General features: G+C 41.7%; 3 protein-coding genes across 4 annotated transcripts; 1 reads left to right on the top strand and 2 right to left on the bottom strand.

The window, feature by feature from the left end:
* Positions 1-1,877: 1,877 nt before the first annotated feature.
* LOC105006034 lies at positions 1,878-14,861 on the bottom strand. The gene is made up of 9 exons (XM_034294386.1): positions 14,828-14,861; positions 14,507-14,698; positions 11,980-12,081; positions 10,752-10,790; positions 9,817-9,900; positions 8,854-8,937; positions 7,890-7,973; positions 5,994-6,119; positions 1,878-2,569 (listed from the first exon to the last, which is right to left on the bottom strand). The coding sequence occupies exons 2-9, from the start codon at positions 14,640-14,642 to the stop codon at positions 2,283-2,285; spliced, it is 942 nt and encodes a 313-aa protein (XP_034150277.1). The 5' UTR covers positions 14,643-14,698; positions 14,828-14,861; the 3' UTR covers positions 1,878-2,282.
* Positions 14,862-20,487: 5,626 nt separating this feature from the next.
* On the top strand, positions 20,488-26,146 carry LOC105010203 (F-box only protein 40). The gene is made up of 6 exons (XM_010869559.3): positions 20,488-20,600; positions 20,943-20,978; positions 21,144-21,478; positions 22,601-22,721; positions 22,816-24,270; positions 25,651-26,146. The coding sequence occupies exons 2-6, from the start codon at positions 20,976-20,978 to the stop codon at positions 25,846-25,848; spliced, it is 2,112 nt and encodes a 703-aa protein (XP_010867861.2). The 5' UTR covers positions 20,488-20,600; positions 20,943-20,975; the 3' UTR covers positions 25,849-26,146.
* A 563-nt stretch (positions 26,147-26,709) lies between these two features.
* On the bottom strand, positions 26,710-30,109 carry ttc36 (tetratricopeptide repeat domain 36). Of its 2 annotated transcripts, XM_029120041.2 has the most exons (4): positions 29,939-30,109; positions 29,439-29,627; positions 27,575-27,859; positions 26,710-27,491 (listed from the first exon to the last, which is right to left on the bottom strand). In XM_029120041.2, exons 1-3 carry the CDS (start codon positions 30,042-30,044, stop codon positions 27,591-27,593), a joined length of 564 nt encoding a protein of 187 aa, XP_028975874.1. In that variant the 5' UTR covers positions 30,045-30,109; the 3' UTR covers positions 26,710-27,491; positions 27,575-27,590. The 2 variants fall into 2 exon arrangements, with proteins under 2 accessions (XP_028975874.1, XP_028975860.1); XM_029120027.2 differs by having other exon boundaries at positions 27,163-27,859.
* Between the last annotated feature and the right edge of the window lie 30,839 nt (positions 30,110-60,948).

Below are 60,948 nucleotides of genomic sequence, written 5' to 3'. Positions count from 1 at the left end.
CTGTGTCGTCAGAGTACAGATGAATTTACTCTGTCTTCTCATCACTGATATTGTTTATGTAGAGAGTGAATGACAGGTTCAAGAACACTAAGTAGAGGTTGTAAGGCTCTGATGTACTAAATATAATTATTTAGAAACAGAACTGAACCCAATGAAACACCAAAAGCAACAAACTGGTCTTAAGAGAATTCTAATACATCTGAAAAAACACACATTTTATACCCGTCAGTAGACAATTCTGAATACTTCCTAGCCCCGCCCTGTCCTGTTTTCTTCCTTCGTATTGGTTACACGTATACTAAGTTTTAATATGACACCTGGGGTTGCCCTTTGTCTGACCTTTTTCTTCTCGGCAACCTACATGGAAAACATGAACAAGTATAAGCACATTTCTATCACTCTTAACCACTGCTCTGCTATTCTGGACAGTTCATCAGACAGTTCATCAGGTCATTTCTACTCTTAGCAAGGTATTTGCTTAAAGCCAGCGAATATCAGCAACATTAAGTAAATGAGAGTTTTGCACAAGCCTTTATCTATGGGTGACATTAAGGTAAGCACAATTCCCTAGTAATATTGATAAATGCATACTATATTAGAAATGTACCCAACAGTGAACAAAAATGGACCAAGTATAGAACCTTGTGGGACTCCTTTAACCAAGTCCAATGGCTCCAAACGAACCCCATCTACTCTGACACCCGGACTTCTATCCTTAAGATAGTCATGAAACCATCAACAAGCATCCGGTCCAAGTCCTTTTGATGACAGTTTACTCAAAATATCACGTGGTCTACAGTGTTAAAGGCTTTGGACAAATCTACAAACATGGCGGGACACAGTACTTATTATTGTCTACGGCATTAGCAATATAATTTACAACAAGTACTGTGGCCGTAGTGGTACTGTGTTTTGGTCTGAAACCAGACTGAATGATGGAGAAAGTATTGTTAATCGCTAAAACTGTAGTTCCTTATTTACCAATGACACTAGAATCTTTTAGAGATGGACCAGTAATAATCTACTTCACTACCATCACCTCCCTTGTGAAGTGATAAAACAAAAGCTGTTTTCCAGGCTTTAGGAATCTTTCCTACAACTAGTGTTCGACTGAAGATGTGCGTCACTGTACCAACAATGAGAGGAGCGGCACACTTAAGTAAATATGCATCCAGATGGTCAGCGCCAACCAATTTCTTAGAATCTATTGCAGATTATGCAGAGAAGACCTCACTTTATGTGAATTAATGGAAATTAAAAACCAGGTTATTGTTTTCCTCTACCCCAGAGGGCTGAGGAAATATACCGGTCAGGATTATATTGGCATTTTATTTCTTTGAAACTGACGGTCCGAGCATCCAATATACTCTAATTTACTTTGGTAGGGTTGTTGAGGACAACATTTAAGTGAGTTAACGGTTTTCCAGAATTTAGAGGGATCACCAGCAGACTCCATTATAGCATTAAGAAAGTATCAATATTTTGCCTTTTTTATTCCTCCGGTCCACTTGTCTTTAGCCCATTTTAAAAAGTGTCTGACTGAACATTTTAAAGTGAATTGTATTTGCTTTTCTTAAATATGCCTTGTAAATATGCTTTTAGATGTTTTCTTATTCCTGTTTTTGTTGTTTGTTATTGTGATACAGGGCACCACTGGAAAGGAAACCTCAGTCTCAGCTGGTTTTCAGTCAGGTTTTCAGTCAGGTTTTGTTTACCTACAGTGGATATGAAAAGTCTACACACCCCTGTTAAAATGCCAGGTTCTTGTGATGTAAAAGAATGAGACAAAGATAAATCATGTCAGAACTTTTTCCACCTTTAATGTGACCTATAACGTGAACAATTCAATTATAAAACTAACTGAAATCTTTGAGGGGGAAAAATGAAAAATAATAATGCCTTGTTTACCGACTGAGGTACAGTATGAATCAATGATTTAAACTTCTTTGAGTTGCTCAGATTTCTGTAGTTTAAGATCGTTTGACCGTACATGGACAGGGATGGCTGAGGCAGACGGGTGTTCACTAATGAGTAGCGGTAGCATACAAGGGGTGGGATTAGTTGTGGTTTGCTTCAACCAATTCAGAAGGAAATAGAAAGACCATAACATTTTTACAATACCATTTATGAATTGTACATTTCTACTGTTTTCTACTGTTTTCTTGAATAAATTGATTAAACTGAACAGAAATGGACTACAACACTGCCATGAAACAGGTTAGCACTGAGATTGGCCAATCAGCTGCCTCACTCATCAGGTAAAATCTAGGTGGCCAATCAAATCAGAGAGTGAAGAGAAGTTGACCAGTGAAAGTGGTGTGGCTGGTACTGTCGTCAAAGACCCAGGTGTATGGATACAGCTGTATATAGACCTGATCTCCCACCTCCAGTGCCAGGGAGATGCTGTTGGAGCCCGTTATATAGCTTGGATTGCAATCTAAAGCATGGTTGAATATTGATAGCACTTGAACGCCGTTCTTCATCAGCCACAATCCCATGGTCCTAGTGGATACACTATGGCCAGAGTACATGAAGAAGTAGACTCCACTGACAGGAGTTGTGAAAATGCCTGAGGGAAATACAGGACAAAGGTCACATAGCGTCAAATTTAGATCTTTAAACAGATCTGTGTGTCACGGTTCAGTGTAAGCCGGACATGAGGCATAGAGTTAGGAAACATCCTTTTAATGTTTCTCTTCTGAAACAAAAGAACGGAATAACAACAAAAGCGGAGTACAATCGCAAACTGATGCGTCGCAAAACAGAAAGCCAACTCAAAAGAATTACCCACACACTGAAAGGCAAACCAAACTTAAATTGGGTCCCCAATTAAAGACAACAAGATGTAGCTGTCTCTAATTGGGGAGAACAGAAAACAGTACCGCAGAGATGCCTAGAGGCACCTGCGGTCAGGTCCTGACTGTGGCCCACAGGTGCATGGAGATGCCTAGAGACACCCAGCCAGGACCTAACACTGTGTGCTGTTAGTTGTGGAATAAATACTGAGTCTGTGCGTTGAGTTATTCAATCACTGAATGTTAGTGTCTGTGTGTTGAGTTATTCAATCACTGAATGTTAGTGTCTGTGTGTTGAGTTATTCAATCACTGAATGTTAGTGTCTGTGTGTTTATTTATTCAATCACTGAATGTTAGTGTCTGTGTGTTGAGTTATTCAATCACTGAATGTTAGTGTCTGTGTTTAGTGTCTGCATGTTGAGTTATTCAATCACTGAATGTTAGTGTCTGTGTTTAGTGTCTGTGTGTTGAGTATTCAATCACTGAATGTTAGTGTCTGTGTTTGATGTCTGTGTGTTGTGTTATTCAATCACTGAATGTTAGTGTCTGTGTGTTGATTTATTCAATCACTGACTGTTAGTGTCTGTGTGTTGAGTTATTCAATCACTTAATGTTAGTGTCTGTGTTTAGTGTCTGTGTGTTGAGTTATTCAATCACTGAATGTTAGTGTCTGTGTGTTGAGTTATTCAATCACTGAATGTTAGTGTCTGTGTGTTGAGTTATTCAATCACTGAATGTTAGTGTCTGTGTTTAGTGTCTGTGTGTTGAGTTATTCAATCACTGAATGTTAGTGTCTGTGTTTAGTGTCTGTGTTAAGTGTCTGTGTGTGTTCAGGGTTTTAGGATAATGGTAAAACCTGAGAGTTCAGCCCCCACCAGAAAATTGTTCGCTTGTCCCAACAAGAATAAAGACTTCTCCCATCTATAAAGAATACTTCAGCATAGGGCTGGGAGATAAAACTATATCAATATGTATAATTATTTAAAAAAATGACTATGGATATCATGATATTTATTGATATGAAATTTGAGAATATGAAAATGATTATGATAATGTTTTTTTGCCTTATGGCCAAGGCCTAATTTGGGATATTGACATTCAGGGTATTTTTTTGTTTTGACAAACAGGTGGATACCATGTTCATGTTTCTGCATGTAGTTCAAAGAAAGTTGAGGTGTATCACATCTTTATCTTAGCACAATTGCTGTTAGTCAACAAATAAGTACTAGCCAGCTCATCTCAAAAGCAGAGAAAATGTACATAACCAATACGAAGCTTTCTGATAAGAGTAACTAACAGATTCCATCAACTTCCTAATTTACAGAATATGGCTTATTTTCGGTTGTCTTTGCTCACTTTTTAAAATAAACTCAACCCATGTTTATCCAGAACAATATGTACTGAGTTATTTCCCTGCTTTTGATAATAGCTGGCTAGCACTTACTCATTGAAAAATTGTGCTAAGCTAATTATATGTTTCACCTCAACTTTTTTCAAACTGCATGCAGAGACATAAAAACGCTATCCATCAACTGTATTAAGTCTAAGTCAGAAAATATCCCAAATCTCAAAACCCTGAGGAATCCCTTTAAAGGTTGTCGTTACGGGAATACATACATTTGGGTTCATGTTAACAATAGGGTTAATGTTATTTTAGGCATTAGTGGTTAGTGTTCATTTATTGAGGTTGGGTTAAGGTGTGGAATTATGGTCATGAAAAGCAAGGAAAGTAGTGATAAATGTATGGTAGTGAGGTAACATCTGATTCCCAGTATAGGCCCCATACATCCTGTGTAGAATTAGGAGCTCCAAGAATGTGTGTGTGTGTGTGTGTTTGACTGTCGTTAGAGTCATGCATAGACCCATAAACACAACATGGGTAAAATGTAGTATATACCTTTCTGATTGGAGGATGTGTGGACTGTTTTGGGTTCAACCACTGGTTTGTTAAATGACCATTGTCAATACTGCCTCATCTGTATACAGATGCTAACTTATTGAACACTCGTAAAGAGTAAAGAGTATCTCCCCTGACTTTCCGATTTCCGAAAGGTTAAGGTTTGGAGTGGTGTACTTGTGGTTAGGGTTTGGTTAAGTTTAGGGATTAGGGTGCTGTGTCTGCGGTTAGGGTTAGGTTATTCAAGGTTATGTTAAGGTTGGGGTTGGAGGTACTGTACCAGTGGTTAGGGTAAGATTAAGGTTAGGGTTATGGTGAGGTACCTATTGTTAGGGTAAGATTAAGGTTAGGGTTATGGTGAGGTACCTATTGTTAGGGTAAGATTAAGGTTAGGGTTGGGGTGAAGTACCTGTGGTTAGGTTAAATAAAGGTCAGACGAATCTATTATACACTGGCACACGCAAAAAAACTTTTTTAAAATAAATGGTACAACTATATACAATATTTTAGTAACTAAAAATAGATAAAAGATCAGGGAAAGGAGGGAGCACGCTCCCCAAAAAGGAGATAAATAAAGAACAATAAAGAAAGAAAAATACAGATAAAAAAGAGTGCCTTGCAGTGAAATGAAGGTTGGGGTTTGATATTGGACATAAGAATCAAGGTTTCAGGTTAAAAACCGAGGTCCAGGTTAGGGTTTTCTGTAAGGCTAAAGGCCAGGAGTTCCGAAATTAAACTTAGGGACTGGGGACATGGGGTTAAAGATGAGGGACTAGGGGTTAGGATAGGAAATAGGGGTTCAGGTTAGGGTATGGTCTAATGGTTAAGGTTAGGATTGGGGGCTGGGGGTTAGGGTTAGGATTTAGGAACTGGGGGTTAGGATTAGGTATGGCGGTCTAGGGGATAGGATTAGGTATGGCGGTCTAGGGGATAGGATTAGGTATGGGGGTCTAGGGGTTAGGATTAGGTATGGGGGTCTAGGGGTTAGGATTAGGGATTAGGGTAAACTCGTAAAACCAGTTAGGGTTGGGGTTAGGTACCTGTGGTTAAGGTTAGGTTAAGGTTAGTGTTGGGGTGGGGTACCAGTGGTTAGGGTTAGGTAAAGGTTAGTGTTGGGGTGGGGTACCAGTGGTTAGGGTTAGGTAAAGGTTAGTGTTGGGGTGGGGTACCAGTGGTTAGGGTTAGGTAAAGGTTAGTGTTGGGGTGGGGTACCAGTTGTTAGGGTTAGGTTAAGGTTAGTGTTGGGGTGGGGTACCAGTGGTTAGGGTTAGGTTAAGGTGTAGGGTTGGGGGTGCTTTACCTGTGCCTGAGTTGTAGGCTCCTCCACTGTTAATGAAGACATTCTCGTAGACCATGGTGACAGAATAACTGAATGGACCATAGTTTCTCCGGTTTCCCATTGAAGCAGCAAACACCACCTGACTCACTTCACAGTAAAGGACAGAATATTAACTTAAACAGTTGTGCTCATAAGTTTGCATAGCCTGGCAGAAATTAGGACATTTTGGCATTGATTTTGAAAATATGACTGATCATGCAAAACTGATTATTTGACTGATTATTTAAGGATAGTGATCATATGAAGCCATTTGTTATCACATTGTTGTTTGGCTCCTTTTTAAATTATAATGATAACAGAAATCAGCCAAATGGCCCTGATCAAAAGTTAACATACCCTTGAATGTTTCAATTGCAATTAGTGTCTGTGTATAAATAGGTAATGAGATTGTTAGCTCTCATGTGGATGCACTGAGCAGGCTAGATACTGAGCCATGGGGAGAAGAGAAGAACTATCAAAAGACCTGCGAAACTAGGTAATGGAATGTTATAAAGATGGAAAAGGATATAAAAAGATATCCAAAGCCTTGCAAATGCCAGTCAGTACTGTTCAATCACTTATTAAGAAGTGGAAAATTCTGGGATCTCTGATACCAAGCGAAGGTCAGGTAGACCAAGATAGATTACAGCCAAAACTTGGCCATCACAGTCTCTTGACCTTAATATCATCAAGACACTCTGGGGAGATGTCAAACAATGCGGTTCATGCAAGACGACCAAAGTCTTTGCACGACCTGGAAGCATTTTGTTAAGACGAATGAGCAGCTATACCAACAGCAAGACTTCAGGGCCTCAGTTCATTTTTTTTCTTTGTTGCCATGTTTTTTTTATGATTGTGCCATTCTGTTATAATTTACAGCTGAAAAGGAATCCCTTAAGAAATAAAAGACATGTTCTGCCTGCTCACTCATGTTTTCTTTACAAATGGTACATACATTACAAATTCTCCAAGGGTATGCAAACTTTTGAGCAAATTTTATTCCATAAAATAAATCAGCAGTTTCCAGCTACAATGATCATTTCAAATATTATGAATGCATACACTGTATTTCTGATCCATTATATGTTATTTGAATGGGAAAAAAATTATGAACCCACTTCCATCACTTGGCAAACAGCACTGTCAATCAAATGAGGTCACATTAGCTTTCAATTATCTGCGTTTGTAAAACACAGACCCTCCAAAAATGTGGGTTTTAAAGATATGGAATATGTTTTAATTTAACTAACAAACATGGTGAACTCAGTACTTATGTAGCAAAACATCTTTACTTATTTATAAATCACTGTTTACAGTAATGAAATCTGAACAATACTGGTGTGAGTGATAGTACATTAGGAACAGGCTTTATTCATAACATCATTCTAGATTCTGTGTCAATGATTCAAGTTCAATTAATTCATGTTCAATTAATTGTTACATGTGACACAAATGACTTTGTAACGGAAATTTAAATAAATAATTCAGTGAATACTGTTTTAAAATGGACACTATCAATGTCACCTGTCAGTTCAAGCTGAACATTGTTGTCATTTATCAAACACCTGGTTCTCTTGCATGCTTCCTCAATGAGTTTGACATGAACTTGATACAAAATATTAAATCTGTGTCTCATCATGATTTCTTTTCATAAAGTTTAAGAAAACAAGAAAACCAATGCATGTCAATTACAAGAAGTCTCATCAAGAGACATTTACAGCAATAAGTGCACAGTTACATTCTGTTTCATACTGTTTTATACTGGCCCCTCCAACTGTCCCTGCCAAGGAAATGTGTTGAAACCCCAGAATTTCTTTCTTCAGTAGCCTGTGTTTCATACATAAAGTAGATGGAGGAGAATGTTTGACTTTTACTCACCTGCAATCCTGTTCCCCAGATCTGCTACTTTGGTCTCGCTTACCATTAATTCAGCTGTCAGATTCTTCACCTGGGTTTTTAACTCTGTGGAGGGTGAAGGGGGAGCACAGGGAATACAGTTCACCAGGATGTAAATTAAGATGTTCGGTGCAACTAAGACTTCATAGAGCTGGCTATACGGCTTAACTCAATAACTGGGCAAGAAGGGCCTGGTCAGGGAGGTGACCAGGAAACCAGTGGCTATTCTAAAAGCCATTCATGTGAAACACCTAGATTGTACACACAAGATTATAATAGTATTTAAAGATATGAAATTAATTTAGATTTAACTAACAAACATGGTGAACTCAGTACTTATGTAGCAAAACATCTTTACTATTTATAAATCACTGTTTATAGTAATGAAATCTGAACAATACTGTAGTGAGTGATAGTACATTAGGAACAGGCTTTATTCATAACATCATTCTAGATTCTGTGTCAATGAATAAAAATTATTAAATAATTCAAGTTCAATTAATTGTTACATGTGACACAAATGACTTTGTAACGGTAATTCAATTTAAATAAATAATTCAGTGAATACTGTTTTAAAATGGACACTATCAATGTCACCTGTCAGTTCAAGCTGAACATTGTTGTCATTTATCAAACACCTGGTTTTCTTGCATGCTTCCTCAATGAGTTTGACATGAACTTGATAAAAAATATTAAATCTGTGTCTCATCATGATTTCTTTTCATAAAGTTTAAGAAAACAAGAAAAACAATGCATGTCATTTACAAGAAGTCTCATCAAGAGACATTTACAGCAATAAGTGCAGTTTCATACCATTTCATACAGTTACATTCTGTTTCATACTGTTTTATACTGGCCCCCTCCAACTGTCCCTTCCAAGGAAATGTGTTGAAACCCCAGAATTTCTTTCTTCAGTAGATGGAGGAGAATGTTTGACTTTACTCACCTGCTGTTCTGTTCTCCAGATCTGCCACTTTGGTCTTGCTTACCATTAATTCAGCTGTCAGATTCTTCACCTGGGTTTTTAACTCTGTGGAGGGTGAAGGGGGAGCACAGGGAATACAGTTCACCAGGATGTAAATTAAGATGTTCGGTGCCACTAAGACTTCATAGAGCTGGCTATACGGCTTTACTCAGTAACTGGGCAAGAAGGGCCTGGTCAGGGAGGTGACCAGGAAACCAGTGGCTATTCTAAAAGCCATTCATGTGAAACACCTAGATTGTACACACAAGATTATAATAGTATTTAAAGATATGAAATTAATTTTGATTTAACTAACAAACATGGTGAACTCAGTACTTATGTAGCAAAACATCTTTACTATTTATAAATCACTGTTTATAGTAATGAAATCTGAACAATACTGTAGTGAGTGATAGTACATTAGGAACAGGCTTTATTCATAACATCATTCTAGATTCTGTGTCAATGAATAAAAATTATTAAATAATTCAAGTTCAATTAATTGTTACATGTGACACAAATGACTTTGTAACGGTAATTCAATTTAAATAAATAATTCAGTGAATACTGTTTTAAAATGGACACTATCAATGTCACCTGTCAGTTCAAGCTGAACATTGTTGTCATTTATCAAACACCTGGTTTTCTTGCATGCTTCCTCAATGAGTTTGACATGAACTTGATAAAAAATATTAAATCTGTGTCTCATCATGATTTCTTTTCATAAAGTTTAAGAAAACAAGAAAAACAATGCATGTCATTTACAAGAAGTCTCATCAAGAGACATTTACAGCAATAAGTGCAGTTTCATACCATTTCATACAGTTACATTCTGTTTCATACTGTTTTATACTGGCCCCTCCAACTGTCCCTTCCAAGGAAATGTGTTGAAACCCCAGAATTTCTTTCTTCAGTAGATGGAGGAGAATGTTTGACTTTACTCACCTGCTGTTCTTTTCTCCAGATCTGCCACTTTGGTCTTGCTTACCATTAATTCAGCTGTCAGATTCTTCACCTGGGTTTTTAACTCTGTGGAGGGTGAAGGGGGAGCACAGGGAATACAGTTCACCAGGATGTAAATTAAGATGTTCGGTGCCACTAAGACTTCATAGAGCTGGCTATACGGCTTAACTCAGTAACTGGGCAAGAAGGGCCTGGTCAGGGAGGTGACCAGGAAACCAGTGGCTATTCTAAAAGCCATTCATGTGAAACACCTAGATTGTTCACACAAGATTATAATAGTATCTTTCAATTAATTTGCATGTTCTGAACTAACTGTGCAACTAAAAGACCATTAGTTGAACCACAGCTCAATAAGGTGTATCGTTTTAAAGGGGTGAATCCTCATGTTTTATATTTGTTATTACTTTTAAGAACAATTTGCTGAATTTTTTGTGTTGATCGGTATCAAAAGCTCTTAAATAAAACTATCGAAGGGGGTGAATATTTTTGATAGATGTGGCATCTGGAGGCCCCATTTGGGAGAGTCGGCATGTGTTTACATACTGAATGATTTCAAGTTTTGTAGATCTACGCATTGCTCGCTTGTTATGTACTGTAGAAAGCCTTCTTGAAATTATTACCATTACAGCCCCGGAAAAACCACTGCACATTTTTCTTTTCTTTCCAAAAAAGTCGAAAAGGAAGGTTTTGAGTAAGGAACAGAAGGATTAAAATTTAGTGACCCCTGCAAATGGAACGCTTCTGTTCCTCACTCAAAACCTTCCTTTTCGACTTTTTTGGAAAGGAAAGAAAAAGGTGCAGTGGTCTCTTAATTTCTCTGGAGCTGTACACTTGACTTCAGTGACAACGGCTTCCAGACTAATTTGAGCTGTCGTTAAAAAAAATGTCAATAAAAAGGGAAAACTGTCTCATCTCACCTGTATTGCTGATCACTTGAGCTTCTTGTGTCTGAACATCTTTGTGATGAGACACAGGGGAGGAAGAACAGGGGAGAAATAGGGGAGACACAGGGGAGGAGGAACAGGGGAGAAATAGGGGAGACACAGGGGAGGAGGAACAGGGGAAAAATAGGGGAGACACAGGGGAGGAGGAACAGGGGAGAAATAGGGGAGACACAGGGGAGGAGGAACAGGGGAGAGATCGGGGAGACACAGGGGAGAAGGAACAGGGGAGAAATAGGGGAGACACAGGGGAGGAGGAACAGGGGAGAAATAGGGGAGACACAGGGGAGGAGGAACAGGGGAGAAATAGAGGAAACACAGGCGAAGAGGAACAGGTGAATGCAATAGAAATGGCTCAAGCTAAATGGATAGTTGGTATAAAAATCCTAATTGGGTGAAGGCCTACATGTGTCTGAAGGCCTATAGTGTGGTTAACCACAGTAAGCTATTGTTTTTCTAGCTTATAAATGATGTCTAGTTTGCTCTAGTTAACAACAAAACCAGTTCACATTCAAACCAAGTCTCCCCTTATACAACATGTTGGTTGAGCTTACAAAAGCTGTAACAACAACATTTTTGGATATTTAAGAAGTGTTGTAGATGGCAAATATTTCCCTACACTAGTGCTCGATTTCTCACATAAGCAAGTCTACATACCCCCGGATGCTAATGCTAAACTAGCAATGAAAGAACTGCAGGCTGCCATCAGCAAACAGCAGACGGAACACCTGGATGGTGGTTTTGTGATTGCAGGGGATTTCATGTGTACACAAACATTCCTGAGGCTTACAAAGCAATTCCCTTCCCCACATGGGACAGTCTGATCATCTTTCACTGTTCCTAATTCCCAAGTATTTACTCCTCATTAAACGTGTGAAACCATCAGTGAGGACAGTCAAAGTGGGGCCAGAGGGGTCAGACTCACTTCTACAACAACGACTCCCATACGGACACTGAAACATATGTTTCCTCTGTTCTGCAGATATGTATACACCTTTTAACTGAAATGGATGAAAATACATGAAGATCACTGGATTGTTGGCTAATAAGAATAATGCTTGGGAGCTGCAATTAAATGAGATTTCTTTATGAGAGCATAGTAGAAACAGATAAACATTTCATTTCCAACAATATTAGAATCAAGTTGTTATTGTTACCCAAAAATAAAAAAATTAAAAATAATAATTGTACTTGTTGAACTTACATTGGACAAACAGGAATATGCTTCCAGCCAGCATAAGAACATACAGCAGCCCCAGACACACTGCAATGATTAGGAAGGTCCTCCTCCATGGGCTGTCCGAACCTGATCAGACAAATAGTGAAGAAAATCTAAAACATTATGATTTGTCCTTAATCTGTGATCAAACAATGCTTACCATTATTGTGCAAATTATGAGACTGATAAATATTAATGCTGGCTGTAAAATGTTATATACACACAGTCATGATCATGCATACTGTACTCACAGTGCCAAATGGCGGAATAAGGAAACACCAAGTTAACACAGCATAGATAATGGGTTAAATATATATTTATGAATTGTGTGAATGAAATGTACTTTCTGGATTTACTTAAATATTTCATTACCCTACTTCATTTATACGTGTTAAAAGAGGATGACATTTATTATGCTTCTGAATCTGAATGTTTATGTAAGTATAACCAACCATTTAAAAATATTATGCTAGAATTACACGCAATGCCTGTCATTTATCTAATGGAATATTTGAATGAAATATAAATGCAATTTAATTGGGCCTTGTGAGGTTCTCGCTTCGTTCTGGATCCAGCTCCTCCCCGTCACGCCGCTCACCTGCCACCGTTACGCTCTCACTTCCCGATACGCATGAACGCACCCACCAATCCAGATCCCAATCCCCAGAATACTGAACACCTGTGCCCTGTTGGCCTCTCTATTTGATGCTTGAGGAGTGCTTGATGCCATCTGTCAAGCATGGTGGAGGCAATGTGATGGTCTGGGTGTGCTTTGGTGATAGTAAAGTGGTATATTTGTACAGGCTAAAGAGAATCTTGAAGAAGGATGGCTATCACTCCATTTTGCAATGCCATGCCATACCCAGTGGGAGGAGCTTGAATAGAGCCAGGTTCCTCGTACTACAGGACAATGACCCAAAGCACACCTCCAAACTATGCAAGAACTATTTAGGGAAGAATCAGTTGGCTGGTGTTCTGTCTATAATGGAGTGACCAGCAACCCTGTTGAGCTGTTGTGGGAGTAGCTTGACTGTAAGCCAATCCAACTTGTGGGGGTTGCTTCAGGAAGCATGGGGGGGGGTATCTTCAAATGAACTCAAGAAATTGACAACTAGAATGTCAAAGATCTGCAAGGCAAAAATTGTTGCAAATGTAGGACTCTTTGAGGAAAATAATGTTTCAAGGACACTATTATAATTTTGATTAAAAACTATTATACCAAATTCCTGGGTATCCACATCTCCCAGGACCTCTCCTGGACCCTCAACACTTCAACTCTGGTCAAAAAGGTACAGCAGCACCTGTACTTATTGAGGAGGCTAAAAAAGGGCTGTCTGAACTTCTACCACTGCACAATCGAGAGCATTCTGATGAAATGTGTCACAGTGTGGTTTGGGGGATGTTTCGTGGCCAACCGGAAGGCCCCTGGGTATTGAAAACTGCCCAGCACATCACTGGTGCCCAGCTTCCAACCATCGCAGACCTCCAGCACAAGTGGTGTCTGCGTAGGGTGTGTGGTATCATCAGAGACCCTTCACATCCATGCCACAAACTGTTTGCCCTCCTACCATCAGGCAGGTGGTACAAGTCTCTTCATTCCCACACCAGCAGGCTCAGGAACTGTTTCTTCCCTACTGCTGTAACCCTGCTGAAATCTGTGACCCATCCCATCATTAACCATACCCACCTGCCCACCACTTAGGACTGCCTCTCAGGGACCTTGTTGCACTAATACCATGTACTACTGGACTCTGACACTGCCTTGCAAAGTCTAAAAAAGTATTCACTTGTTACATGTATGTGTCTACCTGGAGAACCTCACTGCTGTCATACCTACATTTCAGTTGCACATGCTCACCTCCAATTTGCCTCATTGCACTGTCAGCACTGCCATTTGTACTTGTATGTGCCTCATTGCACAACAATTCATTTTCCACTTGTACATACATTATACTTAATACTTGTATATTTTCTGCCCTCCCCTATTTGTACTTCTGGTTAGATGCTGTAGTCGTACTGTTCAATGACAATAGTCATTGAATCTAATCTAATCTTGTTTCAAATGGTGTCAATGACTGTTATTCATTTTTCTATATTTCCTATTCAAACTCATTTCATGCATGTTTTCATTAAAAACAAGGACATTTTTAACTCATCCCAAACATTTGAATGGCTGTGTATGTGTATGTATGTGTGTATATATAAAACACTCTCTAAAGTCTACAAGGATTTGCCAGTAACTATGACTATTCAAGCCCTGACACCACCTAGTTACGAATCTTGAAAACTGTTGCACTTAAATTAGTTATCTGTGACATTTTTCATCGGTAAAAGCTCCACAATTCACCTGAAAAACAAGGTACTCTGGGTAAAAATAATATATGATTCATGACTAGACTAGTGTTATAATTTAACATGTTTCTGTGTTTATACACATCCACATTCATAAAAACAAATGTGTGAGTATGTATGTGTGTGTGTGTGTGTGTGTTTGTGTGTGTTTGTGCCTTACCTGAAATAACAGGTTGTGTTGTGCTCTTTGGGATCACTGCATCCTGAGGATTATTTCCCAAATCAGCTTTCTGGTTCTTAAATTCTATAACATCTTTATTGGCATAAAGAATGTCCTCATTTGTCTCCATAGTCATCCACTGTCTCTGTGTGAGTAAAATCTCTGACGATATTTGTGACGATGGACAGGGAACTATCATAGAGTGTGAGGAAGATACAAACAACAAAGGAAAATGGAAAACAAAATGTTTTTAAATATTATTTCTAACAGCCCCACCTCCTCTTTTAACTTTCTGCTGATGAACATATTTTTTTTACTTACCATTCAAGTGTGTTATAATGTTTCACAACTTTTAATACAAAAAACACAACACATCATCACAATACACATCAGCGTGTCATCTACACTCACCTAAAGGATTATTAGGAACACCTGTTCAATTTCTCATTAATGCAATTTTCTAATCAACCAATCACATGGCAGTTGCTTCAATGCATTTAGGGGTGTGGTCCTGGTCAAGACAATCTCCTGAACTCCAAACTGAATGTCAGAATGGGAAAGAAAGGTGATTTAGGCAATTTTGAGTGTGGCATGGTTGTTGGTGCCAGACGGGCCGGTCTGAATATTTCACAATCTGCTCAGTTACTGGGATTTTCATGCACAACCATTTCTAGGGTTTACAAAAAATGGTGTGAAAAGGGATAAGCATCCAGTATGCGGCAGTCCTGTGGGCAAAAATGCCTTGTTGATGCTAGAGGTCAGAGGAGAATGGGCCGACTGATTCAAGCTGATAGAAGAGCAACTTTGACTGAAATAACCACTCGTTACAACCGAGGTATGCAGCAAAACATTTGTGAAGCCACAACACACACAACCTTGAGGCGGATGGGCTACAACAGCAGAAGACCCCACCGGGTACCACTCATCTCCACTACAAATAGGAAAAAGAGGCTACAGTTTGCACGAGCTCACCAAAATTGGACAGTTGAAGACTGGAAGAATGTTGCCTGGTCTGATGAGTCTTGATTTCTGTTGAGACATTCAGATGGTAGAGTCAGAATTTGGCGTAAACAGAATGAGAACATGGATCCATCATGCCTTGTAGCCACTGTGCAAGCTGGTGGTGATGGTGTAATGGTGCGGGGGATGTTTTCTTGGCACACTTTAGGCCCCTTAGTGCCAATTGGGGATCGTTTAAATGCCATGGCCCACCTGAGCATTGTTTCTGACCATGTCCATCCCTTTATGACCACCATGTACCCATCCTCTGATGGCTACTTCCAGCAGGATAATGCATGATGTCACAAAGCTCAAATCATTTCAAATTGGTTTCTTGAACATGACAATGAGTTCACTGTACTGAAATGGCCCCCACAGTCACCAGATCTCAACCCAATAGAGCATCTTTGGGATGTGGTGGAACGGGATCTTCGTGCCCTGGATGTGCATCCCACAAATCTCCATCAACTGCAAGATGCTATCCTATCAATATGGGCCAACATTTCTAAAGAATGCTTTCAGCACCTTGTTGAATCAATGCCACGTAGAAGTAAGGCAGTTCTGAAGGTGAAAGTGGGTCAAACACAGTATTAGTATGGTGTTCGTAATAATTCTTTAGGTGAGTGTAGAAAGACATTATGTTCATATAAAGTAGATTCATGTTTTTTTTTTTACTGTTAAAATACCTTTTACCATCCCTATGCTCTTTGTTTCTAATTGATCATCACTCAACCATTTGGTGAAAATACTGTATTGTAGTTAACATTGTTTCTAATTGATCATCACTCAACCATTTGGTGAAAATACTGTATGTATTTAACATTGTTTCTAATTGATCATCACTCAACCATTTGGTGAAAATACTGTATTGTATTTAACATTGTTTCTAATTGATCATCACTCAACCATTTGGTGAAAATACTGTATGTATTTGCAGCCCATAGTTTTGACCACTGTGTTCCAATTACAGTGAAGAACTCCCACTGTAAGGCCATTGATTTCTATGTGGGAAACGTGTGGTCCCCAGACCTCTCCCCTTTTCCATCATGGTGGAAGGTCTATGACCACCATCACCAATGGGCATGTCATCCTCCTTCAGCCCATGGATAAACCATGTCATAACATCACTGGTAACCTGACATCACTGGTGACCTGCGACATGGACAAGATATCATGGCAAAATGCAGAAGACGGAATTGATGCAAATTAGTGTGGTGTGCAAAACCTTGACACTTCTTTTATATATTTCTGATAGTATTTGTTACATTTGATGAGACAAAAACACATCAAACACATTAATGATTGTCATTGTAGAAGATTGCACACTTGATTATTGGATAGATATTCTGGAAAAGATTTTCAGTCAGTTTTGATGTAAAGTTTACAGTGAGAGTATTGCCTAATAAAAAACTGTGAAATATACTGTAACAAACCACCTATAAAACCTCAAAGAGTCATTTTGAAAGACCTGTCTTATACTTTTATTTAATATTTTTCTTACTTTTCATTGTTTCAAATCTTATATTTATAACAATATTATAGCAAATGGGGTATGACAATGTACAGGGAACTTTTATATGAAGAAGTTAAGATTACAGGAAATAGAATAAACAAAGGCTGACTTTTAACATGTTTTAAATATAATACATAACTGCATAAGGCAAATATGATTTTCTTTATCTGATCTTTAACATTCCTGCTGATTAGAACTGTTTACTACTACCTTTACATTTAAAAAGGATGAGTTAATCCACAATTCATATTTTTCAGAAATTTTGCTTACTAAGAGATGTTTCAGAAGGCCCATAGAGTCATTTTTTCAAACAATCCATTATTCAGGTCTGCTACAGTATGTAATTAGCGTTATTAGCATACTGCTATCGCAAAGCAGCATTACAAGAGGAAAACAACTCCAAAACACTTCAAACTACATTCAGTAATCTGTCGCAGTAGCTTTTAAAACTACCGCAGCTGACTTTTCAGTCACAGTGGTTTTCAATGGTACCACAACAGATTACTGAAAAGTCTGCCACGGTCGCATTTTAAACTGCACACTGATGAAACAGCCATTGGCATTTGGTTGAATTCATACTGGCACTAGCAAACTGTTTCCTATAGCCACCATACACAGCTTCTGTTCTTCAGCAGTGAAGTCATTGAGGTGGATGTGAACTTTAACCTCAACAAGCTATTTGAAAATACATTTCCTTTGTTTGTATCGATGTCAACTTGTGCTAATTAGATTCTACCTGCTCTGCAATTGGGAGAATACCTCTGCCTCTCCCGAGTGGTATTGTGGGAGAATCAATGGAGCAACTTCGCCAACGAGACTTACACTTTTTGTGAGAAACATTTTAATACAAAGGATCATGACCCACGTTCTTAGAAGAGGACTAAAGGTGAATGCAATTCCATCAAGTTACCCAGATCAATCCGTGCAGACAAGACCGATTGTAGGTAATAGTTCTGATTGCTATGTTATAATACACAAAGTACACATTGCCTCTGGATATTCTGGGCAAGGGTTGGGGATTAACGTGTTCACCATTGCCGAGTTGACTGTCCAAGCAAGCAAGTTTATTTATATAGCACAATTCATACATCGAAGCAATTCAATGTGCTTTACAAAGAAACATATATGAAAGTACAATAACATAAAATGAAATATTCCAATGAAAACATCAAAACAAATGAATACATCATAATAATAAAAAATACAATAAGAAAACATATAAAGATAAAAAATGGGATAAAAACATAGGAAGCTATAAGGCTAAACAGTGTGGTTACGTTTAAGTGCTCAGTCATAGGCACGTGAGAAGATATGTTTTTTTAACGTGGATTTTAAAATGGATACGTTTGGGGCACGTCTAAGATCCTCTGATAGTTTTTCCAGTTTTGTGTAGCATAAGTGCTAAACGTATCTTCTCCATGTTTAGTTTGGACTCAAGGTTAATATCAAAGATGAAATTGGTAATTTTCTTTCTAGCTAGCGAATACAAATTTTCGTTTACTGTGTACATACTTACTGTTTCCAAACTAATGCGTGGATTGATACAATAATGAACAAAACTGACCGGTAAAAACTGGAAGCACTGGTTTATTTGAAATAAGTGAAAATTCAAACTTTATTTTGAGGAATACAACATAGTTATGTTCTTTGAGGTAAACAACACCATTTGTCTTTGTTTGGAGTGTTTTAAAGTAGTTTTCCACTTGCAATGCAGCTTTGCGATAGGGGTACATACGATTTCCATTTATTAATTTGTACAATGCTAATTATTGACTGAGACAGAGCTGAATAATGGATTGTTTTAAAAAAGGACTCTATGTGCCTGAAGGACCAACTAGTCCTAAAGAAGTCTATGTTATTCTGTCAATTGAATCGTAACATCACAAACACAGCTGGTGTTACAACAACTTTTAGGAGTCCTTATTCTACTCCCACAGCCACCTCCCATGTCCTCATTACGACCTGTTTCCTCCCCATTTTCAGAGTGAAAAGATTGTCAGGGAATTACAGTTGAGGTGGTAAAAGGTCCCGCCTACCAGAACTCATCTCTCTCTGCTTACTTGAAGTTGTTTACACACTGGTAGTTCTTTCCACCATTGTAGTGTGCTAAATCACTGCCAGAAGTCACATCATGCAAAGATGACACACGAATGTGTACCGATTCAAATATGTTTAAAACGCGAACATTATGCATTTAAATATGCCAAATACCTGGAATTCAATGTCAATAAACATCACAGTTAGCTTTAAAAGTTTTGAACAAAGACAACATTTATGTTGTGAGACTGGAAACTATGGTGTTGACTTTGCATTGTTCTTGCTAAATCTCATCTAAAGACCACTACTGACATCTACTGGCTTCATCTACTGGTCTAATGTCAATTTATCAAGTAGAAAAGTATTTGTTTTAACTGAAATTTAACAGGTTTTCCCATTCAGACAAAGGTGTCTTTGTGGCACCTCTTCTTTTTCAAATCACAAAATGTACTAGACATAACACAGAAACTGAAAAAATGTAAGAATTAAATTGAAAAAATAAAAAGTTAATTTTGAGGTTCTTATTTGATTTCGTTTATTCTAAATCACTGAGACGTCTTTACAAAATTCCCAGATGTCAGGCGGTTCAATCATGGTCCTCAGCGTTTCTTTGAGAGACTCCCCTGTGCGCGTTGATTATATCTTATGTCATTGGGATTAAAGAGGAAAATGATTAGAACCAGGTCAATTAACACAAATCAGAATAATGACTAAAACCAAGTCAATTAACACAAATCAGAATAATGATTAAAACCAGGTCAATTAACACTGGTCAGAATAATGATTAGAAACCATTCAATTAACACCAGTCAGAGTAATGATTAGAATCAGGTCAATTAACACCAGTCAGAATAATGATTAGAGCCAGGTCTATTAACACCAGTCAGAATAATGATTTGAAACCACTCAATTAACACGAGTCAGAGTAATGATTAGAATCAGGTCAATTAACACCAGTCAGAATAATGATTAGAAACCAGTCAATTAACACCAGTCAGAATAATGATTAGAAACCAGTCAATTAACACCAGTCAGAATAATGATTAGAAACCAGTCAATTAACACCAGTCAGAGTAATGATTAGAATCAGGTCAATTAACACCAGTCAGAATAATGATTAGAAACCAGTCAATTAACACCAGTCAGAGTAATGATTAGAATCAGTTCAATTAACACCAGTCAGAATAATGATTAGAAACCACTCAATTAACACCAGTCAGAGTAATGATTAGAACCAGGTTTATTAACACCAGTCAGAGTAATGATTAGAACCAGGTCAATAAACCCCAGTCATACAGACAGTATGACAGCCATGGGTTAACTTAAACCTGTGTGTCAAGGAACAATGGCCTGTCACACTGGCCTTGTCAACACCTCTGGTTGGCTATAAATAACACACACACACGCAGACACACAAACACATGCACTTACCCACACATACAGAGTACAGGAGCTGTTTGGATATTTCTATGAGACCCAGGACTGGAGCTACAGTAGTCATATGTAAACAGAGAGAGACTACAACCAGTCACACAGGGACAGAAGGTGAGTTTTGGTGGTCGTTTGGTTCATGTGTTTCACATGGAAATACTGATGGGCTGATTTCAAATGTTGGCATTTTGTGACATTATTATGATAACATAAATGTGTGTTTATGTCTATAAGCCAGAGATTCATGAACAGTGGGTAATATGAGACAAAAAGGTCAAAGACAACACCTGTGGATAGACAAATATTCTGAAAATAGTTTTGCCTTCGTTAACTTATTGTTTGCTGTGGAGAAGACATAATGAAAGATGTTGATGTTCTCTTCTTTGTGTGTGGGTTCTGAATAAATGTGAACACCTTGAAAAAACATCCAATGTGTTTTCTCTTCCTTATTTTAAGATGGCGTTCTGAACTAATTACATTTGAGTTGACATGGTGAGTGAATATGATGATTAAACATATGATGATTAGACATCAAGTCAACATCATTAATACTCCTGACAATATTTGTGACATAAGCTCTCCCCCTCTGTCTTTGATCTATTTGTGTACCTCTCAATCTCTCTATCTCTCTGTGTTCCACTCTCCCCCCATCCCAAGGTAAAGAGCAGAACGCCCCCCACGGGGCTGCATGATCACTGTGAGAAGTGCTACAATCTGTTCTGCCAGGCCCCGGTGAACACCGCCATCTCCTGCGCGGTTATCAAATGCCGTCTGCGCTGCGGCGCGTCCTTTCACAAGTGCAAGGATGAGCAGCACCGGTTACTGTGCCTTGAGGAGAAGGTCCCCTGCCTGAACGTCGGCTATGGCTGTCCCTTCTCCATGCCTCGCCGCAGGCTAGCCCAACACCTGGAGGCCTGCCCTGCCAGCACCCTAATCTGTTCCCAGCAGTGGATCCGCTTCCCTGCTACAGAGACAGACAGCGGCATCCAAAGGTTTGTTGTGTTATTCTCATGTTGTGATATTCACATGCTGTGTTATTCTCAAGTTGTATTATTCTCACATATTGTGTCATTCTTTCATGTTGTGTTATTTTCATGTTGTGTTATTCTATAATGGTGTGTTATTCTCGTGTTGTGCTATTCTATAATGGTGTTTTATTCTCATGTTGTGTTATTCTCTCATGTTGTGTTATTCTCTCATGTTGTGTTATTCTCATGTTGTGTTATTCTCATGTTGTGTTATTCTATCATGTTGTGTTATTCTGTCATGTTGTGTTATTCTGTCATGTTTTGTTATTCTTTCATGTTTTGTTTTTCTCATGTTGTGTTATTCTATGATGTTGTGTTATTCTCATGTTGTGTTATTCTATCATGTTGTGTTATTCTGTCATGTTGTTTTTCTCATGTTGTGTTATTCTGTCATGTTGTGTTATTCTATCATGTTGTGTTATTCTATCACGTTGTGTTATTCTCATGTTGTGTTATTCTATCATGTTGTGTTATTCTCATGTTGTGTTATTCTCAAGATGTGAATTTGGGGGGTATTTATACCGTTATGGCCACCAAATCTGCCCCCATCAAACTATTTTATATGTCCTTGCAGAACATCAGAATGAGTTTCTAGGTGCACAGCCATTAGCTTAACAGATTTAAACCAAAATATGTTGTTTTTTGAAATGTATTATTTTGTATTTATTTTTTATGGTGTAGCAAAATTAAATTGTTCCTTAGAGCTACCTAATACAGTTTCATATTAAAAGGCCACTGTGTAGAATCCTGCCAATAAAAAAGAACATGACTTGTCTCCTCCTTTTTTTCCTCTACTGGATGAGACCGTATAGTACCAGCTAGTCCAGGGTGGACTATGGTGGAGAGGATAGTACTGCGAGTGTCTAAAGCGAGTGTAAGGAGATTACAAGTCAATGCAAATTGATGGATGGACTGGCAATTTTATTTTAATACATTTAGTAGAAAAATACTATTTGAAACACACTGCTTTTACTGCTACCATTACTACTAATACTTCTAGTAGAATTACTACTACTTCCTATAATACTACACCTACTACTCCTAATCATACTTGTACTACTATTTTTACCACTGCTACTACTTCAGGACAACACGAGCTGACCCCGACTATGAGAAGCAGCTCAACGTGTCCACTGCCCTCAGAGACCAGGACCTTCTCTTCAGATCCCTCAAGATGAAGACTGTCTTCCCTGAGCTGATGGAGAGGGTAAGGGCATTCTGCTGTGATGTGTCCTGGTGTGCTTGAGAAAATCTATAGTTTACTGACATTTTTCCAATCCAATTGGACATCTTTTTTTAAGGTGGAAGAAGAATCTGCTCAGAACACTATATTTGTAGGTGCCACAAGCCCTGCGGGAAAAGATCTCAGATTATCAGACTCCTGCAAATTAATGGAGGATGGATGTGACAGTTATGGAGATGATAGTCAGGTGACCACGGGGAGCCAGATGACACCAGAGGAGAGGAAGAATTTGGCAAAGAACATGGACATGACTTGCAGCATTTATGAGGCCACGTTGAGACGAAACGAGAAGGGAGGCCAGCGAACCTTCAGCAACATGGACACGAAGCCCAAGCCCACAGATAGTAATGAAGAAAGGGCATGCAGCTCATCAAATGGTCATAGAGAGATGGATGAGGATGGATCATCCATGGAGTGCCGAAACAACAGAGCCACTGCAAGTGCTGTGGAAATCAGCGGGTCTGGCCTGGCACCGTGGCAGGACGGTGTCGTGGAGAGACTGCGTAGAGAGGCCACCATCGCGGACTACAACATGTATCTGCTTCACCATGGAGCCATGCTCATAAACTTCGGTCAACTCGATGCTTGCACACCACGAGAGAAGGACTTTGTCTACGGAAACCTGGAGCCGATAGCGGTTCAGACCGTTCGCACGTTCAGCGTTCCCACGAGCTTCCGGCCAAAGCGGTTTCACGTGAAGGGCACCTGCTCACAGATGGTCAGCCGAAGCGTTGACACGGCAGACCTGGGAGTTTCCGTAGAAGATCTTTCAAAGTGCGATGAGGTCAAGGTGACTTTGCTGTGCTTCTTGGAGAGAGAGCTGTTGGGCCACAGCATCTCAGAGGGAGGAGGAGCTGACGGCCTCTACGTGGACATTGGAACGCAGACCTACAACCTGCCATCGGCGCCGTTCAAACCTGAAGCCTCGCTGGCAGACCTCCTCACAGACCAACACAAGGACCTGTATGTCCAGGTCCAAGCTGAGGACATTACCAGGAGACACAACTCTACCAACTCTGCCTTCAGTTTCCTCTGTGGCCACGCCTTCCGCCGCGATGAGTACGCGACACACTTCAGAAATGTGCACTTGGATATCCAGTCCTGTCTCAACGGCTGGTTTGAGCAACGCTGCCCGCTGGCTTACCTGGGCTGCGACTATTGTCAAAGCAGGTTTCATCCCATGGGTCAGAGAGCCACTGTCACCTACCACCAAGATCTCAGCATGTTCACCCTCAAACCAGAGGGCCCCTCATTGATGTCCGACAATGACAAGACCATAATGTCTGAGAGGAAACCTTCCCGTAACCTGGACCATCTGAGCAAGCTTCCCTTTGAGATCCTTCAGTATGTGGCAGGGTACCTGGACAGCTTCAGTCTGTCTCAGTTGTCCCAGGTGTCGCAGCTTTTGAGGGAGGTGTGTGTCACACTCCTGGAGGTGAGGGGAATGGTCTACCTGAAATGGGAGAGGAAGACGTACTCGCATGGAGGGTCGAAGTGGAAATGTCGCAAGAAGGTGAGTGTTGTTCGTCTGAATGGCCCCTTTGTTGTTCGTCTGAATGGCCCCTTTGTTGTTCGTCTGAATGGCCCCTTTGTTGTTCGCCTGATTGGTTTTGTACCAAAAAATACTACATAATACTACATGAGATTTATAAATTATAAAAAAAATACTAACAATCTAATAATAGATCATTTATTTATATACACAAATATGCCCCTATTTATTTAATATTAGCACTTTTCAAAGACCCCTAAGCTCTATAGGAGAATAGGTTAGTAAGTGTAAACAGGAACACCAGAATTAACATGTGTTTAGTGGTTACTGATTATGAGCACAGGGTCAAACGTTCTCTGGTTGTTTCGGTCAACCTCTGTATTGTAGTGCTATCTTCTGAGCCACTAGGGTGTCGTGTTCATCCATCATCCTGGGATAACATAGTCACCAGGTCACCAAATATGGTCACCAAATCCTATGGCATCCAGCCAACATTCTCCACAACTCTCCAGGACAGAACTATGGTTCCAGCAACGAGTGCCAGTTGGAATGCTTCCTAAATCTCTGTTGGGAAGAAAAATGGTTCCAACACTGTCTTGGACTGACTCCAACACGGCCCTCTTACCATACATGGTGCCCTGCTTTAACCAGGTCAGAAACAGAGCACAATATGTGGGGTTACTTGTATTCCTATGGCAGCTGTTGCATTTTAAAGCACCCGACAACTCCCTTTAAGTCTCTGAGAAGATTATGAATTGAATTATCGTTCCCAGTGTTTTGGCACCAGCCAGTTAGACCATGGGACACGAAGCGTGCCAGTGATATCAGTGGCCTGGAATGTGACCAGACCCTCTTTTCCCAGCCAACTATCCAGTCATTCATCTCATCGTTCAAATGGCGGCCTTACCAAATGGTTCCTTTTACTTTTGCTGCAAACGGTTTGGAATGCTTCCTAAATCTCTTCTGGAATGAAAATTTTTTCTATAGGATTGTTCTAGAATGCACTCTAAATGGACACTTCTCAATCTGGTATAGAGTATTTCATCAGGGCCTATAGTGAGATTGCAGAAATAATAGTTTTAAATAAATGGTAAATGTATTTACATAAAACACAGGTATTTATTTTTTTACATGTGAACAGGAACCTGCTTGACCTCAGCAACAAAATAAACACTAACGATGCATTCTCAGTATTGTTCTTTAATGGCCTCCAGCCCAAACAGAAACTAAAGCCTTCTAAAATACAATATCTTGTCACAAAATACATTGTACTACTTCCGGCCAGTAAAATATACTTGAAAATATACTCCAAAGTAATTGAAATCCATATTTAAAATGATTGTAACTGCTGGCCAAGACTAAGGCCTGTGCTGTAACGTCTTCCTCCAATGTCCCTGACAGGTGTGGGAGTTCAGCTCTCTGTTTTCTAAAGTCGATCGATGGTGCTTCGATAACGACGTCACCTCCATGTCTGAGCACCTGAAGGTCTGTCCGTTCTACCAGAGAGAGGAGCGCAGGGAGCCGGTGCAGCTGCCCAGTTCGGAGGGGCCCAGAGGGAGGCCTCGGGTTAAGAGCGTACCAAACCGGGTCAGAGAGTAGATTATGAAATATCTCATCAAAAGGCTAACGGGACTCTCTGCACGTGTCCCCACCGATTTGAATCCTGGGCGTGAACATGTGAACACCAGGCTATTGGAGAGCAGCTGACTGGTTTTACAACATAACAACAATCACACAGAATTGTGCCCTTGAGCAAGGTTTTGTATGACAGCTTGACCCTGTAGTTCTCTCACTTTTGTGTGTGTGTGTGTGTTGTGTGACTGGGGAACTGAGCTGAAGATACAGTTCTGTTGTTTATTGTCTTAATGGTCAATAAAATTGTATTGTAGGCTTACTACATCCATTCTGGAAAATACAGTGGGATTCTCAATTCTCAAATGCCAGGATACATCCTCAAAAGAACATGTGGTAACTGATCAATATTTAGAGTCTTGACCAACATATTTTCCCTTTAACCCAGCGTGTTTTTCTTTCTCATCATTATCACATTTTGGAACATGGGTTCTACTACATAACATGTTGGAACGTGGGTTATACTGCATCACATTTTGGAACATGGGTTCTACTACATTACATGTTCTAACGTGGGTCATACTGTATCACATCCTGGAATGTGTGAACTCATGCATTTCATCCATGTGATCTACAGAACATCCCTAATAAACACAAACACTGCCATCCTCTGGTGTAAAAAAGAAGTGCATGAACTCTCAGAAATGTGGTCACATAAAACCAGCCACGGCCAATGTCACAGCTCATAGCCAGAACAGGATTTAAATGCCATTTCAAGTCATAAAACAAAGCCTGTCTTTGATTGATTGATATTGCATGTCTAATTGGGACCAAGAGAAGCTCCCAGAAGTTCAGACCCCCCCACAGCACTTCAGACAGGCAAAGGGAAACGCTCAAGCTTTTTAAAATACTTCAAACATGAATTCAGGTCTGAGTGATGACAGACACGAGGTCTCCCAACACTGATTCCAAAACCTCAGTGGATCACATGGCGACACAAGGGATTACAATGCCCTGCTGTTTCCATTACTTCGTCTTCACACAAGGGCCTGTCGTAGACAACAACAATAGCAACAACAGCAGCGACAACAACCGCAGCAACAACAACAAAAGCAACAACCAAATTGGCAACAACAACAACAACAACAGCAACAACAGCTCGACATACATATCATGTGTTATAACACAGGTCACATGCAGCATGTGCGTGGTCAAACATTCAGCCTTCACACGGCATAAGCACATTGCGAAAACCGCTGCCACATAGAAAGCTTCATAAGATACGTCTCTAACTGATTTATTGTGTCAGGTACTCGACGGTGAAATCAACACAGTGACTCATTAACAGTTCCCCCAGTAATGAAGCGTAAATGTTTATTCTTAAGTCATTCAGAGCAGTGGTTAACACATCCACACGTGACCCATTAACAGTTCCCCCAGTGATGAAGCGTAAATGTTTATTCATAAGTCATCCAGAGCAGTGGTTAACACATCCACACGTGACCCATTAACAGTTCCCCCAGTGATGAAGCGTAAATGTTTATTCATAAGTCATCCAGAGCAGTGGTTAACACATCCACACGTGACCCATTAACAGTTCCCCCAGTGATGAAGCGTAAATGTTTATTCATAAGTCATCCAGAGCAGTGGTTAACACATCCACACGTGACCCATTAACAGTTCCCCCAGTGATGAAGCGTAAATGTTTATTCATAAGTCATCCAGAGCAGTGGTTAACACATCCACACGTGACCCGTTTCTGCGGCTGACTACTGTGTGTCTGACTCCGCCGGGTCGCTCAGCTTGCCAATCACCTCCGTCAGCATCCGGTTGCACAGGGCGGCGTACGGGTTCAGGACCACCACCTGCTTTCGGGCGAACTCGCTGCCCAGGGCGGCGGCCCTCTGGAAGTCGTCCCTGGCCCGGTCGTCCTGCTGCACCAGCCTCAGCAGCAGGCCTCTCTGAACCAGGGCCTGACATGCCGTGCGACCCACCCCACCGCTCTGGGAGATGGCCCGGTCCAGGTCCTCCAGGGCTCCTGGGGAGATAAAACATGGGGTGGGTGGGTACATTCAGGTTCCTGAAGTTTAACACAAAATCAATGCCCATGATGAAGGTGATGTGAATGTAATATCGACACCCATGATGAAGGTAATGTGAATGTAATATCGACACCCATGATGAAGGTAATGTGAATGTAATATCGACACACATGATGAAGGTGATGTGAATGTAATATCCACGCCCATGATGAAGGTGATGTGAATGTAATGTGAATGTAATATCGACACCCATGATGAAGGTAATGTGAATGTAATATCGACACACATGATGAAGGTGATGTGAATGTAATATCCACGCCCATGATGAAAGTGATGTGAATGTAATGTGAATGTAAATCGACACCCATGATGAAGGTAATGTAAATGTAATATCCACGCCCATGATGAAGGTAATGTGAATGTAATATCCATGCCCATGTTGAAGGTGATGTGAATGTAATGTGAATGTAATATCGACACCCATGATGAAGGTAATGTAAATGTAATATCCACGCCCATGATGAAGGTAATGTGAATGTAATATCCACGCCCATGTTGAAGGTGATGTGAATGTAATGTGAATGTAATATCGACACCCATGATGAAGGTAATGTGAATGTAATATCCACGCCCATGATGAAGGTAATGTGAATGTAATATCCACGCCCATGATGAAGGTAATGTAAATGTAATATCCACGCACATGATGAAGGTAATGTGAATGTAATATCCACGCACATGATGAAGGTGATGTGAATGTAATGTGAATGTATCTGATCCATACCGGGAATAATTAATTCAGAGATTAAACTATAGTAGATAAAACAAGGGTTAAAAAATGACACACAAAAATCCCAAATCCCAGTTTGAATCCCAAATCCCTGTTTGAACTTTTTGGAATTACGTTGGGAAAATGGCATTACAGAAATTCCATGAATCCTTCAACGCTTCATGATTTCATGCAGTTAATGGTGCCTGAGTATTTACTATGGGCCAACAGTGACAGGTACATGCAGCAAACAGACAATTTCTTCTTCGTGGTTGGAAGGCTAGAACATCGGGCCCACATGGTTACAGTGCAAATCAACAAACATCCCAAACATGTACCATGAATGAAACTACTATCTGCGATGTCTTGATGTAGAGACACAGTTATGTATTTGACAAGAAAGCAAATATAATTAAATTTTCCTCTTTTTTATGTGAGGAAATTCTTAAGAGATTACAAACATTTCAATTAATTACCTCTTCTAAGTCCAACAATGAAAATAATGGAAAGGAAACAAAGGCCAAATATAGCGGGTAGAAACTCACCACCTGCTTTCAAAATGTTCACCTTTTGGTGCCTTAAAATAAAAACACATAAAAACACGCAATATCCAAGTGAAGAGAATCACTTCAAAAACTCCCCAAACGAATGACAATTAAAACAGTAAAATACTCCAGGATATTGTGGGTTACTGTGTGTAAATAATGCCGAAAAAAGGCGATAAAAGGAGAACATTTTGAAATGGCGCGATGAATCATCCACCAGTCGAATTCCGACTGGGGAAGTCCTGCGGCTTGTCGCCCCACCTTCGATGTCTCCCTGGAGGCGCCGGGCCTGGGCCCGGTTGTTGTAGGCCGACGCCCTCTGAGGCAGCATCTCGACGGCCTGGCTGAAGCGCCGCACGGCTACGTTAAGGTCCCCGGCCTCGGCGGCCTTCACACCCTGGATCTCCAGCTCTTTGACCTGACACAGCAGCCGCGCCTCGAAACCGCTGTCTGGGGGGAGTCAGATAGACGCGTCAAAACAACCTTCAGCGTTGTTCAGAACGGGACGTGACAGGTGCTGAGGTGTGATATGAAAGACAAAAGGGATGGAATGGAGTAATGTCAGCCGCAGAGGTGTCACCGAAGAGACTGAACACAGAAGAATCTGTTTATTCCGTGACATCAATGGGAAACGTAAGGTGGCAGAGTCAGAATAAATACCATATGTTGCGAAAAGATAAACATGAAACAGCCTGTCGCCTCAAAATACATGACAAGACTCAAAATCCACCGGAATTATGGGTCTGCCTCTCTCTATTTACCGTCATCAGTCAGTTCCTCCTCTTGGTTTAATCCAGCGTTGTCTCCAAATGGTGTTGTGGGGTTGAAGATAGCCTGGAGGACTGCTCTATCCTGGGCAGAAGACATTTCTTTAGATGAGTTAAAGGCTTAAGAAGGCAGAGTTGTGGAACCGGGATCCCTAAGTGACAGTACAGAGGTGTGTTTCAAATTCTCTGATTTCTCCTCCGCCAATCAGAACAGGGGGCGGAAGCAGGCGGACTTTGAGATTATTGGGCTGAGAGCACATCTGTATTTGGTTAAGTCAGAAATGCACTCTGCTGTGATTTTCTGGCAAATAGTTGGTAGGCAGTTTTACTAAGGACTCTTTTGGAAACCCTTTTTTGTGTACTGTACATGTTCCATCCAATGCTCATGAGCATGGTTCCTTATACTGTAGAACCAAAACAGTGGGTTCTATAAAGGGTTGAAATTAATTCTGCTATGGTTACAAGCCCAATAACCTCTTTTATGGTAACTGTTATGTACAAAAAGAGCGGCACCGACAAAGAGTGAGGCAGAAAGACAAGACACAGAGACAGACAGACAGTGTCATGGAGAGAGAGACAGAGAGCCAGAGACACAGAGACAGACAGACAGTGTCAGGGAGAGAGAGAGACAGAGACACAGAAACAGACAGACAGTGTCAGGGAGAGAGAGACAGAGAGAGAGACAGAGAGCCAGAGACACAGAGACAGACAGACAGTGTCAGGGAGAGAGAGACAGAGAGACAGACAGACAGTGTCAGGGAGAGACAGACAGAGAGAGAGACAGAGAGCAATAAAGATCCCCATACTGTAGCTGCTTGACCAGCACGTCCTCTGTTCCATGACCACTGTGTTAAACACTGATGAAGACTAATGCACGGAGGCCATATGTTAATCTCCTCTGCCCTTCAGGGGCCCAGTCTGATTTACATCTGCATGATAAGTAGTTCTGCATTTCCAAAGCTTTGTCTGCTGAGGAGCACTGCCCAGACACACACTATGGTGTTTTAAGTACGCCCGGTTGTCATGTGGGTCAGTGGAGAGGAACCATGCATCAACTGTCTTTTGTTGTTATATTGCCCAAATATAGACCCCTCCCCACAAAATAAATAAATATCCACAAATAAAATGGGAATTTAAAAAGAAAATCGCAATGACAGTATTTCTAAATGACATTAACGGAGATGACTGTTGTCAACGAACATTAAGGGTTTCTAAAAACCATTCACCGTGACACCCACTAAATCTGCCACAGAAAGACTTTACAAAACACATGTCCACTTTAACTGGGGTGGAGGGTTAGTAATGTAGCCCAAAGGGTTAGGGTTAGTAATGTAGCCCAAAGGGTTAGGGTTAGTAATGTAGCCCAAAGGGTTAGGGTTAGTAATGTAGCCCAAAGGGCTAGGGTTAGTAATGTAGCCCAAAGGGTTAGGGTTAGTAATGTAGCCCAAAGGGCTAGGGTTAGTAATGTAGCCCAAAGGGTTAGGGTTAATAATGTAGCCCAAAGGGTTAGGGTTAGTAATGTAGCCCAAAGGGTTAGTAATGTAGCCCAAAGGGTTAGGGTTAGTAATGTAGCCCAAAGGGTTAGGGTTAGTAATGTAGCCCAAAGGGTTAGGGTTAGTAATGTAGCCCAAAGGGTTAGGGTTAGTAATGTAGCCCAAAGGGTTAGGGTTAGTAAAGTAGCCCAAAGAGTTAGGGTTAGTAATGTAGCCCAAAGGCATGTGTTTGGGCCCAGGGTCATCGATCTGATTCAAATTGGGGCCAGTATAAAAAGGCATGCACTTTCTATGGGAAGTCGTTCTGGATACAGCTGTCTTATTAATTAATTCAATGGTAATTCAATGGTAGCAAACCAACAAAAGAGTGGGAGCCAAACCTTGCAGTATAATGCCACATCAGGAGAAAACATTTTTTTTTTTTGCAAGTGACTTTGATTTTTATACAGTACATAAAGATAGACAGACTCCATTTCTGAAAACAAATCCAATCTTGCACTTCCAGTATCTTATCACTTTTTTTTAATCACTTTTGCATCATTTCTGGGGTTTCATATGAAATGCTGCCACCTACTGGATGGAACACTAACACCCAGAAGTGCTTGCACTATAACATTAACATCCAAAAGTACCTGTACTACAATGCCAACACCCAGAAGTGCCTGTAATACAACACCAACACCCAGAGTCTGATCTGCACCCGATATGAGCACCATTCTAATCTGCTAAGTCTTTTAGGACCAAAGACAGTTGGTTGGAATAAAATCATCCACCGCAGGATAATCAGCTCACTGATCTCCAGACCATCCCAGCAGCACTATGTGTGTTCCACCTGGGGGCCTCCGTGTGAGCAGAAAATAATTCTGCGAGGATTATCAGCAGGCACTTACTGCAAATGCCACCGTGTCATCAGGAAGTGGACCACTCTGCCTGATGATGTCAACATGGAGCGGACCACTCTGCCTGATGATGTCAACATGGAGCGGACCACTCTGCCTGATGATGTCAACATGGAGCGGACCACTCTGCCTGATGATGTCAACATGGAGCGGACCACTCTGCCTGATGATGTCAACATGGAGCGGACCACTCTGCCTGATGATGTCATCAGGAAGCGAACCCGTCTGTCTGATGATGTCATCAGGAAGCCGACCCCTCTGCCTAATGATGTCAACAGGAAGCGGACCCCTCTGTCTGATAATGACAACAGGAAGCGGACCCCTCTGCCTGATGATGTCAACATGAAGCGGACCCCTCTGCCTGATGATGTCAACAGGAAGAAGACCACTCTGCCTGATGATGTCAACAGGAAGCAGACCCCTCTGTCTGATGATGTCATCAGGAAGCCCACCCCTCTGTCTGATGATGTCAACAGGAAGCGGACCCCTCTGCCCGATGATGTCAACAGGAAGCGGACCCCTCTGCCTGATGATGTCAACAGGAAGCCAACCACTCTGCCTGAGGATGTCAACAGGAAGTGGACTACTCTGCCTGATGATGTGCCTTTCGGGAAGCAGCCTAAAACCCAGAGATAGCTGAGTGAATAGATTTGGCTGTGTGTAGCCTCAGGGGCACAGGATGAAATAAAGAAACGATCATGAAGAGTTCACAGCATGGAGCTGGTGAATTGGTGTTTGGCACTCTGGTCCAGAAGAGATATGTACTATGTAAAGAAGAAATTGGGAACCGGGGCCTTTGACAGGTCAAGTTCCGCATTGGGGTTCATCCTATTTAGTGGAACCATATTCACTGTACAGTGCATTTGTTTAGACTATAGGGCCCGCTGAGCAATGGAAAGGCCACATTTTTGGGGAGTAACCCCAAAATATTAATAAATGATCTAGTGTGTTAAGAATTGCGCCACTCAAAAATACACAAAATAGGAAAGTTCACTTTAAGTTCAGTCCCCAGTTCCAGTGGCTTAAAACACGCAGAGAGAACAGAGTTCATTTCAACGCACTCCGTCTGCCATATCTCATTCCTTTCATGAACACTGGGGCTCTAAATTGCTAATAAGTGTTACTAATGTACACATGAAGCTTGGTCGCCCACAACACAGCACTCTTCTATCTTATCCTTCCTTGTTTGTTTTCATCCTTGGAAGTTTTCTCCTCAGTTCCATCGCCTTAATTGACACCCGGCTGGTGGTGTGAAAAGGGGACTCAGATATGATAATCCCTCTGAGGGAGAGATAGAGAGGAGAGAGACAGAGTATGAGAGAGAGAGACAGCAAGAGAGAGAGAGAGACAGCGACCGAGAGAGACAGCGAGAGTGAAATGGTGGGAGAGTGAGACAGGAAGAAAGAAGAAAGGGAGAGTGTGGGTTCCTCTGCTCACTGCGTGGATCTGACATCAAAGCTTGGTTGTCCTAATCCTCTTGCCCCGTGGAGGGAAACAGCCAGACAGGCTGGGAGGGGGAAGGGCTGTGGGACTCAGAGGCTTGGAGCTAGCAGATACCTGTTCTGGTGCGCAGCAGGAGGGGGTCGGGAGTACGAACCGTCGCCTTGCTGTGCAGGGCCACTCTGAGCTGGATTAGAACAAAGTAATCCGCTCATGGGAGAGACAGGCAATAAACAGCGGCGTCAGAGGTTAAGCAAATAAACAACCAGGCGTGTGTGTCAGTGTTGGAGGTATTTAACTGGCTCCTGCCAACTTCGTGTTTAAAAGCACAGATTGATGCTGGACTGACAGGTTGCTTCCCACACAGGCATCAGCGTTGGGCCGGGGTCATTCCTTTGTGACCTTCGTGAGCTGACCAGTAAAGACTAGGCCTCCTCACAGCATTTTCAGATACCTGTCTCAGGCTTCTGAAATTCAGAGAGTGAGACAGGGAGCGACAGTGAAAGTGGGATAGGTAAGACAGGTAAAGTGCGATAAGGAAGACAAGTAAAGTGGGATAGGTAAGACAGTTAAAGTGGGATAGGTAAGACAGTTAAAGCGGGATAGGTAAGACAGTTAAACCGGGATAGGTAAGACTGTGAAAATGGGATAAGTAAGACAGGTAAAGCGGGATAGGTAAGACAGTTAAAGTGGGATAGGTAAGTCAGTTGAAGTGGGATAGATAAGACAGTTAAAGCAGGATAGGTAAGACAGGTAAAGCGGGATGGATAAGACAGTTAAAGTGGGATAGGTAAGACAGTTGAAGTGGGATAGGTAAGACAGTTGAAGTGGGATAGGTAAGACAGTTGAAGCAGGATAGGTAAGACAGTTAAAGTGGGATAGGTAAGACAGTTGAAGCAGGGTAGGTAAGACAGGTAAAGCGGGATAGGTAAGACAGGTAAAGCGGGTTAGGTAAGACAGGTAAAGGGGGAGAGGTAAGACTGTAAAAGTGTGTTGCTATATTGGGTGTAATGTTTTCTTTTTCAAGTAATGGGGGTTGGGGTTGAGGGAACTGTCATCATGAAGCGAGAATGATTTATAGGTCTACTTAAGGGAACACAGTCAAATTAAAATGGAGTTGTTTGCATGATTGGATCGGCTGTGTCACTGGAGATCGACTCTCTTCCTCTCTATATTTTTCACTATTGCTCTCATTATCTTCACCTTTAATTATCTTTCTTTTTCCTTCTTTTTTTCTCTGTTAGCCTCTCTCTCTTTCCCTCCTTTCTCTCACTCTCTCTCTTTTTCGCACCACAGTACAATATCTGCAGGAAGAAAACAAATCAACAATGCTTATATTTCAGCTGGAAGCACTAAAGCTAGAGGAGGCAATTCAGCGCTGCAGATTTCCCCAAGCTAAATCTACGTTCACCCTGACACTCATTGTCATCGCTTGATTCAAATTGAAATATGGGAGAACTCTTCTCTCACTGGTGTGTGTTCATATCCAGGTACCCATCCATTTCCATTCAGCTCAGAAGCGCTTTATATGCAAACACAATAGCATTCCAAAACATAAACAAATCTTTTTCCAATCTTCCGTAAGATGGAGGGCGTGTCCTATTTTATATCCTTCTGATACCCTCTTGATACTCCCAGGATATAACAGAATAGTCAGAATGGATGAAGCCATGACGTCACGGCAACAGCCTGTGGAGGATGGACCAATGCCCAGCGCCCCTGACAGGTTAAAGGTTAATACTGTGGGAAGAGGTTGTGATTAAATATACCCAGACATGGTGCAAAATTACACCATTCAATTACATGCACTTTGATTAGGAGCAGCTTATTCAGGGTGGACCCATGACCCATGGTTGGACATGAAAATATCCCATATTCCCCAGAAACCTTTGCTATATTCAAATTTGTATCCACAACGGCGACTGGTCGACAAATCAAACCAGTTGTGCCTGTGTGTTTGTTTCTCTATAAAGCCTCTGTTTTGTCGATGGTGCCTTCTGAGATAGATGGCGTGTGTTTGTGTGTGTGGGGAATCATATGGGTTTTTGCCTTATAACTTGGTTAATTTTAGTAAATTTGCAGAATTGTGATGCTTTGTGTTCAGTAAGAGTTTAACTTTTAAATTGAATCCCAACATGGTGTGGGTTCGATTAAAGCATGTTTGTTTTTATACATTTTAGACCACAGACCTCCATAAGACCACAGGCCTTCAGAGTTAGGTGTGAAACTGGCCCTGTTGGAAAAAGTGTGTGTGTGTGAAATCAAATGAACATAATTTACCATTTTGTTTACCCATGGGAACATAATAAAATATATCCACGAAAACAATTATATAGCTTCCCTTTCCTTTAAAATAGATTGTGGGTGAAATTCCACTCACATTATATCTGAAGGTGGGGTCAGATATCGTGAAAAGCCATTCTTCACTTCTTTCCCTGCTTGTAGTTAACACATTTGACTTTGTCCAAATTCATGAATTGAAACTGTAATTCCACAGCCAGCCAGTGCTGCACTGCAAGAGGAAGGTAACTCGAAAGCGCTTCAGACTAAGACCGGGAGACCCTCAGACCCAAGGTCCAGGACCCGAAAACAACCACAGCAATTACCATGGTTATAAATGTATCAGCGGCCTAACATACAGCGGTGGACGAAGGTTACGTGGAAATAAAATGCCTTTTAGCTGATAATGTCAATGACCATGAGTCGTGGCGGCAGTCGTTGCAGGCGAATTTGCTCCAGGTAAATACATATTTACCAACTAACTTGTTTATGCAAATGCAACTTAGCGGTAATGGATCATCCAATTGTACTGGCGGACGTTGCTGTAAATCAAGCTGTGTACAAAGAGCTCTAATGCAGAGAACCCTCTTCTTTGTGCTGTCAAAATAGACCAGGATTCATCCGGTGATACAAAGGGTCCCGCAGAGACGACATGGTTATCAAATGAAACGTTTAATATTATTACACAGTATGTAACGATATTAATTCAAATCCCATCACACTGTCATATGATTATTTAAATCATGACTCAAGCTACAATGGTTGTAGGAACATGTGCTGTCACATATATAATACTATATTATGGCTGTTTTACTATGTTCACTGTGTATTTATGCATGTATTTATTAATCTATTGTTTGCATATTTTATTCATTTAAATAAGGATCTGTAAGTCTAAGATCCTGATACATTCCCTGATACATTCCCTGATACATTCCCTGATACATTCTCCTGATACATTCCCCGATACATTCCCCGATACATTCTCCGATACATTCCCGGATACATTCCCTGATAAATTCCCTGATAAATTCCCTGATACATTCCCTGATAAATTCCCTGATACATTCTCCTGATACATTCCCTGATACATTCCCTGATACATTCCCTGATACATTCTCCTGATACATTCCCTGATACATTCCCTGATACATTCCCTGATACATTCCCTGATAAATTCCCTGATACATTCCCTGATACATTCCCTGATACATTCCCTGATACATTCTCCTGATACATTCCCTGATAAATTCCCTGATACATTCTCCTGATACATTCCCTGATATATTCCCTGATACATTCCCTGATACATTCCCTGATACATTCTCCTGATACATTCCCTGATACATTCCCTGATACATTCCCTGATACATTCCCTGATACATTCTCCTGATACATTCCCTGATACATTCCCTGATACATTCCCTGATACATTCCCTGATACATTCTCCTGATACATTCCCTGATACATTCCCTGATACATTCTCCTGATACATTCCCTGATACATTCTCCTGATACATTCCCTGATACATTCTCCTGATACATTCCCTGATACATTCCCTGATACATTCTCCTGATACATTCTCCTGATACATTCCCTGATACATTCCCTGATACATTCTCCTGATACATTCCCTGATACATTCTCCTGATACATTCCCTGATACATTCCCTGATTCATTCTCCTGATACATTCCCTGATACATTCTCCTGATACATTCCCTGATACATTCCCTGATACATTCCCTGATACATTCTCCTGATACATTCCCTGATACATTCCCTGATACATTCCCTGATACATTCCCTGATACATTCCCTGATACATTCTCCTGATACATTCCCTGATACATTCCCTGATACATTCCCTGATACATTCCCTGATACATTCTCCTGATACATTCCCTGATACATTCCCTGATACATTCTCCTGATACATTCCCTGATACATTCCCTGATACATTCTCCTGATACATTCCCTGATACATTCCCTGATACATTCCCTGATACATTCTCCTGATACATTCTCCTGATACATTCCCTGATACATTCCCTGATACATTCTCCTGATACATTCCCTGATACATTCTCCTGATACATTCCCTGATACATTCCCTGATTCATTCTCCTGATACATTCCCTGATACATTCTCCTGATACATTCCCTGATACATTCCCTGATACATTCCCTGATACATTCCCTGATACATTCTCCTGATACATTCCCTGATACATTCCCTGATACATTCCCTGATACATTCCCTGATACATTCTCCTGATACATTCCCTGATACATTCCCTGATACATTCCCTGATACATTCCCTGATACATTCTCCTGATACATTCCCTGATACATTCCCTGATACATTCTCCTGATACATTCCCTGATACATTCCCTGATACATTCTCCTGATACATTCCCTGATACATTCCCTGATACATTCTCCTGATACATTCCCTGATACATTCCGTGATACATTCCCTGATACATTCCCTGATACATTCTCCTGATACATTCCCTGATACATTCTCCTGATACATTCCCTGATACATTCCCTGATACATTCCCTGATACTTTCCCTGATACATTCCCTGATACATTCCCTGATAAATTCCCTGATACATTCTCCTGATACATTCCCTGATACATTCCCTGATACTTTCCCTGATACATTCCCTGATACATTCCCTGATAAATTCCCTGATACATTCTCCTGATACATTCCCTGATACATTCTCCTGATACATTCCCTGATACATTCCCTGATACATTCCCTGATACATTCCCTGATACATTCTCCTGATACATTCCCTGATACATTCCCTGATACATTCCCTGATACATTCCCTGATACATTCTCCTGATACATTCCCTGATACATTCCCTGATACATTCTCCTGATACATTCCCTGATACATTCTCCTGATACATTCCCTGATACATTCTCCTGATACATTCCCTGATACATTCCCTGATACATTCTCCTGATACATTCTCCTGATACATTCCCTGATACATTCCCTGATACATTCTCCTGATACATTCCCTGATACATTCTCCTGATACATTCCCTGATACATTCCCTGATTCATTCTCCTGATACATTCCCTGATACATTCTCCTGATACATTCCCTGATACATTCCCTGATACATTCCCTGATACATTCCCTGATACATTCTCCTGATACATTCCCTGATACATTCCCTGATACATTCCCTGATACATTCCCTGATACATTCTCCTGATACATTCCCTGATACATTCCCTGATACATTCCCTGATACATTCCCTGATACATTCTCCTGATACATTCTCCTGATACATTCCCTGATACATTCCCTGATACATTCTCCTGATACATTCCCTGATACATTCTCCTGATACATTCCCTGATACATTCCCTGATACATTCTCCTGATACATTCCCTGATACATTCTCCTGATACATTCCCTGATACATTCCCTGATACATTCCCTGATACATTCCCTGATACATTCTCCTGATACATTCCCTGATACATTCCCTGATACATTCCCTGATACATTCCCTGATACATTCTCCTGATACATTCCCTGATACATTCCCTGATACATTCCCTGATACATTCCCTGATACATTCTCCTGATACATTCCCTGATACATTCCCTGATACATTCTCCTGATACATTCCCTGATACATTCCCTGATACATTCTCCTGATACATTCCCTGATACATTCCCTGATACATTCTCCTGATACATTCCCTGATACATTCCGTGATACATTCCCTGATACATTCCCTGATACATTCTCCTGATACATTCCCTGATACATTCTCCTGATACATTCCCTGATACATTCCCTGATACATTCCCTGATACTTTCCCTGATACTTTCCCTGATACATTCCCTGATACATTCCCTGATAAATTCCCTGATACATTCTCCTGATACATTCCCTGATACATTCCCTGATACTTTCCCTGATACATTCCCTGATACATTCCCTGATAAATTCCCTGATACATTCTCCTGATACATTCCCTGATACATTCTCCTGATACATTCCCTGATACATTCCCTGATACATTCCCTGATACATTCCCTGATACATTCTCCTGATACATTCCCTGATACATTCCCTGATACATTCCCTGATACATTCCCTGATACATTCTCCTGATACATTCCCTGATACATTCCCTGATACATTCCCCGATACATTCCCTGATACATTCTCCTGATACATTCCCTGATACATTCCCTGATACTTTTATTCAGACCCAGGGAGAAGGTACACATACCCCTTTCAACATCACTTATCTCATGCATTTTTTAGAGTCAACTGCTCTCATGCTAGGATGCACTCCAGAGAGCCTATTTGGTTGTGGCAAAGACCTATCTGCATGTCGCTAAAGTCCCGCATTAGAAAGTTAAATGAGCAACACTGAATCTCCCCGTAGGCCGTTTACCTGCACAGGGCCAGGAAATAGGATTTCTTTTTTAGGTGGAGCAGTCTCCATGATGGCTGTGGTTAAGCAGAATGGATAGCCGAGCTCTGAAAGCTTATTTAACAGTTACATCATTTGTGCAGGCGGGACAACTCATTTGGAAAATGTAAAGTTCCCTGAAGTGAACCCGGCCGCGCTGCGAGATGCAGTGCGCATGAGGAACCGTGGGAGCTGCACATTAGCCACGTCTGTCACATTCAGTCCTTCTGTGAAGGAGGCGTTCGGCCCTGACACACATCTCTGGGCGGTAGTGTTGCCACAAGGATCACTGATACATAGAAGGGAAACTGATTAGTTCAGCACAAATGACCAATGGTCATGTGAGAACAGGCGATGTAGCTCTTCATTATGTGTTGTCTATCCCTGTTTGTTGCAGGGTGGTGAACCTAATGTGTTCCCACTAGACCCTCTAGGTTTGTTCAAACTGACAGTTACATAGTGAAATGAAGATAGTTTTACTGAAATACATGTACAGTAATATTTCTTGGCACTTTAGGAAGGGGGACAGTTCCATATGGAACCATAATGAACCCTCTGAGCTTTAAACAAGGTTATTAGCTGTTTTATTGATCTGTTAAATGTAGAAAAGGTGGCTAGTTATATGTTTTCTGGACAATTTTTAGTCCCTAACATTGTATTAAGCCTTTGTATTTTATATATAACTATGAGCCCAAAATTGTGTTCTGAGAGCACGGTCAGTGGTTTACCGTTCTCTCCTCGGGGGGAACCCGGTGCTGTTGCTGAGGTAGCTGGCTCAGTTCGACGTGTCATTGAGCGCACTACTGTCTGAAGAACGTTTTCAAAACAATGTGAAAGGATAGTGCAATAACATCATACACGTTTTTAATAGAAGCATTTTTAAATAAGCCTAGAGAAGAACTGTAGTTCAGTCACCAGTTGAAAAGTGGTTTTCTGCAGTCTGGGTTAAGCAGGCAGTTTGAAGGCAGATGCATAAAACAAAAAGGACAGTTTCAACATATGGTTCTGTTAGACTGTTCAGCACATTCAAGTTAATAAACACATATTATCACATCTTTTCTTGGTTTCAATTTCCTTCACCATTTCGAAACCACATCGTTTTTTTATGCCACACCAACCAGAAAGAAGCCTTTTGAACACCCATTCAACCAGAAAAACATATTTTGAACAACCTTTGAATGCATTTTTAACCAAAAAGACGTCTTTTCGGAATCCTTTGAAACAGAAACTAGAAAGACACATTTTAAACCAGAAAGACCCCTCCTCAACATCCTTTCAACCAGAAAGACACAATTTGAACATCCTTTGCTCAGTGGTTCTTCTGTGGGCTTTCAAACATCTCACCAAATGTAGCCTCACTTCTCTTAAGTGTTCAAAATCACTACACTTGTGTCAATATTTACCGAGAACTCACAAGGGCCTCGTTATAAACAAGCGAAAGAACACAGTTCCCAAAGAAGGGCAATGTAACATTGAGAACCTCTGGAGTCATCAGGAGTTTCAGACCTATTTGACCTTCTGTTTATTCTGCTGTACTACTACGGTTCAATTACAGTAAAATGTAATCTTGGTTTTTGGTGCGTCGGCTTAATAGTCATTGGATCCAGGTTCAAGTCCTGGTCGGGGTACCCTCCCAGAATTCACCATGATATCTTTTCACTGCTTTCACCAGGTTAACACTATACAGGGTCTGGACAACGTCATCTGCAGACATCCCCTGTATGTGTTTGTTGTTGTAGTAATTCATGAGCACCAATGGATGGAGCCCAAACACAGCTGAAAAGGCAATCCACTCTCCTGCAGCTCTGTGCCGGGAGGAGTCCCCAATCACAATGCACAAATAATGCATGTATTATTTACGCTACACATTTCTCATCTCCAGAGACATAAATCTGTAAAATTATTAATATCGGTTGAAACCTTTCTGTGCCCACTACTAATAATGGATTAATTTACATTTTCAAAGCAGGCCTTTTCTGATTCATACGACAGTCTTCCACAACAAACTTCTGTGTGCCGACAAATGGTCCTTGGTGATCTGTTATGGCCGCCTACGACCACGGAAGGTCATTTGTCGGTTGTAATATCCGGTTAGTTCCCTGGCCGTTCTACATGGTACATTTCCAGTGTGTTGATCTACTGCGTACAGCCAGATGCTCTGCAATTTTTCATCAGAGTTGTACTAATGAACTGAAGAAATATGAAAACGTCTGAGAAGCAATTTCTTTCTTAGTTATCTCCAAATGTTTCCCCATTAAGACCCAACAAACATCCCACTATTATTTTATAACTTTCAGTCGTCGTTATGGGTGTTCAGTGCAGTCAACATACAATTCAGAGATTCTGGATCATTTCTTTTTTTTCTTCTCTGACTCAACACCACTTTAAATCTATGAGTCTACTTAGTTCCATCCCTCCATCCCTCCATCCATCCCTCCATCCCTCCATCCCTCCATCCATCCCTCCATCCCTCCATCCATCCCTCCATCCATCCATCCCTCCATCCCTCCCTCCATCCCTCCATCCCTCCATCCATCTCTCCATCCCTCCATCCATCTCTCCATCCATCCCTCCATCCCTCCATCCCTCCATCCCTCCATCCATCCATCCCTCCATCCCTCCATCCACCCCTCCATCCCTCCATCCATCTCTCCATCCCTCCATCCATCTCTCCATCCCTCCATCCCTCCATCCATCCATCTCTCCCTCCATCCATCCATCCATCCCTCCATCCATCCCTCCATCCATCCCTCCATCCATCCCTCCATCCCTCCATCCATCCATCCCTCCATCCATCCCTCCATCCCTCCATCCATCCCTCCATCCCTCCATCCACCCCTCCATCCCTCCATCCATCTCTCCATCCCTCCATCCATCTCTCCATCCCTCCATCCCTCCATCCCTCCATCCATCCATCTCTCCCTCCATCCATCCCTCCATCCATCCCTCCATCCATCCCTCCATCCATCCCTCCATCCCTCCCTCCATCCCTCCATCCATCCATCCCTCCCTCCATCCCTCCATCCATCCCTCCATCCATCCCTCCATCCCTCCATCCCTCCATCCATCCCTCCATCCCTCCCACACACCTCCCTCTGTTAGAGATTGTGTAACATAAATACAGTTGTTAATTATAAGCTCCCCTTCAAGTGGTCCCAAATTATATCATATCCCCTTATAAAGTAATTGAATTTCAATGAAAAGTAGTTGAAAGTATTGCTCCATTTGGGAACTAGGGTGCCATTTGGGGCGAACACGCAGCCCCAGCAGAAGGCAGGAAGCACTGACCTCCGTCTGGACCTAATTACTCACAGGAGCGGGGAGGCTGCCTTGCATCATCACCCATACAGGAAGACTATCAGAGTCTGCTAATGACCCATTGATATGGTGATAGAATGCAGAGTGAAAATGGCAGAGCGTCCCCAGGCTCTTGTCCTTACAGGCTCTGGTTGTATTTTATTTCAAATGTGGACCCTTTCATACAGCTAGTCCAAAAACAAGGGTCCCGTTTCCTGGTCCGCAGAAATGTTTGTTGAGGAACAGTGGGAGTGTATTTGATGAAGAGGAGCGTCTGGCCACACCAAGTCTCCGACACCACTTTGGTGAGGGTGTCCTGCTTAACATTAGCTTCTCCAAAGATCTGGAACACCAGGTGTGGGCCATCAGCCCCAGACTCCTGAGCTCACCTGGAGAGGAGTGAAACTCTGAGTTAACAGGAATGTACCTATATGCATGATATTGTGGACATTCATCTGTATTGTTTGGATTTCCCATGTTTCCCATAAAGGGGTGAATAGTGTAATATGTTTCATTGTACTGTACGGGTTGTGGATCAAACTTTAAAAGAACATTGTTGAATGTTTGTTCATGTTGCATGACTGATAACAATAAGCAGGAAAGCCCAATCCATCAGATAATTTTGGGACAGTTCCTGTATTTGTGTTCATTGTGTTAGCCAAGGTAAAGTAATGGTAATCATTATTTGGGGAGTGTTTTAGATATGTCTGCTGTTAGGATAAATAGCTATATCTAAAACCGGGATTTGAGTTTGTTTTTGTTAAAGAGACCTCCCAACACGTTGTGTTGTAGTACTATTTAGGAGTTTGTTCTCATTAAAGAGACCTCCAAAAACATGTTGTAGTACTATTTAGGAGTTTGTTTCTCATTAAAGCGACCTCCCAACATGTTGTGTTGTAGTACTATTTAGGAGTTTGTTTTTGTTAAAGAGACCTCCCAAAATGTTGTATTGTAGTACTATTTAGGAGTTTGTTTTCATTAAAAAGAGCTCCAAAAACATGTTGTAGTACTATTAAGGAGTTTGTTTTTGTTAAAGAGACCTCCCAAAAGGTTGTGTTGTAGTAGTATTTAGGAGTTTGTTTTTCTTAAAGACACCTCCCAACATTTTGTGTTGTAGTACTACTTAGGAGTTTGTTCTCATTGAAGAGATCTCGTAAAAACTCCGAAATACGACACTTTGTGTTGTTAAATTAGTTAGGAGTCCATCCTTAAGGGACTCTCCTAGCAAATGTTTGTGTTATTGTGTGTTAACATGTTTGGTATAATTAGTAGACGTGTGTATGATTTGAGAGGATGTTGAATATTACTGGTGTGTAACTATGTTTTGTATTGTAACGTTATTATGTGATTGGAATAAATTGCATTACTTCGAAACATAGATTACGACGGAATTCCTTGTACATCTTCATATTTGAGTTTGTAGGGCTACTGATAATTACACACATAAATAAGTCTAAGTGACCAGACTTGGCATGCCTGAGTCCTGGATTTTGAAAGTCTGATTAGGCCCAGGAACACATGCCATTTTAATGTACATTTTATGATGAATGACCTAAACGTCATGGACGCTTACGATAACTGATATAAGTACACACACATACGTAAGTCGAAGTGACCAGACTGGTCATCCCTGAGTCCTGGGTTTCTAAACAGTCTGGATAGACTCAGGAACACATGCTATGGACTGGTCATCCCTGAGTCCTGGGTTTCTGAACAGTCTGGATAGACTCAGGAACACATGCTATGGACTGGTCATCCCTGAGTCCTGGGTTTCTGAACAGTCTGGATAGACTCAGGAACACATGCTATGGACTGGTCATCCCTGAGTCCTGGGTTTCTAAACAGTCTGGATAGACTCAGGAACACATGCTATGGACTGGTCATCCCTGAGTCCTGGGTTTCTAAACAGCCTGGATAGACTCAGGAACACATGCTATGGACTGGTCATCCCTGAGTCCTGGGTTTCTGAACAGTCTGGATAGACTCAGGAACACATGCTATGGACTGGTCATCCCTGAGTCCTGGGTTTCTGAACAGTCTGGATAGACTCAGGAACACATGCTATGGACTTGTCATCCCTGAGTCCTGGGTTTCTAAAGAGTCTGGATAGACTCAGGAAAACATGCAATTTTAATGCTAGGCTTATAACGAAAGCATAAGCAACCTTTACTAAGAACTAACTACACATTATGGTCACTTATGATCCCATAGTCTCTCCCAAAAGTGTGTACACCCCTCACATTTTTGCAAATATTGATTATATTTTTCATGTGAAAACACTGAAGAAATGACACTTTGCTACAATGTAAAGTAGTGAGTGTACAGCTTGTATAACAGTGTACATTTGCTGTCCCCTCAAAATAACCCAACACACAGCCATTAATGTCTAAACCGCTGGCAACAAAAGTGAGTACACCCCTAAGTGAATATGTCCAAATTGGGCCAAATTAGCCTTTTCCCTCTCTGGTGTCATGTGACTTGTTAGTGTTACAAGGTCTCAGGTGTGAATTGGGAGCAGGTGTGTTAAATTTGGTGTTATCGCTCTCACACTCCCTCATACTGGTCACTGGAAGTTCAACATGGCACCTCATGGCAAAGAACTCTCTGAGGATCTGAAAAAAAGAATTGTTGCTCTACATAAAGATGGCCTAGGTTATAAGAAGATTGCCAAGACCCTGAAACTGCAGCACGGTGGCCAAGACCATACAGCGGTTTAACAGAACAGGTTCCACTCAGAACAGGCCTCGTCATGGTCGACCAAAGAAGTTGAGTGCACGTGCTCAGCGTCATATCCAGAGGTTGTCTTTGGAAAATAGACGTATGAGTGCTGCCAGCATTGCTGCAGAGGTTGAAGGGGTGGGGGGTCAGCCTGTCAGTGCTCAGACCATACGCTGCACACTGCATCAAATTGGTCTGCATGGCTGTCCCAGAAGGAAGCCTCTTCTAAAGACGATAGAAAGCCTAAGGACATGGATTACTGGAACCATGCACCTGTGGTCTGATGAGACCAAGATAAACCTTTTTGGTTCAGATGGTGTCAAGTGTGTGTGGCGGCAACCATGTGAGGAGTACAAAGACAAGCGTGTCTTGCCTACAGTCAAGCATGGTGGTGGGACTGTCATGGTCTGGGGCTGCATGAGTGCTGCTGGCACTTGGGAGCTACATGTCATTGAGGGAACCATGAATGCCAACATGTACTGTGACATATTGAAGCAGAGCATGATCCCCTCCCTTCGGAGACTGGGCCACAGGGCAGTATTCCAACATGATTACGACCCCAAACACACCTCCAAGACGACCACTGCCTTGCTAAAGAAGCTGAGGGTAAAGGTGATGGACTGGCCAAACGTCTCCAGACCTAAACCCTATTGAGCATCTGTGGGGCATCCTCAAACGGAAGGTGGAGGAGCGCAAGGTCTCTAACATCCACCAGCTCTGTGATGTCATCATGGAGGAGTGGAAGAGGACTCCCGTGGCAACTGGTGTAGCTTTGGTGAACTCCATGCCAAAGACGGTTAAGGCAGTGCTGGAAAATAATGGTGGCCACACAAAATATTGACACTTTGGGCCCAATTTGGACATTTTCACTTCATGGGTGTACTCTCTTTTGTTGCCAGTGGTTTAGAAATTAATGACTGTGTGTTGTGTTATTTTGAGGGGACAGCAAATGTACACTGTTATACAGGCTTTACACTCACTACTTTACATTGTAGCAAAGTGTCATTTCTTCAGTGTTGTCACATGAAAAGATTTTGTGAGATACTATATATATATATATATATATATATATATATATATATACACTTATATCACGCAGGTTATATTTCCTTGCACACATGTTCCCTCAGTAACCTTCTAAATGGTTAACTTTCAATCACCCTTACTACACTGGTGCTAAAAGCAGTTTTTCTATGTTAATTTGACAAGTGGTTCTTAGTCCAGGGTCCAGTCAAGAACCCAGGTCTAGTCAAGAACCCAGGTCTAGTCCATGGTCCTGGTCTAGTCCAGGGTCCAGGTCTAGTCCAGGTCCTGTCCAGGATCCAGGTCTAGTCCAGAGTCCAAGTCTAGTCCAGGATCCAGGACTAGGCTTAGTCAGTTTCTGCTGAATCTCCGCCCTCAGTTCCAGCAGCCTCGTCTTCCTCAGTTTACTGGTTCTGAATAACATAATGTCGTGATATATTAATATTTATTAGACGTGGAAGGCAGGGTGATTTTTAAACTAGATGCTGTGGAGAAGAAGACATCCTCAAGGCTTAGCATGATTGGCAATCAGCGTCGACAAAAATGTGTTGTATTCTTAAAGGGGAGCTTCACCCTGATGGAACATTATGGCATATTGTATCATGTCCGAGAGATTTCTAGGGCAGTGAGATTTGTTTCACACGTAATTGGCCAGAAGGAGCGCAGGACTGTGTGCCAAACAACACACACTATTACATCACAGTGTGGATTGAAGGGCCAGCAAGATATGGAGATTACATTTACTTGGGTTTCGTTTAATTCCGCTACACCTGCATGTTATGCCGATCATGGTACAGGTCAAACTGTGTGTAGTTGTGGTTGTACTTGCTTGATAGGGCCACTGGTTGTCTCTCAGATCCCAAAAGGAGATATTTTGATAAATGTCCAAGGTGTCAACATTTGTCCTCTTTCAAAAAAATATTGATTCTGATGGGGCAATATTTCCTGCATGTAATTTGGACAAGCCTTGCACAGAACACCAAATGGACATGACCAACTCTGGTGATTCAAATATCACTTTTTATTTAATTCTAAATATTGAGCTGAGGTGAAATTCCCCTTTAACAGGTAGATGTAGGTGCAGGCATTTTCTTCTGCATTACAAGTCAACACTGATTTGCAGTTGCTTCATTAACTTGCAAAGAACCTTGTCCATGTGTGTTTGTTCAGGCAATCACACTTTAAAGGAAGATAGTTATTTAGATGGCTTACCAACCTTGCCGTGATTGCTGATAGCATGACAGTGTGTACCGCATGTCCTGTATAATCTATATTATCCATTTTTTGAAAGCCCTGGAATGTGTTTTTGATGGTACCTGGAAATGGATTTAATCAGATCCGAGAATGTAATTGAAATGTTAGTATCAATGTCACTCTAAAATCTTCCCTGTTGACGTGACATGAAACGACTGAACCGAATAAAAGGTTATGCCTGTATTCTTGGGCATAGAAGAAACAGAATGTTTACAAGCGTTGATAAGTGCAGTGATTTGTATGCCGCAAAGTTGAAATGTAGTTGTTTGGTCCAAGTTATATCTCTCACTTTAATTAAGCAGGAAGTCATATGATAAAGAAAGGAGAGGAAACAGCATGATGTGAGGAACAGAAAAACAATAGAATGCATTAAGTGCAGTAATTGTGTTCTATTCATTATTCTAATGGAGAATTTGCTGGGAAAAAGGAATGACTGACTTCCCACACGAGGGTGTCTATAAAACCTGGTGTGCTGAGCATCTTATTCATTGTGATTGACTATCCAACCTATTGGATTACATTTTCTCTTGTGATTAAAGGTTGTTTTTGTTTTTTTACTTTTTTCATGGATTTGAAGTATTTTTTTTATTTTTTTTATTGGACCTTTTTGAATGACTTTTCACATTTGAACTAATGACATATTTGAGTTTTGATTTCATTTTTGGTTGTATTCAGCCAGTAAAAATGTATGATTGTATAACATTTTAGGTGGATAATGATTGTTTGCTCTGTTCGAAATACGAATCAAAGCTTTGCTTGGGCTGTGCCTGGGCATACTAACTTCATAAAATGTTATTGGAGTTAAACTATTGTAAGACAAAACTTATAACCCTAACCATCATTTAGACACAAGAGACACAAACATGGCTAGATTCTGTAAGTATTAATATTGAGAGTCCTTTTTCTCTTATCATTAGTTGCTGCCTCTGACATAAATTTTACAGACGTTTAGCAGCCATCAAGTCTGAGATGATATAATCACCAGTGGTCCCCCTGTCTTCAGAATGACAGGGTTGGTCGGCCGTGGAAAATCACCTTGTTTGACAGGAGCTGACATCCCAGAACTAATTTATTCTTCTCTTAAGGGGAAATTCTATTTCTTCAACTGTCTGTTGAACACACAATAACACACATCATGTGTTTAACAAATTATGCCCAAGCAGGACTCCAACATGAAAAATGAACCGTATTCCCCATGCGTGTCCAACCTGCTCTGACAGTCCTGGGCAATTATTCCATTGTAATGAAATACCTGAGTCTAATAGTTGCACACAAAGTGGTGTGGTTAGTCAGAACTAGGCTGGATCCATCTTATGGACAAGGACCGGGAGGGCTGGCTGATGGACAGAGCAAGTAAGCAAATGCTTGAATGGGTGTCACTTTAATAAATGTATTAGACTTGGAAATCAATTATAATTGATCCCCCATTTATGAAACTTGGCAGCAAAATTTATTAAGCCTCTGAGGGATTGATGCTTCAGTAAATGGCCCGTGTGAATAATGGGGAGGTGGCCACCTGTGCCAGTGGGGTGTGATTGACCCACACCGTCACGGTTTCGGGGATTAGTGGAGGAATATAGCTGCCTTGCCTCGTCACACTCGAGCAACACCTTGCCTGAATGCTTGAGAGCTCAGGCGAGGTAGAAGGCCGCGGAATGCGTTCCTTCCAGGGCGTAAGGATTCCACTGTAGACTTGAGAGAGTGGCGCCTTAAAGAACCAAAATGGCATTGAATTTGTTTCAGAAGACCTCGAGCAGGGCCTTATTCAAAAATGGGTATCAAGGATTTTGGGGAAAAATGCAGGTCAAAATTGGAAATATAAAAATACTATGTATCATACTCTGCATTGTCATAGCAAGTAAAACATGTATATGACCGTTACTGAGAAGGTTGTTTCTGTTTGGACTGAGTACTTGCCAATATGTCATTTTCATCATCATCATCATTTATTTAGACTTGTTACTTTAGCCACACTCTGATTAATGTAATTGCCGAACTATTTTTAAATACATAAAACAATGCTAATTTTTCTACATAGCATTCATTCAATACTAATTTACTCGTAAAGGGGCATTTCCCAATAGCACAACTTCTGAATGTAGTAATTAATAATGTTAGCAATGATGAATTTGTGCAATGAAACCACACAATCTTAACAAAATCTCGAATTAGCCAACTTTCGTGGTGGATCTTTGAAAAGAGTAGCTCTGTTTAACATAATGACTTATCTACAGATCTGAATTTACTGTGGCACTTCAGACTACAGTCCCTGTTGAGCAAGAGGCATACATCACTAGAATTAACTGATTTATTTGCTGTCTTGATCCTGATAAAACCACCCAAATGCATTTCGTAAATACATTCAGCATTACATTCAAGTCGTCTGTATCTGAACATGTTTCACCAGGATACCATCAGTAGAAATCTCTGGTTCAAATATGTATAGTTCAGAATCACCATGTAAGGTCATTTACGAAACTGTATTATTCATGATGACATGCCATTGCGTTCTACTTCGTGAAGCTTTACCCATAGGGGATTCGCTGAAAAGTAAAATATGTAAATCACACTTGCCATGGCCATCTGCCCCGTGGCTATAAAAGAGGTTCTCACCTTTCCTTCACGAGAAAGGTTTAAGTATGCAGTCTATGGTGATTTCAACTAAACCAAGGATGGCTTCACCATCTTCGACCGCTGGAGCAGTCCCTGCTAGCCTGGCGCCCTGGCTGCCGGCTTCCGTCGGCGTGCCGGTGTAGCGAGCTTGACGCGGCGGTCAACGCGCACGCACTGCATGCTCGCGACGGCGCCAAAGAGGAGCATTTGTTCACCGCCCTGCGCCGTCCTCCCTTTACAGATGAGGATGGACAGGCTGGTGCACTTTGCTGAGGAGGTCCCTCTTGCTGACGTCCTCTCTCTCCTCTCCAAGGAGGACTCATTTCAGAAAGAGTCGGGGTCAGAGGATGAGGTGACCGGCCCTGCCACAGCTCCATCCACCTCCGGAACTGCTTTCCCCCGCTCGGCTGAGTGGATGCGGAATTGTTTGGACTCTTCCTCTTCGGAGGAGGTTGCCCCCCCGAAGGACAGGAGCGTCGACCCCCTGGCGGTGAAGAAGGATCTCATTGCCATCTCCACTACTGCCCGCCTGCCTGGCTAATTCCCTGGTCCCGGGCCTGAGCACATGGTGACAAACGCTCGGCCCTGCCGTCCGTGAAGAACCGCGCCTCCGCCAGCCTGGCGGAGAAGCAGTACGCCCTGTCAGTGCAGTCCCTGGCAGTCTGCAACTACGTGGGCCTCCTGGCGGCTGCCGTGGCAGGGATGACTGAGGGTCGCACCTCGCTGTCTCTGACGAAGGTGAGTGAGGTGGCAAGGGCTAACTCACCCAGGCTAACTCTCTCTCAGCCGGCCGGGTGATGGCCACGTCAGTGGCGCACGTGTCTGAAGCACAGAGAGAGGCCACTCTGCGGGCCCTGGAACACGTTCTACTGTTGCGTACGGTGTCGGTGTTCTCGGTCATGCTACGCATGCAGGGCCTACAGCACTGGTTCGCATTTCTCTGGCTGGATCCTGTGCGTCACCGGTGGCCATTGATCAAGGTCTCTGAGGGCTCTTCACATTCCTGGAGAGCTCAATGTGGGCGCAGACCTGCTGCCTCGGGGGGGTCCCCGGGACGACGAGCGGCGTCTTCATCCTGACATTGTAGTCGAGGTCTGGAGATGTTTCGGGAAGGCACAGGTGGACCTGTTCTCGTCCCGGGAGGACGCGCACTGCCCTCTGTGTCCGCAGGACAGGCCACCGGTGGGCGTGGACGCGTTGGCTCACCAGCCGTGGCCGAGAGTACTGCTGTACGCGTTTCCCCCTCTCCAGTGTATCCTCCCTGTCATGTCTCTGGTGCGGACGGGTGTTCGCCCGGGTGCCCTGTGGTTCACGGAACCCTGCTCAGATGGTGGTGGGGACGCCATGGCCGATCCCTTACCGCCACGGGGCATTGACACAGGTGAACGGGGCATTCCCTGTGTTGGGCTAGCCGTTTAGGGCCTTGCTCCTAAGAGGGCCAGGCTGCTGCGGCGAGGACTGATCGAGGAGATAGTCGCAAACATTCAGAGTGCGAGGGCGGCCTTCATGTCGACCAGCTATGCTAGCCGTTGGAGGATCTTTGCCCGCTGGTGTGAGGACGCCGGGTTGACCTCCTGTGTTGTGACGTGGGCAGTATCCTGTCGTGCCTGCAGCGTCTGTTTGATCAGCAAAGATCCCCTGGAACTTTAAAGGTGTGTCATGAAGAGCGTGTCATGAAGGGTTCAATGGGTTGTCTGTCTTTAGTCATCCCCTGGTGAAACGTTTCTTGGCCGGGTCCCACTGTCTCCGGTATTTGGCTTTGGTTCTGGAGGCGCTGTGCGACGCGCTGTTCAAACCTATTGATCAGGTACCATTGAGGATGCTGTCCCTTAAGACTGCACTTCTGTTGGCTCTGACCTGGGCTGTCGACTCAGCGGGGCTGTCACCTGGAGAGGTGGGTGAGTGACCGGGGCTGTCTCGCCATCAACGCCGGTGGCAGCAGGGCTGTGTTGTTGTTCCTGCCTAAAGTGATCAAGTCGTCGTTTTGTTCCATGAAAATGTTGTGGGCATTTTCTCCCCCTCCTCATGAGGGAGAGAGGGAGGAGAGGTTGCATCGACTGTGTCCGGTGCACGCTTTGGCACAGTATGGGCAGCGCACGGCTGCGGTGCGGACTGCACCCCAGCTCTTTGTGTGTCACGGTGGCCCCAAGGCAGGCCAGCCGTTGTCGAAACAGTGTCTGTCTCACTGGTTGTGTGAGGCGATTGATCTGGCCTACAGGTCACGTGGCACTCCTACACCTAGGGGGTTTGGGGTCTACTCCACGCATGGCCACCCTGTTCAGGGGCGTGGAGGTGGAGGACATTTGCGCTGCTGCGTCTTGGGGGACGCCGTCGCCTTTTGTCCGGTTTTACTTGCATGACATGGCTGCAGGTACGCTGGCTCAGTGTGGCTGAGGCTGGAGTATGAGTTATGTCCATTGAGTGGCTGGGATGGTGCATTTGACAGGGTACCGTACGATGCTCCGGTTCGGCTGTGTGGTTTTTGGGCTGGCCTTGGGCGCTCCAATTCAGTTTTTACTGATTGAGGAAGTGCCGGATGGGTTGGTGCCGTGTGTGCATTCGTTTGGGGCTGTTTGTCTGTGGTGGGGGGTGGTAGCGGCTCAGTGGTGGGGGGTGGTAGCGGCTCAGTGGTGGGGGGTGGTAGCGGCTCAGTGGTGGGGGGTGGTAGCGGCTCAGAGGTGGGGGGTGGTAGCGGCTCAGTGGTGGGGGGTGGTAGCGGCTCAGTGGTGGGGGGTGGTAGCGGCTCAGTGGTGGGGGGTGGTAGCGGCTCAGAGGTGGGGGGTGGTAGCGGCTCAGTGGTGGGGGGTGGTAGCGGCTCAGTGGTGGGGGGTGGTAGCGGCTCAGTGGTTGGCATTCCATGCCTGAGCCTTCCTGTTGGGCACCTGCCTCGTTGGTGAGGTTGGTGACCGGCAGGGAGTACATCTTGGGCTTGCTCGCTTTGCCCTAAACATATATGAGCGAAGCCCCTATGGGCAAAGCTTCACGAAGTAGAACGATAGTTACTTCCGTAACTCCAGTTCTATGAGTGGAGCGTTGCCCATAGGGTTCATGCACTGACTACTTTTCTTGTGAAGAAAGGTATGTCGGGAGACTGAGCAGAGTGTGAGAACCTCTTTTATAGCCATGGGGCAGATGGCCATGAGAGGTGTGATTTGCATATTAAAATGTTCAGTGACTGCCTATTGGCAGAGGGGTAAACCAATAGGAGCAAAGCCCCAATGGGCGATGCTCCATTCATAGAACTGGAGTTATGAAAGGATCTATCGTTGTGCTGTGTAATGTACAGTTGGCTGGCTAGTGATAATGTTTAAAAAACCTGCCGAGCGGGGGGAAGGGACTGATTAAAAGCACAAAATACTGTCTCCACATTTCTCAATATAGGAATCATGTACATTTGTCGATGTACCTGCTGATAGGAACATTGCTGAAAGACATCCAATGGCTTTATCAATCAAGGACAACCGCGACTACTGTCCACTCAAAATGACACGGTATGGTATAAGATATGGATGCTTCAAGAAATGAAACAAAACACAACTACATTCATTTTTCAGACCTCACATGCCCTTTAATCCACACTGTGATGTAATAGAAACATTCCTTGCTCCTTCCGGCCAATTATGTGTGAAACAAACCTCACTGCCCTAGAAACACTGAGGCATCATACACACTTCCTAAGATCCACCCAGGGTGAATTGTTGATTTATAAAGCTTAACAAATGGTTGGTGAAATGATAATGAGGAAATGGTTGTTCAGTCTCTAAGGTTAAAATATTATATTAACATTGTTTCCAGAGAAAAATGATATATTTTATTATGACATTTTATTTTGTTATCTTTTGTGACCTGTCACTGTGGCACTGCTGAGGTGTTATGGAAGCCCAGGTTGCTTTTATAGCGGCCTTCAACTTATCTGTGTTGTTGGGACTGGTGTATCTCATTTTCCTCTTGACAATAACCCATAGTTTCTCTGTGGGGTTCAGGTCAGGTGAGTTGGCTGGTCAATCAAGCACAGTAATACCATGCACAGCAAACCAGTTACCAGTTATTTTGGCATTGTGGGCAGGTGCCAAGTCCTGCTGGAAAAGGAAATCAGCATCTCCATAAAGCTTGTCAGCACATGGAAGCATGAAGTGCCCTAAAATCTCCCGGTAGATTGCTGCCTTGACTCTGGACTTGATAGAACACAGTGGACCAACACCAGCAGATGACATGGCACCCCAAATCATTACTGACTGCAGACTTCACAATGGACTTCAAGCAACTTGGATTATGTGCCTCTCCACTCTTCCTCCAGACTCTGGGACCTTGATTTCCAAATGAAATGCAAAATGTACTTTTATCTGAAGTGAAGACTTTGGACCACTGAGCAACAGTCCAGTCCTTTTTCTCCTTCGCCTAGGTAAAACGCTTCTGACGTTGTCTCTGGTTCAGGAGTGGCTTGACACTAGGAATGCTACACTTGTAGCCCATTTCCTGGACACGTCTGTGCGTGGTGGCTCTTGATGCTCTGACTCCAGCCTCAGTCCACTCCTTTGCGAAGCTCCCCCAAGTTCCTGAATCGGCTTTGCTTGACAATCCTCTCAAGGCTATGATCATCCCTGTTGCTTGTGCACTTTTTTCTACCACACTTTTCCCTTCTAGTCAACTTTCCATGAATTTGCTTTGATATTGTAAATTCTTGATTTCCATGAGCTGTGGGCCGTAATCATCAAGGTTGAAACAAAAAGGCTTGAAATGTTTTACATTGTGTTTAATGAATCTCAAATATATCAATGCGTAACCTTTTGATGTGAATTACAGAAAAAAAATAACTTTTCCATGATATTCAAATTTTTTGAGATGCACGTGTGATCTCAGTTGGCAGTCTCTTAAACCGAGAGGATTTTAAACAATTTCCTGTTCATCTAAAAACATTGTGTTTTACTGAAATGTAGATTTGGGGATTTTTTTTATGTAAACTTTTGTAATTCAATGTCTAACTACCCTTTATTTGTTGCCATTGGAGTTCTGTAACGTTTTCTCTCCAGATGATTCCACTATAGTTTCTGACTCACTTCCTGAGCTACTTGATGCAACCTCAGAATATTTGTTAGAATGCCGAATTTGAAATTTTTTACTTGTTTTGCTGTTTGGGCAGAATATTTGTTAGAATGCCAAATTTGACGTATTTTACTTGTTTTGCTGTTTGGGCAGACATGATTTCTGATTCTGATATCAAATTAAAGGAACACATTTTCTTGAGATATTTAATGAGTGGACCATTTCCTTTTACAATGGTTGTTACATGTTTGTTTTGGAAAATACTTCAAACAGTAATTGCTTTCAGTAGGTTTTTCCTTTCCGCCATCAACATTGTTTGCCCCGAGATATTGAACAGGACTACCTTAACTGCATATTGGCATGATTAGCCTTTCATTGTCTCATTTACATATTGGTGAAATGCCACTGAACTGATAAAATATTTAAATGTTCGGGTTGCAAACATGAATCAATAGTGTACTTTAGACAGCCAAAGAGTCATCTAAAAAGTTAAGTGGGGAAAATGCAAGAGACCCAATGCTCACATTACAACTAACATTGTACATTTGAATATTTTTAAAGCAATGAGTTTTATTGTGCATCAATTGTATAAAGGTTTTAAATATAATGTTAATAATTGTTGCATATATTCCAGTGTGATTTTTTTTTACCTAAAAGTTATTCAGCTTTGTGTCAAAATCAAATGTAATCATTTAGAAATATAATTTTTTATGATGTATTTTAATAGAACGTTGAAACAAAACATTATTTGTAAACTTAACATGAGTGACAGATTCATTTTGTGTTGATTATCTAAATATTCTTTTACAGCCTACTTTCTTGTCTATCTTTATGAAGTCTTGAATATGTTTTTGTTTCGGATGAATATTTACCTGTACAGTAATCCCAGATTTAAATAATGGATGACTTTACAACTTAATCATGTTTATATGGCCTATTTTCATTATATGGTTATAAGTATTAAATATTTAATCAAACTGTCAGCTAGACCAGAATCTTAATTACAGATCCCAGATATCTCTGATGAAGACAGAAGTAAGGGTGCTGTAAAAGGTTTCTATTAGAAATATTAATTGCTTTCAGTAGATTTTTCTTCAGTATTTTTTTTTTTTTACTGGCTTCTATTAGAAATATTACTGTAAACATGGGCAGGTTATTGGTTTCTTTTAGACATATTACTGTTAACATGGGCAGGTTACTGGTTCCTTTTAGAAATATTACTGTTAACATGGGTAGGTTACTGGTTTATTTTAGACATATTACTGTTAACATGGGTAGGTTGCTGGTTTCTTTTAGACATATTACTGTTAACGTGGGTAGGTTGCTGGTTTCTTTTAGGCATATTACTGTTAACATGGGCAGGTTACTGGTTTTATTTAGAAATATTACTGTTCACATGGGCAGGTTGCTTGTTTCTTTTAGACATTTTACTGTTAACATGTGCAGGTTACTGGTTTCTATTAGAAATATTACTGTAAATATGGGCAGGTAATTGGTTTCTTTTAGACATATTACTTTTAACATGGGCAGGTTACTGGTTTCTATTAGACATATTACTATTAGCATAGGCAGGTTACTGGTTTATTTTAGACATATTACTGTTAACATGGGCAGGTTACTGGTTTATTTTAGAAATATTACTGTTAACATGGGCAGGTTGCTGGTTTCTTTTAGACATATTACTGTTAACATGGGCAGTTTACTGGTTTCTTTTAGACATATTACTGTTAACATGGACAGGTTACTGGTTTCTTTTATAAATGTTACTATTAAAATGGACAGGTTACTGGTTTCTATTAGACATATTACTGTTAACATGGGTAGGATGCTGGTTTCTATTGGACATACACTCACATAAAGGATTATTAGGAACACCATACTAATACTGTGTTTAACCCCCTTTCGCCTTCAGAACTGACTTAATTCTACATGGTATTGATTCAACAAGGTGCTGAAAGCATTCTTAAGAAATGTTGGCCCATATTGATAGGATAGCATCTTGCAGTTGATGGAGATTTGTGGGATGCACATCCAGGGCACGAAGCTCCCGTTCCAGCACATCCCAAAAATGCTCTATTGGGTTGAGATCTGGTGACTGTGGGGGTCATTTCAGTACAGTGAACTCATTGACATGTTCAAGAAACCAATTTGAAATGATTCGATCTTTGTGACATGGTGCATTATCCTGCTGGAAGTAGCCATCAGAGGATGGGTACATGGTGGTCATAAAGGGATGGACATGGTCAGAAACAATGTTCAGGTAGGCATTTAAACGATGCCCAATTAGCACTAAGGGGCCTAAAGTGTGCCAAGAAAACACCCCCACACCATAACACCACCACCACCAGCCTGCACAGTGGTAACAAGGCATGATGGATCCATGTTCTCATTCTGTTTACGCCAAATTCTGACTCTACCATCTGAATGTCTCAACAGAAATCGAGACTCATCAGACCAGGCAACATTCTTCCAGTCTTCAACTGTCCAATTTTGGTGAGCTCGTGCAAATTTTAGCCTCTTTTTCCTTTTTGTAGTGGAGATGAGTGGTACCCGGTGGGGTCTTCTGCTATTGTAGCCCATCCGCCTCAAGGTTGTGCGTGTTGTGGCTTCACAAATGCTTTGCTGCATACCTCGGTTGTAACGAGTGGTGATTTCAGTCAAAGTTGCTTTTCTATCAGCTTGAATCAGTCGACCCATTCTCCTCTGACCTCTAGCATCGACAAGGCATTTTTGCCCACAGGACTGCCGCATACTGGATGTTTTTCCCTTTTCACACCATTCTTTGTAAACCCTAGAAATGGTTGTGCGTGAAAATCCCAGTAACTGAGCAGATTGTGAAATACTTAGACCGGCCCATCTGGCACCAACAACCATGCCACGCTCAAAATTGCTTAAATCACCTTTTTTCCCCATTCTGACATTCAGTTTGGAGTTCAGGAGATTGTCTTGACCAGGACCACACCCCTAAATGCATTGAAGCAACTGCCATTTGATTGGTTGATTAGACAATTGCATTAATGAGAAATTGAACAGGTGTTCCTAATAATCCTTTAGTTGAGTGTATTACTATTAACATGGGCAGGTTACTGGTTTCTTTTAGAAATATTACTGTTTACATGCGTAGGTTACTGGTTTCTTTTAGACATATTACTGTTAACATGGGCAGGTTACTGGTTCCTTTTAGAAATATTACTGTTAACATGGGTAGGTTACTGGTTTATTTTAGACATATTACTGTTAACATGGGTAGGTTACTGGTTTCTTTTAGACATATTACTGTTAACGTGGGTAGGTTGCTGGTTTCTTTTAGACATATTACTGTTAACATGGGTAGGCTACTGGTTTCTTTTAGACATATTACTGTTAACATGGGCAGGTTACTAGTTTCTTTTAGACATATTACTGTTAACATGGGTAGGTTGCTGTTTTTTTTAGACATATTACTGTTAACATGGGCAGGTTACTGTTTTTTTTTGACATATTACTGTTAACATGGGCAGGTTACTGGTTTCTTTTAGACACATGTCTGAAAGACAAGGTACTCTGGAGAATATTAAAAATATATAAACAAAAAATGCCAGTCACCTTTGTCTAATACACCAAAAAGACAAAATAATACAGACTTTCTACAGGGTGACATATTCTAAGAAAATATATTTTGAAGACTTTCCTCCAGATCTGGAAGCACACTACACTTTGATAATGGCTGGTGGCATAAGAATGATTCACTCTGCTCTTATTCTTCCTGAGCTTCTCTTCAGCGTTTGGGCAAACTCTCCAAATTGCAGTGATCCAGCAGATCACTGATAATGAATGGCAGCTCTCAGCCTATGGTGACACAGTCGCAGCAGTGGAATAAAGGTGTTTTCCACTCACACGAAATTGGTAACCGTTCAAATGTATCGTTCTCCTTGAAGAAGTCCCCGTCGTGTAGGAAAGCTATGTCTCAGTGCAGACGTAAATCTCTGCTCAATCATAGTAGCATTTGTACACTGAGAAGAATGTGAGTGGAATGACCGACTGGAAGAATAATTGTGGCTAATAGCTGTAGGTAACTAGCAAACTAGTTGAGTTTGTAATAGAGCTAAGAGATAATGTATGAGTGCAATTTTTATTTAAACAAATTGGTTTTATGTTGTTCTCTGACTGGAGAGGTGAAAGAAAAACAGTGGCAGTGTTATAAACTTCCAATTATGCAGTTTCTATGCGGCGGTCTCCCACTGGATTAAGACAGTTTCAAGTCGGCAGTCTCCCACTGGATTAAGACAGTTTCAAGTCGGCAGTCTCCATTGGATTTCGACAGTTTCTCAAATCATTTGGGCAGCCTGTCTATCTCCAAGACTAACCACAGACCGACAGCAGCTACCTGTTTCCCTTGTTCACAGGGGTAAGACACTGTTTGTGTTTATGTAACATAATCAACTGTACTGTGAACACCATTTTTTTTGGTTTGGTAAACAGTGAACAC

Source organism: Esox lucius, chromosome 1, assembly GCF_011004845.1.
Source record: "Esox lucius isolate fEsoLuc1 chromosome 1, fEsoLuc1.pri, whole genome shotgun sequence".
NCBI classification, from domain to species: domain Eukaryota; kingdom Metazoa; phylum Chordata; class Actinopteri; order Esociformes; family Esocidae; genus Esox; species Esox lucius.
Note: the sequence above shows the minus strand (reverse complement) of the source record. Positions and strands in the feature narration are given on the sequence as shown.

Excerpts from the sequence above, each read along its gene's own strand:
- LOC105006034 (XM_034294386.1), bottom strand. The coding sequence starts at position 14,642 with ATGACTATGGAGACAAATGAGGACATTCTTTATGCCAATAAAGATGTT. Across the intron at positions 8,938-9,816 it reads TCTGGAGAAAAGAACAGCAG|AGTTAAAAACCCAGGTGAAG; the intron begins GTGAGTAAAGTC and ends CACCCTCCACAG. Across the intron at positions 2,570-5,993 it reads AGCCTACAACTCAGGCACAG|GCATTTTCACAACTCCTGTC; the intron begins GTAAAGCACCCC and ends TATTTCCCTCAG.
- LOC105010203 (XM_010869559.3), top strand. Across the intron at positions 22,722-22,815 it reads TCCCTGAGCTGATGGAGAGG|GTGGAAGAAGAATCTGCTCA; the intron begins GTAAGGGCATTC and ends TCTTTTTTTAAG. Across the intron at positions 24,271-25,650 it reads AGTGGAAATGTCGCAAGAAG|GTGTGGGAGTTCAGCTCTCT; the intron begins GTGAGTGTTGTT and ends TGTCCCTGACAG.
- ttc36 (XM_029120041.2), bottom strand. The coding sequence starts at position 30,044 with ATGTCTTCTGCCCAGGATAGAGCAGTCCTCCAGGCTATCTTCAACCCC. Across the intron at positions 29,628-29,938 it reads GGAGGAACTGACTGATGACG|ACAGCGGTTTCGAGGCGCGG; the intron begins GTAAATAGAGAG and ends GACTCCCCCCAG. Across the intron at positions 27,860-29,438 it reads CCTCCAGGGAGACATCGAAG|GAGCCCTGGAGGACCTGGAC; the intron begins GTGGGGCGACAA and ends TTATCTCCCCAG.